The sequence below is a fragment of the Trachypithecus francoisi genome, unplaced genomic scaffold (assembly GCF_009764315.1).
Source record: "Trachypithecus francoisi isolate TF-2019V2 unplaced genomic scaffold, Tfra_2.0 Contig00460, whole genome shotgun sequence".
Lineage (NCBI taxonomy): Eukaryota > Metazoa > Chordata > Mammalia > Primates > Cercopithecidae > Trachypithecus > Trachypithecus francoisi.
In genome coordinates this window covers 2061-73485 of record NW_022680657.1, presented here as the reverse complement: position 1 = coordinate 73485, position 71425 = coordinate 2061, and the positions used below count along the sequence as shown (strand labels likewise).

The window sequence follows — 71425 nt, the reverse complement described above, 5'->3', positions numbered from 1 at the left end:
TTCAATACTTCCAGTCAATGCAGTCAAGAACTGCCAGACAGAACAGCCCTCTCCATTGCAATCATATTATATCCTTCCCTACAAACAGCAGCCTGCTCCCACCATTTATTTATATGTAATCATGGGTCAAAGCTTGCTGGCCCAGTGAAAGACAGATGGCGTCCCAAGACTCCCAAAGTACTGTCATTTCTCTAATGTATATAGTTGGGGTTTCAGCAGGGCTTGAGTTTTATAACTAACCTAATTTTCAAGAAAATTAGAAAAGTTATTTTCTAAGGACCCAAAGGTATCCTTGGGAGGACACCTGTTAAACAAAACTTCCCCCTAGAGCTCCTTGCCCCTTCAGTTACATAACCTCAGAAGTCAGGAGCTGTCTTTCAGCTTAGCCATTAAGATATAAAAACAAAACAAACAAAAAACCTCCACACGATTGGTCACTCTTCTCTAACATAAACCTATCCTTGCACCACCAGGCAACCCCTTTCTCTAAAACACAACATTCAGACTGCCCAACCTCATGTTTGTCATAATTAATTTGAAATGAGTTATCCTAATTTAAAAGTAATTATTGAGTGGTAGCATGCACGTGTAATCCCAGCTACTTGGGAGGCTGAAGCAAAAGAATTGCTTGAACTTGGGAGGCGGAGGTTGCAGTGAGCTGAAATTGTGCCACTGTACTCCAGCCTGGGCAACAGAGCGAGACACTGTCTTAAAAAAAAAAAAAAAAAAAAAAAAGTCATTGAACTGACTGCATTTTCAGATAACACCACTCCCCAATTCTCAAGAGTAGAGACTGACGTCCTTTCTCTTTAAGGAAGGAATATAGTCCTTTGGATCAAGAACTCCAACAGGCCATAGGCATGGCAGAAAAGGCACATATTTGGATTAAGACAAATCTAGGCTTTCATCGGAGGTTGGTTACTTAGCTTAGTTTAGCCTTGGTGAAGTCCACAGGACCTCTTTAAGTCTCAATTTCTGCTTCAGTAAAACAGGTATAAAACACCCACTGATCTCAACAGATAGTGAAGCTAATGGAAGGAGATAGCTAATGTAAAGAGCCCAATACCTAAACAGTGCTAATAAATATTAGTTACAATCCCCACAAAAAGGGCTGAATGGAAAACTGGATAATCCTTGTTACACGAAAAAAGGGAAAATAATACTTCCTGGAGGCCTTTTTTGTAAGTGCCAGGCACTTTGCTAGGCCCTTTCTCATACTGTCTTACTCAAATCTTAAGACATCCTTTATTTTCCCCCCTTTCCTTTTTAAAAGAGGTTAAATAACTAAGCAGGTCATCAGAAGTGGTGAGTCCTATTTTCAACCTAGGTCTTTCTGACTCCAAACCCTCAATAGGCTATTTATTACGTGGCTTACACGGATAATTTTGAAAACACACGCTACTTCCAAACAGTGGTTTCAACTGAAGAGAAGTCAGAATTGAGCACATCCTTATAAACATAATAAATTCCAAAATGAACACTGATGATTAGATCTTAATCAAGCCTACCGTCATAATTAAGGTTTACTATCTAAAGCATCACAGTTAATTATCTCGAGAATAGCTGTCCTTATACAGAAACCATTATTTATAAAATCCAGGTCAAACCTAAGCTGCAGTATGGACCACCAACGCACACACACTAATACAAACCTCAGCTCTGACCAACAACCAAGGCTACTGCTGAAAACTGTTCATAGAGGTCTTGGTGGCACCTGCATTCATTTAAGGACTGATTCAGTGCCTACTGTATAAATAGTGCTTCCAAAAGTAAACCCTTGTAAAAGTCCGAAGTCAAACACACCAGTAACAAATTTCACCTTTCATTTGGATTTAGCCCCTAAGTATAACGTACATTACAACATAAACATAACTTTTAAATGCAATGTGAAACCAAAACATTCCTGTGACTGACATTATTGCCTTTCTCTCTAAAATGTACACAGGCCCACACATATAAAACTCGGCAGGACACCCCATTAAAACCCATCCACAGCCCCTCTTACAGGGAATTCACCATTCCCAGGTAAAAACCTCTTATTGAGGAATTTATTTACGTTTTAAGAAATCTTCCTTTGAAGAACTATTGGGTACATTTAAAAAAAAATTTCTCCTCGTTTTAAAAACACTGTCCTTTGAGAAATTTACACTTATCAATTTATAAAAATCCTACTTACAACTTCACATTAAAAGGACACATCTTCTAAGTCCTTTAAATTCTTGCAATAGTAAAAATAAATTAATTAATTTTAAAAACTTCTCTAGTTTCCTTTATCCACTAATTAGGAGTGCTCACAAGATGTGTGGTCCTGAACTAGGGGTGGCAAAGAAGAGAGTTCCAAGGTATTGTCAAAGCCAAGGACCTTGAAAAGTTTACAATCTAGTTGTACAGTGTGTTCTATTAAAAACAAACAAATCTTTCAACAATTTACTATTTTGAACAAAAACAGGTGGTTTTAAGTCGAAACCTTTAAATGGACAAGGAAAGGAATATTGTAGGAAAAAAGACCAAAAAATAGATTCATAGAAATTAAAGACGGAAAAGGACTAAGCATTCCAAGTGACCAAAGGACTAAGTATTCTAAGTAACATATCCTCAAGAATGTATTTGATTTATCAGATAAATCTAGCTTGAAAAGCCATAGCGAATTCCACAAAGTCAATAGAATAAAACAAACATGACACAACTTCTATAAAAATGTTACCTTAAAAAATGTTACTGCAAACTCTTAAGAAAGCAGTTAAATTTAATTAGCTAAAGACAAATACATGGCTAGCATCCTATACACTTTCATTATCATGTCCATGGCAGACATCACCAACCAATCACACCACACTTCCCTCCCTCCCCACCCCCAACATAATCAAAGAACACAATCTTCCAGTATAAGTCAGGGTAGGCATTATTACCAAACCTATTTGTTGTCCTTGATAGCTATTTTTCAAATATTGAAGTTGCCGGGTACAGTGGTTCATGCCTGTAATCCTAGCACTTTGGGAGGCCGAGGCAGGCAAGATCACCTGAGGTCAGGAGTTCAAAACCAGCCTGGCCAACATTGGGAAATCCTGTCTCTACAAAAATACAAAAATTAGCCAGGCGTGGTGGCCGGCGCCTGTAATCAGGGAGGCTGGGAGGCTGAGCAAGGAGAAATGCTTAAACGCCAGAGGTGGACGCTGCAGTGAGCTGAGATTGCACCAGTACAGTCCAGCCTGGACAACAGTGTGAAACTCTGTTTCGAGAGGCAGTGGGGGAGAAAGGTCGGGCGCAGTGGCTCACACCTGTAATTCCAGCACTTTGGGAGGCCAAGGCAGGCGGATCACGAGGTCAGGAGTTTGAGACCAGCCTGACCAACATGGTAAAAACCCGTCTCTACTAAAAATACAAAATTAGCCAGGCAAAGTGGCACGCGCCTATAATTCCAGCTACTCAGGAGGCTGAGGCAGGAGAATCAGTGGAACCTGGGAGGCAAAGGTTGCAGTGAGCCAAGATCACACCACTGCACTCCAGCCTGGGCAACAGAGCAAGATTCTGTCTCAGAAAAAAAAAAAAAAAAAAGTATAATTTTCTGTTAAAGAAAACAAATCATTATGGTCAAGAGAACCTTAATTGGGAACAGATTTTTTTTTAATGTAATCCCCTTTTTAAAGAGTTCTAGAAAATTATATATTTTGAGAGCTTATTTTTGACTCATTTGAATTAAAAAACCAGAGACAGTCGTTATTTCTCTCTCTTTCTTTTTTTTTTTTGAGACAGAGTCTCGCTCTGTTGCCCAGGCTCGAGTGCACTGGCAGGATCTCGTCTCACTGCACACTCCGCCTCCCAGGTTCCCGGAATTCTCCTGCCTCAGCCTCCCCAGTAGCTGGGACTACAGGCGCCCGCCACCACACCCGGCTAAATTTTTTTTTGTATTTTTAGTACAGATGGGATTTCACCGTGTTAGCCAGGATGGTCTCCATCTCCTGAACTCATGATCTGCCTGCCTCGGCCTCCCAAAGTTCTAGGATTACAAGCGTGAGCCACCGCTTCCGGCCTGACAGTCGCTTTTTCTGAGTATCCAAAAAGTCAAAACCAGACAGGCCTACCCATTATGGGATTTTTAAAGAATATATAGTTTAAAAAATATATCTGTAAATCTAATAAAAGAAAGAAGCACTAACTTGGTTCTTGCAGTTTAAGAGAAATACAGGTCAATATTAACCAAACACTTCTGAGAATATATGTGGTCACTTAAGATTTGTCACTTCCTTCAAAAGAATTTAAGGTAGAACAGACTCCCGAAGTGAGGTGATAAAAAAGGGAAATACAAACAGATACCTGGAACTCTGGGATCATGTTATAGTGGGTGACATTTGGCATAGAGTAAACCAACAGGAAGGACTGAAAAACTGGATTCAGGAAGTTGTAAGACAGTACTATTGTATAAGAGAGAAACAAACATTTCTTAAATACTCAAGTCTAATAAAGAAAAAGATCTCATATTCTACGAAAAAAACAAGACGCTCTAGCTCCCTAGTCTAACAGGGTTCAAGTATTATATATACATAGGCAGATAACAACACAATCTCAGGAATATAAACACCATAAAAAGGGGCATTTCAGGCCGGGCACAGTGGCTCACGCCTGTAATCCCAGCACTTTAGGAGACCGAGGCAGGCGGATCACGAGCAGGAGATAAAGACCATTCTGGCCAAGATGGTGAAACCCCATCTCTACTGAAAAAAAAAGGAGCCGGGCGTTATAACGTGTGATGTGCACCTGTAGTCCCAGCTACTGAGGAGTCTGAGGCAGGAGAATCGCTTGAATCCAGGAGATGGAGGTTGCAGTGAGCCGAGATGGTGCCACTGCAATTCAGCCTGGGAGACAGAGCGAAACAGTCTCCAAAAAAAAAAAAAAAAAAAAAAAAGGTGGGGGTTGGTGCATTTCTCCACCAATTTCAATTGCATTAATAGTAAAAATAGTAACTGGCTTTGAGAAACTACGTGTAGTATCCATTAGGGAAAACTAAGTATATTTTAAAAGACTTTTTTTAGTGAAGTTCCTCCAGCAGAAGCCAGTAAGCAGGCATGAATTACATATTTCTTACACATTCTAGACCCCCGTATGTATATCCATTCAGACCCTTTTTTCCATTATTTTTTGTTACTTTAAGGATTAGTTTGAAAAGGCTTTTGTACTTCTACAGTAAGTACAAAAATACAACGAACATTCCTGCCCACAGCCTTTATTTCTCCCTAAAACAGGAGTGAAACCTGAGCCATCTGTAAAGATCTGAGGTAGTACAAAAAAGAAGAAACAAAACACTTCCAAAAAATCTTTTAAAAATAAATTTGCATCCAATAGTCAGTAGGTGCTTTTTCACTTGGACAGGTCACCCGTTTAAAAATGAATTTAAAATTTACGTAGGTTGCCACACTGCATAAAGAAGAATCAAAACAGAAGATCAACTTTGCTGGGTAAGACAAACTATTTTAAATAAAGGTGACACGGACAAAGAAGAGTTGATATCTGGGCAGTTATTGCTGGAAGAGCTTTAGCGGTAGAAAAATGCTCATGTAGCCTATGCTTACAGAACACTTTTCTGGGTGGCTTTAATTGCGCATTACCAGTACTGAGTAGTACACAGAGCGCATTTGATAAATGGGGGAGGAAATAAAGACGAAGGTCCTTCAGGGAGTCAATTAAGCAGCCACCGAGAGGGATGAAGGGGAAGGTATATCAGGAATCCCTGTTGGTTTCCGCTTGACCAGAAAAGCAACCGTACTACCTGCGCACACCCGAGACCGAGGCTCCAGCCTTTGCTTTGGCCAGTAAGCCAAAAGCGACCAGTAGAGCCCAGACTAGCGGGTCACTCAACTCACCTCCTGGATGCGCTTCCTGGCCCGCTGAAGCACTTCTTCGTAGCCCTTCTGCCGCAGTTCGCTGAGGCTTTCGTAATACTCCTCGGGATCGTCGGTCTCGGTGAAGAGCACCTGGGAGAGGATCTTCCAGCCGCAGGTGTCCAGGCCGTGGCCCAGGTAGACCTGGAGCTGATAACACAGACTGTCGATTTCCTGCTCGGTCATCTCGGGGGCGCCCCCAAACAGCACAGTCCACATGCCCGAAGGTTCCTCCGGGAACACCGGCAGGCACGACTCCAACTGCGAGTTCACCGAGCACAGCTGCTGGTGCACGGCGCGCAGGTCCTGGAAAGAGAAGAGTCCGGCCCAGCTGCACTCTTCGGCCGGAGACTCCAGCTCGGCGGCTGGCGGCGGCTGCTCCGCGTCCGACATCGCCAGAGGCGCCTCGTCCTCCTTCACCATTTCCAGCACCTCGATCTCCTCGGAGACCGTCCCAGAGGCGCTCACTATCCGTACAGAGGACACCGGGGCCTCTTTCGGCGCCGGTCTGGCTGCTGCAGCAGCAGCCCCCCCCGCCGCATCGTTGGCTTCAGATGCTCTCTGAACCGGGATGGGTTTGGCCCGCACTGGGCTCCTAAGACGACTCTCCGCCCCTTTGCTGCCAGGACTTCGCAGCCGCGGGTTCCCCAGAAGGCTGCCAGTGCTCCGAGGAGAACCGCCCTCCGCCCAGGCCGAGCTCCGCCGGGGCCCGGGGCTCCTAACCAGAGTTGCAGACGCAGTGGCCTCGGGCCGGCCCCTGCCCGCCGGGCTGCCAGGCCCGCGGCTCCCGTCGGACACAGCTCCGCCGGCCTCGGCGCCCCCTCGCGCCCCCGTCTGCTCCCGGGAGCCGCTCCTCTGCCTCTGGGCCGTCCGGTTGTGGCAGGTTATGGCAAACTTGCCCTCAATCTCGTTCCAGGCTACAATAAAGACGAATTTGTGCTTCTCGCGCTCGTCGAACACATGGGGCCGCACAGCCACCCAGTCTGACTCGAGCGTCTCCTCCAGCGAGAACGACATGGTGGCTCCGACTTAACGCGGGGAAGGGCCGCCGGCCCGGCCCGCTCGAGGACTCCCCGCTGGCTGCGCCGCGCCCCCCGCTCACCCTCGCCGGGCGCTTTCAGCCATCTTAGTGCGCCGGCCGGCTATCCTCGCTCGTTCGCCCGTCGCTCCGCGCCACGACCGCCAAGCTCCTTTGTGGCGCCGCTCGCGGGAAGGACAATACGCGTCCCGGGAGCAGGTAGTTCACATGGTCACGTGCGGCCGGATCTGTTTACAAGCCCCGCGCTGCCGCAGCGTCTCGCGGCCGCCCGCCGCCCCCAGCGCGAGGCCGTGGAGCTGCGTCTGCGGCGCTCCGGAGGTGAGGCGCGGGTCCTGCGGGGTCAGGCCGGCGCTGTGTGCGTCCCGGTCGCTTGCCCAGGTCAAGCTCCCCGCCCCCGCTCCTGCTGCTGCCGCAGAAAGCCGGCAGCGGGTCAGACTGATGAACCCTTCTCCTAAACTCTGCGCCTCAGCATCGCCACAATGTTGCCATTCGACTGCTGACGTCGGCGGCTCCACGAGGGACGTAAACACGGGCACGTGCCGCACGCTGGTGACGCGGCGGCGGCGGCGGCGCGCGCACCCCGCCAGCGCGCGCCGGCACCTCCCCTTGGCGTCCCCTGAGCCAGCCCGCGAGCGGCCGCGCTCCCGACTCTCCTTCCTTCCGCGCATCCTCCTGTTCCCCCGGGCTGGAGCTCGCTGTCGACGGGTTGCCGGCTCCGAGGGCGTTGAGACTGGCAGGTGTGCCCTGCTGCATAGGTGGCTTCAGAACCCGGGAAAAGAGACTGAGGCGGAGGAACTGAGACGTTTCGCACTCCAGGTATTGAGCCCCTCGAATGTACGTTTGTCTCCATTCTCCCGGAGGAAGCCCGACGGGCAGTCGCTCTTGTGTTCAGAAGTAGCGTGTCGCCGCTGGGAACGGTGTGCTGAACTCTGTGGGGCTCGTCCCCAGCCTGTTAAGTTCTCCTGTAATGCCCTTGAGACCAAAACAAAAAACAAACAAAAAAAAATTCCAGAAGCTTTTCTGGAAAGACAAAGTTTAGGATATGAAAGGAAGGTGTCTGAGGACAGCTCAGTAACAGTCCAAAACAAAATGAAAAATGAAAATGCCATGTCCTAAGAGCAAGAATGTTTATATTTCAGTTCATTGGTGTTTTATTGCTTCAGGTTTCATCATTGTGTACTTTTCTGTGAACCTCGTTTTGAGGTCACTGGGCTTTTTAGCCCTTTTGAAGTTGTATTCAATTATGGGAGTTCCCAGAATGCATATACAAAAAAAGTCATATCAATCTCTGCTATTCTTACTAAAGGATGATGAAACACATTCTTAAAATTAGTAGACTTTATAATCCAGTTTATATTACTGGCATTCTTTTTACGATTAGTGTACAAGTCACAGATATTGTGCACTGTAGTAAAGCACAATGGGAATTAGTTGTTCTTTTACATTTATTCACATTTCTAAACACAAAACCGTTCGGATTAGTCTTGTATTGTTAGGTTCAGTAATAAACAGCTGTTTATTCAGATGACAGAACAGTACTGAACTAAGCTTCAAACTTAGCTCAGTATTGTCTATCTTAAAACTCTAAGCTTCAACACTTGATTCAGTATTGTCCTGATATTTGAATAAACAACCCCCCAAAAAATTTTTGAGACAGAGTCTCACTCTGTGGCCCACGCTGGAGCACAGTGGCACGATGTCAGCTCACTGCACCTCCGCCTCCCAGGTTCAAGTGATTCTCCAGTCTCAGCCTCCCAAGTAGCTGTGATTACAGGCACACACCACCAAGCCCGACTAATTTTTGTATTTTTATTAGAGATGATGTTTCCTCATGTTGACCAAGCTGGTCTGAAACTCCTGACCTCAGGTGATCCTCCTGCCTCGGCCTCCCAAACTGCTGGGATTACAGGCCTGAGCCACTGAGCCCGTTTGGTTTTTAACATTTTGTACAGTTTGTTATGTGGAACCACAGATTTTCAAAGTTTACAACTGTGAATTTGTGTCAAATCTCAAATGCAAGTCAGAGACATGTTTTGAAAGGCAAAAAGGAGAGAAAACCCATTTCAAATCTGAATTAGGGGGCTGGGAATGGTGACTGCCGTCTGTAATCCCAGCACTTTGGGAGGCTGAGGTGGGCGGATCACTTGAGGTCAGGAGTTCAAGACCAGCCTGCACAACATGGTGAAACCCCCAACTCTACTAAAAATACAAAAATTAGCTGGGTGTGGTGGCACATGCCTGTAATCCCAGCTACTTGGGAGGCTGAGGCAGGAGAATTGTTTGAACCCAGGAGGCAAAGGTTGCTGTGATCTGAGATCATGCCCTGCACTCCAGCCTGGGCGACAGAGTGAGACTCCACCTCAGAAAAGAAAAGAGAAAAGAAAAAAGGTTTGAATTACCAGCTAAGCAAACAGTAGCACATTATAGAAAACTTTCTCTTCTTTTTTGCTAAAAAGCAACTGCAAAAAGTTAGTTTTTCTGATAAAACATTACTGACACAAACCCTTTATGTATAATTGTGAATACAGAGAATGAATGTTAAAAGAATTTGTTTACAAGTTCTGTTCAGAGTAGAGGATGAGAAAAAGAAAAAAAATTATAATAAAAAAAATAGTCCGGGCACGGTGGTTCACACCTGTAATCCCAACACTTTGGGAGGCTGAGGTGGGCGGATCACAAGGTCAGAAGTTCAAGACAAGCCTGGCTAACATGGTGAAACCCCATCTCTACTAAACATACAAAAAATTAGCTAGGCGTTGTGGCAGGCACCTGTAATCCCAGCTACTTGGGAGGCTGAGGCAGGAGAATCATTTGAACACGGGAGGCAGAGGTTGCGGTAAGCTAATATCGTGCCGTTGCACTATAGTGCCTGGGCAACAAGAGCGAAACTCTGTCTGAAAAAAATTATAATAATAATAATAATAATAATAATAATATATTGTTGCTGGATGGCTGCACAGTGACTCATGCCTGTAATCCAAATGCTTTGGGTGAATTGCTTGAGCCCAAGAGTTTAAGACCAGCCTGGGCAACATGGAGAGACACTGTCTCTACAAAAAAATAAAATAGGCCAGGCATGGTGGCTCACGCCTGTAATCCCAGCACTTGGGAGGCTGAGGCAGGTGAATCACCTGAGGTCCAGAGTTCAAGACCAGCCTAATGAACATGGAGAAACCTCGTCCCTACTAAAAGTACAGAATTAGCCAGGTGTGGTGGTCCATGCCTGTAATCCCAGCTACTCGGGATACTGAGGCAGGAAAATCTCTTGAACCCAGGAGGCAGAAGTTGCGGTGAGCAGAGATTGCACAATTGCACTCCAGCCTGGGCGACAGAGCGAAACTGTGTCTCAAAAAAAAAATAAAAAAATAAAATAAATAGCTGTCCATGGCGGTATGCACCTGTGGTCCCAGCTATTTGGGAGGCTGAGGTGGGAGAATTGCTGGAGCCCAGGAGCTCAAGGCTGCAGTGAGCCATGATCGCACCACTGCAGTCCAGCCTGGGCAACAGAGTGAGACTCTGTTTCAAAATAAATAAATAGGCCAGGCGCGGTGGCTCACGTCTGTAATCCCAGCACTTTGGGAGGCTGAGGTGGGTGGATCGCTAAAGGTCAACCATTCGAGACCAGCCTGGCCAACATAGTGAAACCCCATCTCTGCTAAAAATACAAAAAATTAGCCAGGCGTGGTGGCAGGCACCGGCAATCCCAGCTACTCGGAAGGCTGAGGCAGGAGAATCACTTGAACCCGGGAGTCAGTGGTGGCAGTGAACCGAGATTGCACCACTTCACTCTAGCCTGGGCAACAGAGCGAGACTTCATCTCAAAAATAAATATATAAATAAATGTAAATAAACAATGTTAAATATTTTATGTACATGTATATTAAAATTATAATATTTTGTTAAGTGGTATTAGGAGTAAAAAACATGAAATTATATTTATTCATGGATATAAAATTTTATCTTATCAGAATAGTGCTAGAGAAAATTGGTTCACGGTTACACGGGTGTTAAGTATTTCCTCTCAATACACTGGCCACTGTGTTTTGTTGAACGAGATGTTTCAGTGTTTCTTGTTTGTGGTATCTTAGTAATTGTTATCCTAGAAATGAAAAGAAACAAACCAAAATTTTTTTTGTTTTTGCAGGAGATGGCCTAGTTCTGGTTTCCTGTTTTACAATTTTATTTTATTTTTACAATTACAATTTTATTTTTACAATTTTATTTTATTATACTTGAAGTTCTAGGGTACATGTGCAGAATGTGCAGTTTCGTTAATAGGTATACGTGTGCCATGGTGGTTTGCTGCACCCATCAACCGGTCATCAACATTAGGCATTTCTCCTAATGCTATCCCTCCCCCCCCACAGCCCCCGACAGGCCCCAGTGTGTGATGTTCCCCTGTGTCCACGTATTCTCATTGTTCAAGTTCCACTTTTAAGTGAAACATGTGGTGTTTGGTTTTCTGTTCCTATGTTAGTTTGCTGAGAATGATGGTTTCCAGCTTCATCCATGTCCCTGCAAAGGATGTGAACTCATCCTTTTTTGGGCTGCATAGTATTCCATGGTGTATATATGCCACATTTTCTTTATCCAGTCTATCATTGATGGGGTTGGGTTGGTGCCAAGTATTTGCCATTGTGAACAGTGCTGCAATAAACATACGTGTGCCTATGTCTTTATAGTAGAATGATTTATAATCCTTTGGGTATATACCCAGTAATGGGATTGCTGGATCAAATGGTATTTCTCATTCTAGATCCTTGAGGATGTGGAGAAATAGGAATGCTTTTACACTGTTGGTAGGAGTGTAAATTAGTTCAACCATTGTGGAAGACAGTGTGGCAATTCCTGGTTTCCTTTTTGAGCTCTACCTTCCTCATTCCTCCTCCAGCTCTGCCGCTTTGGCTGGCAGAGGAGTGCAAAGGCTCTTTGGCAAGGTTGCTTTGCTCTCCTGCATTTTGGCCACCCTGGTCTTTATGGCCACATAAAGTTTATGGCCAGCTCATAAGCTACACCTTGACATAACGTTTTTGCGTGGGTGTTTATGCTTACTTTATGTCTCTTGTTGAGGTTTGCTGAAGATGGCGGTATATAGGCTGAGCAAGAGATGGTGGGGTAGATCGGGGTTTATCGATTATAGAACAGGCTCCTCTAGGGGGGTATGAAGCACCGCCAAGTCCTTTGAGTTTTAAGCTGTTGCTTGTTGTTCTGGCGAGTAGTTTTGTTATTTTAACTATTAAGGTTTAGGGCTAAGCATAGTGGGGTGTCTAATCCCAGTTTGAGTCTTAGCTGTTGTGTATTCAGATTTTTTAAAGCCACTTTCGTAGTTTTTTTACATTAGCTAGAATTTTACAGTTTAGAAAGAGTTTAGCTTTATTTAGTTGAAATTATCTAAAACACCCTTTACGCCGATGTCTATTAGCTCGGGTCAATCGTATGGCCGCGGTGGCTGGCACGAAATTAACCAACCCTAGAATAGCATAGCTTAGTTAAACTTTCGTTTGTTGCTGAATATTAGTCACTGCTGTTTCCTGTGGGGGTGTGGCTAAGCAAAGTGTCTTGAGCTGCACTGAGCGTGCTTGATACTTACTCCTTTTAATCGTGGTGATTTGTAGGGTATCTTCACTGGAGTGGGGATGCTTGCATGTGTAATCTTGCTAGAAGTTAATAGAAAGGCCGGGACCAAACCTATTTGTTTATGGGGTCTGTAAGCCCATCTAGGCATTTTCAGTGTCTTGCTTTGTATACGTTAAGCTACATAAACGGAATAGTGAATATTGTGGATACTATCTTTGGGGGTTGTCCAGGGGTTTGATAAAGGGAGGATAGAGGTGTTAAGGATAGTGAGCAAAATAAATTTTTATTAGTTAGGGGAATGGCAGCTGGGGTTGTGTACACCCTAAAGATAAAAATGTAAACTTCGACTAGGCGACAGGCTTTTGTTTTTGGGGTTTGGCAAAGGCAAATTATATGGGGGTGGTCGAAGATGGGGGGAGGGGGGATTTGAGTAGAGTTTGCGTGGTTTGTGTTAACAGTGTGGCAGGTGTGTGCGTATGGTTAATTATATATATATATGTCTTACAAGCATGAATTAAATAACACCTTGTATGGTATTATGTGGGACTAAAATATTGAACGTAGGTGCGATTAATAATAGCATGGACTAGGAATCAAAGACAGGCGCTGCGGGATTGATTGTGGCGAGACCAGCATACTGCAATGGGGTCGCGTGCAGACCAGAGATAAAAGATACCAAATGCATGGAGAGCTCCCGTGACTGGTTAATAGGGTGATAGACCCGTGATCCATCGAGATGTCTTATTTAAGGGGAACGTGTGAGCGGTTATAGTGGCATGGCCCTGAGGTAAGAACCAGATGTCCTTTAGACGTTGTCTATAGCTACCCCCACGAGTTATGGGCCCGGTGGGAGGAGAGTAGCACTCTTGTGCGGGATATTGATTTCACGGAGGATGGTGAACAAGGGACACCCAACTGACAAGAATATTCGTGTTGACAAGAAATGTTTGGGAGTGCTCGGCTGTAATGTGCTATGTACGACAAAGGATATAATGTACTATGTACGATAATGAAATATTGGGTTAGTTGATATTCTAATGGATTATGCTAGGGACTTTTGGATATTTAGATAATATGTATTACAGTTGAATAATTCTAGTAGAATCTTTGCTTGTAAGCATGTGCTGGAAAGAATTTTTAGTAAATATGTAAATGTATGTTTTATGGACGGTAAAGCATTTATAGTACTATATAATATTCATGTTGGCTAGCAGTAATGCACGAATTACATACGGGCATGTAAAATTAGATTGTACTTAAATTGTTCTTCAAGGGTTGTACTCCCTTAGAATACAGAAAGTAGTTTAAATAGAATACCAATTTTGGGTGTTGGCGGCGAAGTTAGGTGCTTTCTTTCTGAGTTACCCTGGGGAAAACTATCCATTTCCGGTTTACAAGACTGGTGTATTGGCTTATACTACAAGGGCAGGTTCACTTGAGGAGGTTGTTTTCGGTTAGGGAGACTAGTGGTATTAAGATTAGAATTGTGATAAAGTATATTATGGATGCTACTTGTCCGATTATAATGAAGGGTTGGTTTACTGGTTGGCTCCCAATCCAGGTCAGGGTTAGTAGAATTGTAACTAGGAGTCATAGTAGGAATTGGCTGAGTGGGCGAAATGTCATGCTTTGTTGTTTGGATTTGTGGAGTAAGGGAATGATTGTTAGGATAAGAATGGATAGGAGAAGTGCCAATACTCCTCCTAGTTTATTAGGAACAGATCGTAGGATAGTGTATGCAAATAGGAAATATCATTCTGGTTTGATGTGTGGTGGGGTGCTTAGTGGGTTGGCTGGGGTGTTGTTGTGTCTGGGTCTTCGTGTCGGGTGAAAATAATACTAACGGTATTAGGATAAGAAGGAGGAGGGTTATGCCTGGGATGTCTTTGATTGTATAATAGGGGTGGAAGGGGATTTTGTCGGAGTCGGAGGGAATTCCACAGGGATTGTTTGATCCTGTTTGGTGTAGGAAAAGCAGGTGTAAAATTATGAAGGCTGCGATAATGAAAGGTAAGGTAAAGTGAAGGGTAAATAATCGTGTAAGGGTTGGATTGTCGATGGAGTACCCGCCTCAAACTCATTGAACGAGGTTAGTGCCAATGTATGGGATTGCAGATAATAAATTTGTAATTACCGTGGCGCCTCAAAATGATATTTGTCCCCATGGAAGTACGTAGCCCGTGAAGGCTGTTGCCATGGTTATAAGTAAGAGTGCAATGCCGATATTTCAGGTTTCGAGGAGAAGAAATGAGCCGTAATATAGACCTCGGCCTACGTGTAGGAATAGGCAGATAAAGAATATGGAGGCACCACTGGCGTGGAGATAGCGGATGGTTCAGCCATAGTTTACATCTCGGATAATATGTGCGATGGAGGAGAAAGCAGAGGAGGTATCTGTGAGTAGTGTATTGCTAGAAATAGGCCAGTAGTGATTTGTAAAATTAAGCAAGTTGCTAGGAGAGAGCCGAAATTTCACCATGTGGAGATGTTTGATGGGGTGGGTAAATCAATAAGGGAGTGATTAATTATTTTTATAATTAGATTAGATTTACGTGCAAGGGTCATTAGTGTTTTTGTAGTTGAAGTACAACGATGGTTTTTCATACCATTAGTCATGGTTGGAGTCCATGTGGAAACGATGTCATATATTTTATTATACTGAGTGTATTGTTAGTTATAGAGTTTGTGGGTTTTTATTCTAAGCCTTCTCCTATTTATGGGGGTTTAGCATTGGTTATTAGTGGTGTTGTTGGTTGCATAATTATTTTAAATTGTGGGGGTACCTATATAGGTTAAAATGTTTTTAATTTATCTGGGGGGTATATGATGGTTGTTTTTGGTTATACTACTGCAATGGCTATTGAAGAATATCCTGAAGCATGAGTTTCAGGGTTTGAGGTCTTGGGTAGCCTTCTGGTGGGTTTAGCAATGGAGGTAGGGTTGGTTTTATGAGTACTAGACTATGATGAGTTGGTGGCAGTTAATTTAAATAATATAGTAATAAATAGTAATAAATAATATAATAATAAAAAGTCCCTGTTCTCTCCCCATCCGCAGCTGCCTCTTGAGTTCTGGCCTGCACCCAGCCACGTGAGATGGAGGAAGGGAAGCCCATGGGGCCTTGGAGTGGGAGAGCCCAGGAAGCTGGGCCTGGGGTGCCCCGGAGCCAGCCCCTCCTCTTTCTCCTGTGTCCTGGCTGAGCTCAGGGCTGAATCAGTGATCTGCCCATCACTCAGCAGATCTCAAAAAGTGAAGTCACCCTGGCAGGCAGGAGGAGGAGGAGTTGCCAAGATGGGATGGCTGGCACTTGGCCAACTGCTATGTCCAGAGCCAGCCTGCTGAGGGGTAGGTGGTGTGGGCAGCCAGCCCAAGAGAGGTACCCTAAACCACTGGACCCTCTACTGACTGCCACCCACCCCGCCAGTCCTTACAGAGCTGGACTTGGCCACAGGGAGCTCCCTTGGGTGCATACAAGCCCCGTTTCTGTTACTAGCAGCTACCCAGGCTTCACACTCAGGCCTATGCCCAGGGAGGGGACACTGTAGGTAGAGAGGGCTGAGGGGGACTTTGGGTAACAACAAGCTCCTGTGACAGTCCCCCAGGAGAATGAACAGGGAAGGGGGTGGGCGTGAATATCATCCCCCGCCCCGCCCCCCCCACCTCTCAGGAACCACTCTGGCCACATCTTGGCTGCTGCACAGACTGGATGCCTGGCTCCGCTCTGTGACCACCTCAAGGTCCATCTGAGCCTGCACTCCTGCCTGGCATCTCAGGCACTTTTCCCTTCTCCCCATCCCCACCCTTGGGGGGCTTGAGTGGACACCTGACACAAGGGAGGATATGGTTTTCTAGTGGGAAAAAGGTTTGGCGAGCCTCACGTGGGCACACCCCTGTACACTTGCATACGTGCACACACGCATACACCTGTGTTCCCATGTGTGGACACATGCACATAGATGCACACCTTCCTCCACGTGCACACCCAGGGACCTGACCAGAGGGTGGCCCAGTAGAGGACAGAAGTGAAGCCTGGGGCCCGCTGGCCTTGGCAACTACAGGGAGAGGAGACAGCCCTGCCTGGGTGTGGGCTCAGGATCCAAAACATCAGGCAGCAAAAAGGAGCTCCTCACCCAGCACAGGGGAAATGGGGCCACCACTTGAGGTCCCACAAGGGGAGGTGGAGGCAGAGTGGGGTGCAAGGCAGACCCTGGCCCTGGCTCCTCAAGTGAGAAGGGCCTGCAGGGAGCTCTGCCTCCCTTTCTTGCCTTCCCTTAGTCAACTCTCAGCCTCAGCTTCCCCAGCTGTAAACATCTCCATCTCAGAAGGAGGAGCTGTAATAATTAAAGAGGAGAGAAACACGAAGGGTGGCTCAACAGTCAACAGGTTTATTTCAAACCTGGGAGGGACTTCTGAGCGAGTTAGGTCAGAACCTGCACTCCCTCACAAACTAAGTTTTTAGGATTCAGGGTGGGAGAGTTTATCGGAGTCTTGCACTGCTCCTGTGTCTCTTTGTTGTGCTTGTCTGGGAGGGAGAGTTGTGTGTCTGTTCCCAGACATCTTTTTGTGGCTGCAGGCATAACCCCTCAAATCTGCTTTTAGCTTCCCTGTCTTAGTGCACCTGAAGGGAAAGGACTGTGCTTATTAAGGCCCACTGGTTTACTGGGGCCCACTGTCTGAGGGTGAAGTTTGGCAGTTACCTGAGAGACTTTCCCCCCACCTCCCTCTGTGCCCGAGCTGTCTTAGCTGTGTTTCCCTGTCTGCTCTTTCTGGCTGCTGCTTGTAGTTAGAAGTGAAGTGATTTCCTTGAAATGCATGGGGCTGGAAAGGGAGCTGGAACTTAAGGTGGCGGTGTTTGTCTGAGATGATGGTGCTCCCGCTCTGTCACCCCTGCCTTTTGATGCCCAGGATCCCCGCCCTGCACCACCTCTGTCCTCTGCACTGCAGCAACTCTGCCCCTGACACCCAGGGCCACACCCTGCACCCAGTCCTCAGTGCAGCAGCACCCCTGGCTCCTGACACCCAGCCCCAAAACTTGCACCCATAAGTGTTGGCCATGAGCCTTCCATGGCCCCAAAGCCACATCTTCAGGTGCCCTGCCAGACAGTGGCACAGAACTCCCAGGCTGCAGGCTGGGTCTCAGCCCACTGCACCCCTCCGAGGGAGCCACCCCAGAAACCACAGGCTTTTAGGTTATTAAAGACCAGGGTGGCCAAAATGCAGGAGAGCAAAGCAACCTTGCCAAAGAGCCTTTGCACTCCTCTGCCAGCCAAAGCGGCAGAGCTGGAGGAGGAATGAGGAAGGTAGAGCTCAAAAAGGAAACCAGGAATTGCCACACTGTCTTCCACAATGGTTGAACTAATTTACACTCCTACCAACAGTGTAAAAGCATTCCTATTTCTCCACATCCTCAAGGATCTAGAATGAGAAATACCATTTGATCCAGCAATCCCATTACTGGGTATATACCCAAAGGATTATAAATCATTCTACTATAAAGACATAGGCACACGTATGTTTATTGCAGCACTGTTCACAATGGCAAATACTTGGCACCAACCCAAACCCCATCAATGATAGACTGGATAAAGAAAATGTGGCATATATACACCATGGAATACTATGCAGCCACAAAAAAGGATGAGTTTACATCCTTTGCAGGGACATGGATGAAGCTGGAAACCATCATTCTCAGCAAACTAACATAGGAACAGAAAACCAAACACCACATGTTTCACTTAAAAGTGGAACTTGAACAATGAGAATACGTGGACACAGGGGAACATCACACACTGGGGCCTGTCGGGGGCTGTGGGTGGGGGGAGGGATAGCATTAGGAGAAATGCCTAATGTTGATGACCGGTTGATGGGTGCAGCAAACCACCATGGCACACGTATACCTATTAACGAAACTGCACATTCTGCACAGGTACCCTAGAACTTCAAGTATAATAAAATAAAATTGTAAAACAGGAAACCAGAACTAGGCCATCTCCTGCAAAAACAGCAGACCCCGTGCCAGTCGTGGCTTCCTGGGCTCCCTGGCCCTTCTCCCACACCTGCCCGGAAAGGGCTGTCCTCTTTGCTTCAGGACACCGGCTTTGGCGCTCGGGACAACCACGCTGGGAACTCCCACTGCCTTAGGTTCTCGGCACCGACCCCGCTGCCTGCAGGTGCTGCTCCTGCCAGAGACCTGCCTGCGTCCGCTGCCAGTGCGCTCCCAGCAGAGGCCGGGTGGCCGGTGACACGCAGCCTGCTGCCCAGCGCAAGCAGAAAGGCGCTTCTCAAAGCCTTGGCCGCCGGTGGGCACTCTGGGCCACCTTTGCGCTGGCCGGTGCGGGCACCCGCAGCCAACAAGACTTGCTTTTGCCAGCAGCCGCGGCAGCACCCGATGTCGCCTTTGCCATCTCCAGTGCGCGCTGGGGCCGCAGCTGAAGGGAGGGTGGCTTTGGCCGGCGGGGTGTGGCTCTAAGCCCGGCCGCCCCACGCCTGCCTGCCCGGGTGTGGCCAACGCGGGCGTGGCACCTCCAGGCAGGGACTCCAGAGCACTCAGCGGCTGCACGCCCTGCTCTGATCACTGTCGGGCCAGGCGGGTGCCGGCTGCTCTGGAGGAGCCCGAAGGGGCAGCGCGAGGCGGCGGGTGGGAGCGGGCACGGGCCTGGCTTAGCTAGGAGCGGGGCACGGGTAGGAACAAGGTAGGAGCGGGGCGCAGCCAGGTGGAGAACGGGGGCAGGAGCAGGACGCGGATGGGAGCGCGGCGCAGGCTGGCAGAGGTCACAACAGGGCGCCACTGGGCAGGGGCAGGAGTGTAGCGCGGTAGCAGCCAGACAGGTGGGAGAGGGGTGGGTGCTGGAAAGGCCACCAGTAACTGGGGCCGCGCACCTCCGCAAGCACAGCCACTCCTTTCACCAGGTGCGCCCTTTCCACCTAGTCCCTGCCATAACATGGTTTCTCCTTTATTATAACTCATGAGACTTTCAACAAATATTCATCCTAGACTCTAATCCAAATATTCTGCCACTAGTAGGCCTTCTTTTAGCAGTAACAGGAAAATCAGCTCAACTTGGCCTCCACCCTTGACTACCCTCTGCCATAGAAGGCCCAACCCCGGTTTCAGCGCTACTTCATTCCAGCACTATAGTAGTAGCCGGGGTATTTTTACTCATCCGCTTTCACCCCATAATGGAAAACAATACACTAGCCCAAAGCCTTGCACTATGTCTAGGAGCCATTACCACCCTATTTATAGCAATCTGCGCCTTAACACAAAATGATATCAAAAAAATCGTAGCTTTCTCCACTTCAAGCCAACTAGGATTAATGGTAGTTACCATCGGCATTAACCAACCATATCTGGCATTCCTACACATCTGTACCCATGCCTTCTTCAAAGCCATATTATTCATTTGCTCCGGATCTATTATTCACAACTTAAATAATGAACAAGACATTCGAAAAATAGGGGGACTATTTAAAACAATACCCCTTACATCAACTTCCCTGACCATTGGTAATCTAGCACTTACAGGTATACCATTTCTCACAGGTTTCTACTCCAAAGATCTTATCATCGAAACTGCAAACACATCATATACCAACCCTGAGCCCTATCTATCACTCTCATCGCCACTTCCCTAACAAGCGCCTACAGCACTCGGACTATTATTCTTGCACTAACAGGGCAACCTCGATTTTCAGCCTCAACCCACATTAATGAAAATAATCCAGCCCTACTAAACCCAATAAAACGCCTAACTCCCGCTGCATTAGGTTCTCGGCACCGACCCCGGTGCCTGCAGGCGCTGCTCCTGCCAGAGACCTGCCCGCGTCCACTGCCAGTGCGCTCCCAGCAGAGGCCGGGTGGCCGGTGACACGCAGCCTGCTGCCCAGCGCAAGCAGAAAGGCGCTTCTCAAAGCTTTGGCCGCCGGTCCGCACTCTGGGCCACCTTTGCGCTGGCCGGTGCGGGCACCCGCAGCCAACAAGACTTGCTTTTGCCAGCAGCCGCCGCAGCACCCGATGTCGCTTTTGCCATCTCCAGTGCGCGCTGGGGCCGCAGCTGAAGGGACGGTGGCTTTTGCCGGCGGGGTACGGCTCTAAGCCCGGCTGCCCCACGCCTGCCTGCCCGGGTGTGGCCAACACGGGCATGGCACCTCCAGGCAGGGACTCCAGAGCACTCAGTGGCTGCACGCCCTGCTCTGATCACTGTCGGGCCAGGCGGGTGCCGGCTGCTCTGGAGGAGCCCGAAGGGGCAGCGCGAGGCGGCGGGTGGGAGCGGGCACGGGCCTGGCTTAGCTAGGAGCGGGGCACGGGTAGGAACAAGGTAGGAGCGGGGCGCGGCCAGGTGCAGAACGGGCGCAGGAGCGGGACGCGGATGGGAGCGCGGCGCAGGCTGGCAGAGGTCACAACAGGGCGCGGTAGCAACGGGGCGCCACTGGACAGGGGCAGGAGTGTAGCACGGTAGCAGCCAGACAGGTGGGAGACGGGCAGGTGCTGGAAAGGCCACCAGTAGCTGGGGCCGCGCACCTCCGCAAGCACAGCCACTCCTTTCACCAGGTGCGCCCTTTCCACCTAGTCCCTGCGTTTTGCGCCCTTTCCACTGCACAGCGGGCAGGAAAGCCAGGTGGGAATGCAAGATCTGGTTCTGCTGGGGTTGCCACAGAGAGGACTCTTGAGAACGCCACCCTCTCCCTAACCCCCCATCCCTACCTCAGCTCCAGGGTCCCCGGCAGAGCACACCCCCAGCCATTTCTCAGAGGCAGAGAGGCACAGTGTAGCTTGGCCTCTGCATGGCCAGAGGAGGGAGGAGGAGAGGAACCTTTGTCAGCATCCAGAGCAGTGCAGAGGATGGGGGTCCTGGAGGCCTGGCCGGGAAGAAAGGTAACCAGTTGTGGAAAAACAAAGAGTTAGGGAGGAGGGAGGTAGAGGTGTTGGTCAACAGGCATCAGGTGGCGGAGGCACTCTGGAGGGGTGAGGGAGGGGTGAGAGGCAGGCTCTCTGTCAGGCCCCGAACTGGTAAGTTTCAGCTCCTATTGTTCTCTGGGAGGTTTCCCGAGAAGCCAACTCCATTAATGGAGACAAATGTAACTTTCTTTAAGGCTGGGAGGGTCAATTTCTATGTTTATTCAAGGAAGCAGCAAACTTCTTCTGTGGGAGAATTTGGCCACTATCAGCCTCATGAGGAAAGTGTGAACGGGGTGCCCTTCCCCCCTCTCCACAGGATAAGGTGAGATGTGGTACTGGCAGCCTGGGAGAGCCAGCAACACAGAGGAACTGGAGCCCCAAAGAATCCAATTTTCCCCCAAAGAAATGATGCCCGGGATCACATTCACCTCTAACAAGGGGAAGCCATGGACCTGTGCTGGGGGCCCTGGGGTGAGGTTGGATGTGGGTTCTGGGCCTCCGTGGGGAAAAAGTCCCTGTTCTCTCCCCATCCGCAGCTGCCTCTTGAGTTCTGGCCTGCACCCAGCCACGTGAGATGGAGGAAGGGAAGCCCATGGGGCCTTGGAGTGGGAGAGCCCAGGAAGCTGGGCCTGGGGTGCCCCGGCCAGCCCCTCCTCTTTCTCCTGTGTCCTGGCTGAGCTCAGGGCTGAATCAGTGATCTGCCCATCACTCAGCAGATCTCAAAAAGTGAAGTCACCCTGGCAGGCAGGAGGAGGAGTTGCCAAGATGGGATGGCTGGCACTTGGCCAACTGCTATGTCCAGAGCCGGCCTGCTGAGAGGTAGGTGGCGTGGGCAGGCAGCACAAGAGAGGTACCCTAAACCAATGACCCTCTGCTGCTTGCCACACACCCCCACCAGGATTTACGGAACTGGAGCTGACCACAGGGGACTCCCTTGGGTACAGAGAGGCCCCATCTCTGGTGCTAGCAGCTACCCAGGCTGCACACCCAGACCTATGCCCAGGGAAGGGATCTGATAGGGAGGAGCTGTGGGGGACTTTGGACCGAAAACAAGCTCCTGTGACTGTCCCTCAGGAGAATGAAGAGGGAAGGGGTGAGCCTGAATGGCCCCCTCCCCACACCTGCCAGGGGCCACTCTGGCCAGACCTTAGCTGACACCGGACAGGCTGACTGCCTGGCTTGGCTCTGTGACCCCCTTAGGGCCCATCTGTCCTGCCTCTCTCACATCAGCTGGAGGAGCTGAGGCCATGAGGCCCAAGCGGCCAGTGTACAGTGTAAAGGTGGCACACAAAGTCACAACGCCCTAGACCAAGTCTGGGCTTCCCATCTGCACAGGTGATGTGATACCATATCTTGTTTTAACCTGTGTGACTCTCTCCTAGCAGAGAGAGCCAGACAAACTCCATTTTACTTTCTTCACTTGCAGCCCCTTTTATCCCCCTTAAGGGAATAACCAGTGCAAGCTGACTCCACGCACATCTAGGAATGCACCTGCTGATAAGACACTGAGGCAGGCTGTATCAGCTGCTCCTGGGAATGTGCTCGGCAGAAGGTACCTAAAAGCCCCTGCGTTTGTCTCTTAGTGATAGTTTAAGCCCCTGCACCTGGAACTGTTTATGATTTTTTTGTAACTGCTTCTATAACCAATTAATTTTTTTAACATTTTGCCTATTCTGCTTCTGTAAAACTGCTTCAGTGAAGCCCCCCTCCCCTATTAGACCATAGTATAAAGGAGAATCTAGCCCCTTCTTCAGGGCCGAGAGAATGTTGAGCGCTAGCTGTCTCTCGGTCACCGCTAACAAAGGACTCCATAATTTGTCTCCAAGTGTGGTGTTTCTCTATAACTCACTTGGTTACAACAGTGACAGCATGCACCTGTGTGCTGTGTGGGGCTGGTGGCCAAACATGAGACTGCCCTGTCAGAGCCACACCTGTGTCCTGTGTCCTTCTGTGTCCTGGCTTAGCCATAGACTTCTAGCTCTCCCCAGAGAACCCACAGCCTTCTTAGGGCTGGAGGGAAAGAGCCTGAGACCCCAGTGCCCCTTTGCTACAGAGGACCACTCCTCTGACCATGTAATGATGCATTCGGAGTGGTGAGTTGATTCATGCCTGTGTCCACCCAAGCTCCTGGGGGCTTTGCTCACATGAGAGGGCCCCAGCCCGAGGGCACCGCTGGCCAGAGGCTGGTTAGTATGCGACGAGGCCTCTGGCCTGCCCATGCCTCGCCGGGTACCTCTTATGGAGCCTTGGAGAAGGGCAGTTCTGGCTCCTGTGCAACATGGAGAACAGGGATCTTGAGCCAGCCTGTTCTGCCTGTGTGTCCAGCAGAGATGGCCTGAACACTTTTTACAGTTTCGTCATCTGCTTTGTAATGTGGACTTCGTCAGCTTCTTACAAATGCACTTTTAAAAGTAGGCCTCAGCGGACCTTTGCAGTAATTATAGCCCATTGTGTACATGAAAACAAGGCTTTCTGCAAACATGTATTATTGATCAGAGGCAGCAGCAATGAGAAGCCAGTGTGTCATATTGTCCAACACACACTTCCCTCACAGCCCTGCCATGCTCGCTCATGACTTGCTGACAAACTGCCTTGTCACTAGGAAGCCCTTAATTTTCCTCTGCACTTCCCCAAGAGAAAGAAGGCCTCCCCATTAGTTAACAGCTGGAGGGGAATTAAAAAAATAAACTTTTTCTTATTGCAAAACCTTTTTTTTTAAACTTTTGTTTTAGGTTCAGGGGTACATGCACAGGTTTATAAGTAGTTAAACCAGGCAATTTATCATATAGGTAAACTCGTGTCATGGGGCTTGTTTTACAGATTATTTCATCACCCAGATACTGAGCCTAGCACCCAATAGTTATTTCTGCTGCTCCTCCCCCTCCTCCCACCCTCTACTCTAAAGTAGCCCCCAGTGTCTGTGGTTCCTTTCTTTGTGTCCATGTGTTCTCGTCATTTAGCTCCCACTTATATGTGAGAATGTGCAGTATTTGGTTTTCTGTTCCTGAGTTAGTTCACTTAGGATAGTGGTCTCCAGGTCTGTCCATGTTTCTGCAAAAGACGTGATCTCCTTCTTTTTTATGGCTGCATAGTATTCCATGGAGCATATGAACTACATTTTCTTGATTCAGTCAGCTATTATGGGCATTTAGGTTGAATCCCCACTCCTGTAGAAGCCAGCCTTCTGTGTTTCACTGCATGGCCCCGTGACACAGGAAAATGCGTGTCTCTGGAAGAGAGGATGACTGTTTTTCATCCTGCATGGTGAGGAGTTTCCAAAGTTCACGAGCGTTTATTCAGCACTTGCTGTGAGCTGTGCCGATGCTGCCACAGGACAGGTGGTGGGGACACAGCCTGCAGTAACAGAAAATGCCCTGCCCTCAAGAGCCTGCATCTTCCTTGGGGGAGACAGCCAATGAGCCAAGTCCTGGAGCCGCCTGCATGGGGATTGGGCGAGGAGGAAATGCAGTGAGGGACAGGCAGGAGGGGAGCGCTTCACGCCCACCGCCAGGTCCACACTCTTGTGCTGCCCTCCCTTGGAGGGTCTAATTAGGGCCATGTAAACTTCCTGGGTAGTTGAGATCTGCTTTGGATTCTGGCTTAACAAGACCTTTTCCTGTTTCTCAAGGGGCCCTGGATTATTCAACTGGGAAGGGAAGCTGTAAGGATCATCTGGCCCAGGTAATTCAAAGTGTACCCGTGGACTCTCTTCTGGGGCCATGAAGCGGAGCTGGGGGAAGCCCGGGGCTCTGGGGATCCTACCTTAACTCGCCTGTTAACTTATAAAAGACGCCCTCTGACCACAGGCCACAAGATAAAAACCTGGAAAAGCCTCAAGAAAGTCTACATTACCTGGAAGGACTCTGAGGCCTTGAGAGAAAGAACTTGCAAACTGAAGCCTGCGGCCTCCCCCGCCAGGGCTCAGCCTGCTGCCGTGAGCTTTCTCTTTCCGCTTTTGTATCTCCAATGTCAAGTGGCCCAGGGAAAACAGGCACCTGCTCTGTGAATGAGAGGGGTGCCTGGTGACGTTGCCAGAGTGGGGCGTATCTGTTTCCTGGGGGTGGAATAAAATGAATTATCCCAGGTCTTACACCTGCTATAAGATGCTTCTGGTCAATGGGTATTTGGAATACTGCCATGTTAGTTAGGGGGTAGGCATCTGGGATCTTTGATTCTGGGCCACAAAACAGTTCCCTTTACTGTGTCAGAACCCTCCTTACCCTCTGAGCTCACCTGGCCCTGCCACCTGGTATTCCATGACCTTCTGTCAAAGGCAACAGAAAGACCACAAGATACCACAGACAATCCACTGGTGTGATCAAATATTTTGGAGATCGCTTGGCATCTGCTTCCTGGTAAATGTGAGGTAACATTGTCTACAGCAAACATCTCAAACTCAACTGTCTACAAGAGCCAAGTAAGTGCCCTAATGAGTGAAGTCGTCCAGGCAGGAACTGAGAATTACAGAAAGGAGGCATCCACTGTTACCCCTGCTTGGAATGCAGCCCTCCAAGACCTGGTCTTCCTTTTTTTTTTTTTTTTTTGAGATGGAGTCTTGTCGCCCAGGGTGGAGTGCAGTGGCGTGATCTCGGTTTACTGCAACCTCCGCCTCCCGGGTTCAAGCAATTTTCCTGCCTCAGCCTCTCGAGTAGCTGGGATTACGGGTGCTCACCACCATGCCCAGCTAATTTTTCGCCCCCTTCAGCCTCCCAAAGTGTTGGGATTACAGGCGTGAACCAGGAGAATATCTTGCACCTGAGAGGCAGGGGCTGCAGTGAGCCAAGATCATGCCACTCCACTCCAGCCTGGGCAGCAGAGTGAGACTCTGTCACTAAATAAATAAATTAAATAAATAAATAAACAAACATATCAAAGAAGCAATCAAAAGTAGGAATAAGGAGAAGAGACTATCAAATATGAGAAGCTACCGGGTAGATTTCCTTCATCCTCCCATTGGACTGCCAGCTTGGGCTTCCACTTTAGAACATGAACCTGTTGAACCTGCTTTTTTTTTTTTTTTTTTTTTAATCTTTTCTGGGACAGAGTCTTCCTCTGTTGCCCAGGCTGGAGTGCAATGGTGCGATCTTCGCTCACTGCAATCTCTGCCTCCCAGGTTCAAGCAATTCTCCTGCCTCAACCTCCTGAGTAGCTGGGATTACAGGCGCCCGCCACCATTCCCAGCTAATTTTTGTATTTTCAGTAGAGACAGGGTTTCACCATGTTGGCCAGCCTGGTCTTGAACTCCTGACCTCAGAACCTGCTTTATTTTTATCATTCTATTTGGACACTTCCTTAACTCCCTTAACATTTGCTAAAATTGAGTAGGTACTTTACAGTGATGCCCCAACAGAATTTTAAGTCTCTTATTGCTTGAACCTGGGACGCAGGGGTTGCAGAGAGCCAAGATCGTGCCACTCCAGCCTGGATGACAGAGCAAAATTCCATCTCAAAAAAAAAAAAAAAAAAAAAGAATCTCTTAAAAGAATAAAAGACATGATACATGGTAGAAGTAAACTTTGAAATACTGTCCTCTCTAAATGTTGGTGGTGTTTAGAGAATTAAAATATTTGGCTTAGCAACCTGGATTTCTTCAAATGACTTCTAAAATGTTGCATTTACTAAATCTTCTTTCCTGGTCACTCATTGACTTAATTTCTGTCCTTATGTGCTGTGTCTAGGACATTTAGATATAGGAGGTAAATTCTAGCACATTTGGGGAACACCATGAATAGAGGAGCTGGTAAACATGGAGTGAAACAGGGGCCAAGAATTGCTGTGAATATTAAAGATAAATAAAGGCCAGTAACAGGCAAGAGACACACAATTCATTGATCAGATTCATAGTTATAAAAAAAAACTCTTGCTTAAAGATTATCCCATTTCTGGGAAAACGGTTATTGCTATCTCTCTCTGCTCTCTTTTCTACATTAACATAGAGTAAAATGAATTTTTAGGGGATGTTTACAGTTCAATGCATCTTAACAAGTGTATAGATTCATGCAACCACCACCACCACAAACAGGACACAGCATAGTACCATACCCCAATAATCTCCCTCATGCTGCCCTCCCTCCACAGTCACCTCCCACCCACCCCCACCTCCTGGCAACCACTGATCTGTTCTCCATCACTATAGTTTTGTCTTTTCAAGAATGTGATATAAATGGAATCACACAGAGTTTGTAACATTTTGATATTTGCCTTCTGTCTCCCCACCCCCCCCCTTTTTTTTTTTTTTGACATGCAGTTTTCACTCTTGTTGCCCAGGCTGGAGTGCAGTGGTGTGATCCCAGCTCACTGCAACCTCTGCCTCCCATTTTTAAGCGATTCTCCTGCCTCAGCCTCCCAAGTAGCTGGGATTACAAGCACCTGCCACCGCACCCAGCTAATTTTTGTATTTTTAGTGGAGATGTCCTTTCACCATCTTGGCCAGGCTGGTCTCGGACTCCTGACCTCATGATCCACCCACCTCAGCCTCCCAAAGTGCTGGGATTACAGGCGTGAGCCACCGGGCCTGGCCTTTATTTATTTATTTATTTGTTTGTTTGTTTTTTGAGACAGGGTCTTGCTCCATCATGGTTCCATAACACCACTGCAGCCTCCGCCTCCTGGACTCAAGTGATCCTTCCACCGCAACCTCTCCAGTAGATGGAACTACAGAGGCCTACCACCACGCCCAACTAAATTTTTTTTTTTTTTTTTTGAGACGGAGTCTCGCTTTGTCGCCTAGGCCGGAGTGCAGTGGCGCGATCTCGGCTCACTGCAAGCTCCGCCTCCCGGGTTCACGCCATTCTCCTGCCTCAGCCTCCTGCGTAGCTGGGACTACAGGCACCACCACCGCACCCGGCCAATTTTTTGTATTTTTAGTAGAGACGGGGTTTCACTGTGTTAGACAGGATGGTCTCCATCTCCTAACCTCATGATCCGTCTGCCTCGGCCTCCTAAAGTGCTGGGATTACAGGCGTGAGCCACCGCACCCGGCCTTTGCCCAGCTAATTTTTAAAATTTTTTGTAGAGGGAAGGTCTCACTATATTTCCCAGGCTGGTCTCAAACTCCTGGGCTCAAGTGATCCTCCTGCCTCAGCTTCCCAAAGTGCTGAGATTATAGGCATGAGCCACCATGCTCAGACAATATTGGCATTTTCCACTCAGCATAATTCCCTTGAGATTTACCCTAGCTGTTGTTGCATTTAATAACAGTCCATCCCTTTTTGTTGCTGAGTAGTGTTTAACAGTTTGGACGCTCTGCAGTGGCTTATCTTCCTTACCTTTTTTTTTTTCTTTTTTTTTTTGAGACAGAGTCTCACTCTGTCGCCCAGTCTAGAGTGCAGTGGCCTGATCTCAGCTCACTGTAACCTCTGCATCCCGAGTTTAAGCGATTCTCCTGCCTCAACCTCCCAAGTAGCTGGGATTACAGGCACCTGCCACCGCACGCAGCTAATTTTTGTATTTTTAGTAGGGACGGGGTTTCACCATCTTGGCCAGGTTGGTCTCGAACTCCTGACCTCGTGATCCACCCGCCTCGGCCTCCCAAAGTGCTGGGATTACAGGCGTGAGCCACCACGCTCAGCCTATCTTCCTTATCTTTCAGGGTCTGCCTGACGTCATACACAAGCCAGCTCCTTCAGCTCCTTCATACTGTCTAGATTGCCATCCATCTTTACAGTGATTACAGAGCATGTCTGATTGTAGTGGCAAGCGTTAGGACTCACTCAGAGCCTTGTGGCTTTTCTTTTTTTTTCTTTTCTTTTCTTTTTTTTTTTTTTGAGACAGAGTCTTGCTCTGTCAGCCAAGCTGGAGTGCAGTGGCGTGATCTCAGCTCACTGCAACCTTCATCTCCTGGGCTCAAGCATTTCTCCTGCCTCAGTCTCCTGAGTAGCTGGGATTAGAGACATGTGCCACCACACCCAGCTAATTTTTGTATTTTTAGTAGAGATGGCGTTTCACCATGTTGGCAAGGCTGGTCTCGAACTCCTGACCTCAGGTAATCCGCCCGCCTCAGCCTCTCAAAGTGCTGGGATTACAGACGTGAGCCACCGTGCTCGGCCACCTTGTGGCTTTTCTTCTCCATGTTGAGAAGCCGTGTATTGGCCTTGACAGCGAGACTGGGGGTGGCCTGGGGAAAGCTGGAGATGTGGATAACGTGTGGTTCCAGTCTGAAGCTCCTCAGCTAATGTCCCGACTGCCTCAAGTGGTGATCAGGACAGCTTCAACTATTAAATATTTATTTATTATTATTTTTTGAGATAGGGTCTTGTTCTGTCACCCAGGCTGAAGTGCAGTGGGATGATCTTGGCTCACTGCAACCTCCGCCTCCTAGGTTCAAGTGATTCTCCCACCTCAGCCTCCCGAATAGCTGGGATTACAGGTACCTGCCACCACCACACCCGGCTAATTTTTGCATTTTTGGTAGAGATGGAGTTGCACCATGTTGGCCAGGCTTGTCTCAAACTCCTGATCTCAGGTGATTTACCCACCTTGGCCTCAAAAAGTGCTGGGATTACAGGCGTGAGCCACCGCACCTGGCCTAAATATTTATTTATTTATTTATTTATAACACTTGCTTGAATTCTCCTTTTTGTACTTAACGCTGGCTCCATCGTGCGCAACACTGCTCTCTGCTGTTAGGACTTGTGTCTGGGAACCTCAGCCCACAGTTTTGCTGCAGATGCAGAGCTGGTAGAAAAGCCTACTGCACTTCCCCTGTGTGGTTAAACAATGGTGGACAAGTCCAAGACGGAAAGAATAACTAATTATGTGCCTTAAGATCCTTTCTTGGAGGTCCCCAGGTGAAATACTAATCAGATCCTTCAGCATTTCCTCCTGTCCAAAAGGATCCTGCTATATTCCTGTTTCTTTGTCATTAACCAATCATGGCTTTTCAATGATGCATTATCTCATTTCGACAAAATATCTGAGAGTTGGCTGGGCACAGTGGCTCATGCCTGTAATGCCAGCTATTTGGGAGGCCATAGAGGGAGGACTGCTGGAGACCCAGAGTTCAAGACCAGCCTGGGCAACAAAAGCGAGCCCCAGTCTCTACAAAAAATATAAAAATTAGGAGGTCAAGGCAGGTGGATCGCTTGAAGTCAAGAATTCAAGATCAGTCTGGCCTACGTGGAGAAACCCTGTCTCTACTAAAAATACAAAAATTAGCCGGGCGTGGTGGTGCACGCCTGTAATTCCAGCTACCCAAGAGGCCGAGGCATGAGAATCACTTGAACCTGAGAGGTGGAGGTTGCAGTAAGCAGTGGTCGTGCCACTGCACTCCAACCTGGGTGACAGAGCGAGACCCTGTTAAGAAAGAAGAAACAAGAAAGAGAGTGAGAGAGAGAGAGACAAAGAGAGAGAAATAGAAAAGAAGGAAAGAGAAGGAGAGAAAGAAAGAAAAGAAGGAACAGAAGTAGAAGGAAGGAAGACACAGATAAGAGCAGCAAAATAAGAGAAGAAAAAGAAGCAGTAGAGAATCAAAAGAGCCAAAAATTGGCTCTTTGAAAAGACTAATAAAATCGACACATTTTTTAGCAACACTAATCAAAGGGGGAAGAAGGAAAAGGCAATGTAAAGCTGAGATGAAAAGGGAGTACGTTTCTGATTTGAACATGGCAACTTAAAGAGAGAATTTCCCTCTTTATAGGAAACAATCATGAAAATAATAAGAAGCAAGCCGGGCGCAGTGGCTCATGCCTGTCATCCCAGCACTTAGGAGGCCGAGCTGGGAGGATCACTTGAGCCCAGGAGTTTGAGACCAACCTGGGGAACATAATGAGACCTTACAAAAAAAATAAAATTAAATTTCAAAAACATAATTAGATACCAATTTATCCTCAACAGATTGACAGAAATTCAAAGTCAACAGTATCCTGTGTCAGTAAAGACATACAGCAACTGGAAGTCTCCTGTGCGTGTTAGCCACGTTTATATCCTTCATTTCACTCTTAATGATATATGCTAGAGAAACTCTTACTCATGTGCTCCACAGATAGGTAGGAGGGCCCAAGGTAACCTTGTTTGTAATTAAGAAAAAATAAAAATAGGAAACAAGCCAAGTGTCCAATGGGATGATGGATTAGTAAATTGCAATACCCAATGAAACTGCATATGTGCACACATCAACATGAATGAACCCTCCAACATAATGTTGAGGGAAAAAACAAGCAAATCACAGAAGAATACAAAAAATATATAATACCTTTGTATAAAGTTCAAAAACAAGCAAAACTAACCAATATATTCTTCAACAATATGTATGCATGCATACATAAATGTGGTAAACATAAAGAAAAGCAAGGAAGCAATAAAAGCTCAGAGCAAATTACTAGGGGGATAAGGAGGGAGAGGATGCATTTGGGAGGGGCTAACAGTAGCTTCAAAGATCTTCTTCTCCCTCCCCCTCCCCCTCCCCCTCCCCGCTCCCTCTCCTCCCTTCTCCCTCTCCCTCTCCCTCTCCTCCTCCTTTCTTCTTCCTAGAGAAGGTGTTGCTCCATTGCCCAGTTTGGAGTGCAGTGATGCAATCATAGCTCATTGCAGCCTCGACCTCCTGGGCTCAAGCAATCCTCCCACCTCAGCCTCCTGAGTAGCTGGGATAAAGGCATGCACCAACATACCCAGCTAATTTCTAAATTTTTTTTTAATTTTTATTTTTTTCAGACGGAGTCTCGCCCTGTCACCCAGGCTGGAGTGCAGTGGCGTGATCTTGGCTCACTGCAAGCTCTACTTCCTGGGTTCACGCCGAATGGCCTCAGCCTCCTGAGTAGCTGGGACTACAAGCGCCTGCCACCACGCCCGGCTAATTTTTTATATTTTTAGTAGAGACGAGGTTTCACCGTGGTCTCGATCTCCTGACCTCATGATCCTCCCGCCTCGGCCTCCGACAGTGCTGGGATTACAGGCGTGAGCCACCGCGCCCAGCCTAATTTTAAAATTTTTGTAGAGATAAGATCTCACTATGTTGCCCAGGCTGGTCTCATATCCCTGGGCTCAAGCGATTCTCCTGCCTCAGGCTCCCAAAGTGCTGGGATTCCAGGAGTAAGCCACTGTACCCAGTCAGCATTCTATTTCTTAAGCAGCCTGTTGGGTGCATAAGGGCTCATTTCATTATTTTTCACACCTTGTATATGCATGTAGAAATATATATGCTTCATATATATGAAAAATAAAATCTCATAAAAAAATCTAATCTAAACAAAAAGAGGGCTGTCTGTATCTGCAGCAGTTATGAAAAATGAAAATGCTTTCTTGTTGATGCTCCAGAAGAGCTGGGGAGCACGCGAGCCATTACTGCCTGTCGTCTGCACGTCATCAAACCCTTCGGATCTCAGAAGTTCCCCAAATGGGACCCACCAGCAAGAGGGCCCTGTGTTGTTGGAGGTGGCACCAACCTCTGTGGCTTGTCCCAGGGTCACCAGAAATTCCGAAGAGAAATAGATATGGTCTGTGAGATGAAATAAGCGAAACCTTCACTTCTATTTATTTGGAAAGCCGCCCTCAGACTTAGTTTCTTCATCTGAAAAATGGGCATAGTTAATTACTACCTGATGGGGTTATTGTGAGAATCATATGAGCTAATCTATGCTCATGATGCAAAGCACGGAACTCCTCTTGCCTTCTGAAATTACATGAGAAGAGCTTCAGCAGCACACCTTCATCCCGAGACTCCCAGCCTTGCACAGTTCAGAGAAGGTCACTGTAGGTTAAAATAGACCTAAGAGACACATCTACCAAATGCGGAGTGTGGACTTTAGGTGGATTCTGACTGAAACCTACCAACTGTGGTAGTCCCACTTGATCCATGGTTTCACTTGCCAGCATTTCAGTTGCCTGTGGTACAATTCAATAAGATATTTTTAGGGAGAGAGACCACCTTCACATAACATTTATTACAGTATATTATCAATTATTGTTGTTAAACTCTTCCTGTGCCTCATTTATAATTACACTTTACTATAAGTGTGTATGTATAGGAAAAAATACAGTATAGAAGGGCTCGGCACTATCTGTGGTTTCACAGCATCCACAGTCTCTTGGAACATATACCCCGTGGAGAAGTGGGGACAGCTGTATAAGAAAACGTACTTGAGAAAATCAGGAAAATGCAAATAAGGATTGGGCATTAGAAGATGCTAAAGTGGCTGGACACAGTGGCTCACGCCTGTAATTCCAAAACTTTGGGAGGCCAAGGCAGGTGGATCACCTGAGGTCAGGAGTTCGAAACCAGCCAGGCCAACATGGTGAAACCCCATCTCTACTAAAAATGCAAAAATTAGCCGGGCATGGTTGTGGGTGCCTGTAATCCCAGCTACTAGGGAGGCTGAGGCAGGAGAATCACTTGAGCCTAGGAGATGGACGTTGCAGTGAGCCGAGATCATGCCACTGCACTCCAGCTTGGCCGACAGAGCAAGACTCTGTCAGGAAAAAAAAAAAAAAAGATGCCAAAGTGTGATAGTGGGATTGGGTTTTTAAAAAAATTCTTATCCTCATGGTGGCATGTGCCTGTAGTCCCAGCTGAGGTGGGAAGACTGCTTGAGGCCAGGAGTTCAAGACCAGCCTGGACAACATAGCAAGATCATATATACACACACAAAAATTAGCCAGGCATGCTGGTGTGTGCCTGTAGTCTTAGCTACTTGGGAGGCTGACTCAAGGAGGTCACTTGAGCCCAGGAGTTTGAGGCTGCAGTGAGCCAAGCTCACACTACTGCACTCCAGCCTGGGCAACAGAGTGAGACCCCATCTCTTTTTTTTTTTTTTTTTTTTGAGACGGAGTCTCGCTATGTTGCCTAGGCTGGAGTGCAGTGGCACCATCTCCATTCACTGCAAGCTCCACCTCCCGGGTTCAAGCCATTCTCCTGCCTCAGCCTCCTGTATAGCTGGGACATCAGGCGCCCGCCACCACACCCGGCTAATTTTTGTATTTTTTTAGTAGAGAGGGGGTTTCACCGTGTTAGCCAGGATGGTCTCGATCTCCTGACCTCGTGATCCACCCGTCTCGGCCTCCCAAAGTGCTGGGATTACAGGCGTGAGCCACCGCACGTGGCCAACCCCATCTCTTAAGAAGAAAATTTTATCCTTTAGAGATACAGCCTAAAGTATTTATGGATAAAATACTATAATGTCTGGGTTTGCTTTTAAATAATTTGATCATGTGAGTGGATAAAGATGAAACAAGAGGCCAGGCGCAGTTGCTCATAGCTGTAATCCCAGCACTTTGGGAGGCTGAGGCAGGTGCATCACTTAAGGTCAGGAGTTCAAGACAAGCTTGGTCAACATGGTGAAACCCCATCTCTACTGAAAATATAAAAATTAGCTGGGCATGGCGGTGGGCGCCTGTAATCCCAGCTACTCAGGAGGCTGAGGCACGAGAATCGCTTGAACCAGGGAGGCGGAGGTTGCAGTGAGCCAAGATTGTGCCACTACACTCCAGTCTGGATGACAGAGTGAGACTCCATCTCAAAAAAAAAAAAAAAAAGATGAAACACGTGGTCCTGAGATGCTCACTGTAGCTGGCTGATAGCTACCTGATGGGTACAAGAGAGTTTATTGCTCTCTTCATTCTTTGATGTATATATGAAATGTTTTGTGGAAGGAGGGAGAGAGGATGGGAGAGAAGCAGGGAGGAAGGAAAGTACTCTGAACATTTCCTGTCCTGTAGGGAAGAACTCCAGCGCATCTCAGACCACCAGAGCTTGGGCCACCAAGCTCTGCTACTGAGGGTTGTCCTCCTGCTTGCAATGACATCACTAGCAGCATAAGCTTCTAGAATAGGATGGTTCCACACACAATGCCAGCTTCACCAGTCCTTCTGGGCACAAACACCCCCAAGGGACTCCTGCATCGAGAATGCAGGGTCTGAGTGGGCTCCAGCATTTGTCCCTGTGGATTCCACGGCCTTTGTCCTCTCCAGGCCCAGGAAATCCTGCACAAGATGTAGGGTCACTTTCCTTTTTCAACCTCCTGAAATACCAGAGCAGCTCCCCTTCAACTTTTCCCACCCCTTCAGAAGGGGCTCAGATCTGGGAGGAAAAGGGTTCTCAGTGTGGGGCACTGTTCCCTCCACAGGCCACAGAGGACCCTCCTGGGATGGAGAAAGAGATGGGAGGGCGGAGTGGGGAGACTCTTTTCTAGTCATACCTATTGCTCCCCATTCTACCTCCCCCGACTTGAATACAGACAAGGAGACCTCTTACTATAAAAGAGACATCATGGCCGGGCGCAGTGGCTCACACCTGTAATCCCAGCACTTTGGGAGGCCAAGGTGGGCAGATCACTTGAGGTCAGGAGTTCAAGACCAGCCTGGCCAACATGGTAAAACCCCGTCTCCACTAAAATTACAAAAATTAGACTGGCGTGGTGGCACGCACCTGTAATCCCAGCTAGTCAGGAGGCTGAGGCATGAGAATCACTTGAACCCAGGAGGCAGAGGTTGCAGTGAGCTGAGATTGTGCCACTGCACTCCAGCTTGGCCAAGAGTGAGAATCTGTCTCAAAAAAAAAAAAAAAAGTGACTTCATAAAAGTTACATGCCCATAAATCTCCATGCTACAAGCCAGGGAAACAGTGAGACGCCAGGTGCAGATGGGGGTGGTCCGTTCCCACTCCCGAGATCAAGAGCTCCTCATGCATCCACCAGCTTGTGGTCATTTGCCTCTTCTCACAGACATTCCTGAGAGGAGACTTCCCGCCAGCTTGACATTTTCTCGGGGAGAAAGTCACTTCCCAACCTTGCTTTAGGCCAGTCTTTACTGAGAGACAAGCAAGTGCCTCAGAAGTGAGAAAAGTTCCTCCCAAAGCACGTTAGTATATGAGTATCTTCCAGCCAATTTCTTTCCTTTGAAAAAACCTTACTGGCCAAAATTTTTCAAAATAAAAAATTGGGGAGAGGAAGATTCTAAGACAGTGGAGTAGCAAGTTCCAGAAATCTGTCTCTTCACCTAGACTACAATTGCGCTGGCAGAATCTGTCTGATGTAACTATTTTGGAACTCTGGAGCCTATTGAAGGCTTCCAATTGTGGCTAATTTGGGTCAATTTCAGCTTTCAGCAGGCAGCAGCCATCTATCCCCCATCCCATGCCCCTGGCAGGCAGCTGTGCACACGTTCCTAGAGCAGCTTGCAGACAGCTGGTGGGTGGGAGCCGGGTGAACAAAAAGGACCCTCTCCTTCAAATATGGGAGGTCTGTGCTCTGCTCACAGATTGCTGCTTCTGATCACTGAGGTGCAGACAAAGAGGTGGTGGTTATTGTAGTTGCACCTGCCCCCAATGTTGTAAGCCCTTCCCCCTCTGACTGAAGTGACTTCCAGAGGATTTAAGGAGTGTGGGCCTGCCCCCACCCATTTCACATTTCTCTTCTTCCCCTCTTGGGAGGCAGAAATTGAAGACCAGGACATTCAAAAGCAACTGCATATATGGGGGAAATTAGAGAGTCACCATGAGTGCCCCAGGGAAGGCACAGATTCAGAGAAGACTTGAGAAGACCTTAAGTTTATAGCTTTGGCTGATCGTTGACACAGAGACAGACTACAAAGATTAATTAAAAAAAAAAAAAAAGTCTGGCCAGGTGTGGTAGCTCGCGCCTGTAATCCTAGCACTTTGGGAGGCCAAGATGGGTCGATCACCTGAGGTCAGGAGTTTGAGACCAGCCTGGCCAACATGGTGAAACCCTGTCCTCTACTAAAAATACAAAACTTGGCTGTGTGCGGTGGCGCACGCCTGTAATCCCAGCACTTTGGGAGGTTGAGGTGAGTGGATCACCTGAGGCCAGGAGTTTGAGACCAGCCTGGCTAACACGGCGAAACCCCGTCTGTACTAAAATTAAAAAAATTAGCCAGGCATGGTAGCACATGCCTGTAATCCCAGCTACTCGGAAAGCTGAGACAGGAGAACTGCTTGAACCCAGGCAGCAGAGGTTGCAGTGAGCTGAGATCGCACCATTGCACTCTAGCCTGAGCAACAGAGGAAGACTCCATCTCCAAAAAAAAAAAAAAAAATTATCCAGGCATGGTGGTGAACACTTATAGTCCCAGCTACTCTGGGAGCTGAGGCACAAGAATTGCTTGAACCTGGGAGGTGGAGGTTACAGTGAGCCAAGATCCAGCCACTGAACTCCAGCCTGGGTGACAGAGTGAGACTGTCTCCGAAAAAAAAGTAAATAAATAAAAGAAAGAAAGAAAAAAGATTGAAGAGGCCAGGCGCGGTAGCTCTCGCCTGTAACCCCAACACTTTGGGAGGCTGAGGTGGGTGGATCACTTGAGGTCAGGAGTTTGAGACCAGTCTGGCCAACATGGTGAAACCCAGTCTCTACTAAAAACACACAAAAAATTAGCCAGGTGTGGTGGTATGTACCTGTAGTCCCAGCTACTCAGGAGGCTGAAGCAGGAGATGGAGGTTGCAGTGAGCTGAGATCGTGCCACTACACTTCAGCCTGAAGGACAGAGGGAGACTCCCTCTCAAAAAAAAAAAAAAAAAAAAAACTGAAGAAAAGTGAACAGAGCCTACAGGACCTGCGAGATACCATGAAGTGGACCAAAATATACATTGTGGTGGCCCCAGAAGTGCATACTTGTCTGTAAGTAGTGTTTTCCCAGCATGACTTGGAGGAAACCCTGCCTTTCTGGCTTATGCTCGGCCACAGCCATCTATGTGAGACCAACCCAGAAACACTGGCACCTCGGGAAGAGAGGTGAGCCTGGTGGAGGGACACTCCAGTTGAGAACTGGACAGCCCCAGTTCTCCAAATAACTGCATGTGCTTGTGAGACCGACTCACCCCACAAATCCTCTTTTCCTCATCTCTGAAGGAGGGAGATCATCAGCACCCTCTTCTGGCAGTGTGAGGTTTTCAGTAGGGGGACACATCGCGGAGGATGGCTGGGATTTGCTCACACCACTACTTAGATGTGCAAAGATGTGTTCAAGTGAATCTTCTTCCCAAGGCCTGGGTGCTTGCGGGGGCTGTGCCAAGACTTTCACTTAGCATCTCAGTCTCTTCTGAGTTTCTTTTGAAGTCCAACTTTGAGGCCGGGCGCGGTGGCTCAAGCCTGTAATCCCAGCACTTTGGGAGGCGGAGACGGGCGGATCACGAGGTCAAGAGATCGAGACCATCCTGGCTAACACAGTGAAACCCCGTCTCTACTAAAAAAAATACAAAAAACTAGCCGGGTGAGGTGGCAGGCGCCTGTAGTCCCAGCTACTCGGGAGGCTGAGCCAGGAGAATGGCGTAAACCCGGGAGGTGGAGCTTGCAGTGAGCTGAGATCTGGCCACTGCACTCCAGCCTGGGCGACAGAGTGAGACTCCATCTCAAAAAATAAATAAATAAATAAATAAATAATAAAGTCCAACTTTGAACCTAGAGATGTGTGAACAGTATCTTGTGAAGGACGATGTCTTTCAGATGAATGTTCTATCATTTGGATGGAAATGATATTGAATCCACTCCTTGTGCAAATGAGCCCTGTGTATGTATGTATGCGTGTGGGGGTGGGGGTACTTTGGTGACATGTGCAAGGAGAGAAGGCTCAGGGACACCCTGAGGTTCATGCCATCCTCCACAGTGGAGGGTCTGGTTTGGTCTGGCCTTGGACAAGTGACTGCCATGGGGTGACCGGTCCCATCTGGTCTGTGGGCCACTGCTAGAGTCTCTGGTTCCAGCCATTTGCCTGTGACCATGGAGGCCACGCATCTTGGAGCCCATGTGTCCTCACCCCCGGCCTCCACTGGCCCCTCAGCACTCCATGTCCTCCCATGGGGCCTACAGGAACTTCTGGATCCATGTAGCCCTCAGCCAGGCCATGGGCTGCTGGGAGCCCTGCCTCGGGCTCATGTGTCCGCTGCTTCCCTGTCAGTCCTGCACCATGCCGTGAAAGGCTTCTCCACGTGCACCCACAGACCCTGGGGGACCCGGGGTTCCCTGAATCTATCCACATCTATCAGGCATTCCCCCATTGTAGTTTCAACTTGCAAATGAAGCCAACAGTACATGCACTCTGGCCCTCACTGCTCCTTTTGCCCCTCTTTTTCTTCCCTCATTTTGTGGGCAGGAGAAAGGGGCATCCTGGATCACATCCCCCTCTTTCCAGGAGCCTTAGTGGAATTTCTCTACACCATGGAAAAAAGCTTTATGATCTGGTCCAGTGGTCTTCAAATGCTGCGCTCACTGTGGTAGCTCACGGAGGCTGCTCATCACCTGTTCCCACCCTCACCTTCCAGTGCCATGGGAAAGGACTGCTCCCTGCCCTCTTGTGCTTGGGTGGGCCATGTGGCAGGAGCAAGAGCAAAGCCTGTGTCACTCTCCCTCATGACTCAGAGCCACCACCAACCCACTACAGAAGGGAAGTGTGACCAAGAAATAGATCTCTGTTTTTACATCCACTAAGATTTCGAGATTGTTATAATTGCAGCATACCCTGGATGATCCTGACTGACGCAGCTCCTGAAAGAAGTTTTTAAAAAACTATGTGTATTCTCTGGCTAGGCCCGGTGGCTCACACCTGTAATCCCAGCACTTTGGGAGGCCAAGGTGGTTGGATCACTTGAGGTCAGGAGTTCAAGACCAGCCTGGCCAACATGGTGAAACCCCATCTCTACTAAAAATATAAAAATTAGCTGGGGGTGGTGATGGGTGCCTGTAATCTCAGCTACTTGGGAGGCTGAGGCACAAGAATTGCCTGAACCTGGCCGGGCGCGGTGGCTCAAGCCTGTAATCCCAGCACTTTGGGAGGCCGAGATGGACGGATCACGAGGTCAGGAGATCGAGACCATCCTGGCTAACACTGTGAAACCCCGTCTCTACTAAAAAAATACAAAAAACTAGCCGGGCGAGGTGGCGGGCGCCTGTAGTCCCAGCTACTCGGGAGGCTGAGGCAGGAGAATGGCGGTAAACCCGGGAGGCGGAGCTTGCAGTGAGCTGAGATCCGGCCAGTGCACTCCAGCCCGGGCGACAGAGCGAGACTCCGTCTCAAAAAAAAAAAAAAAAAAAGAATTGCCTGAACCCGGGAGGCAGAGGTTTCAGTGAGCCTAGATCTCACCACTATACTCCAGGCTGGGCAACAGAGTGAGACTCCATCTCAAAAAAAAACCAGAATTTAAAAACTTTTTAAAACTATGTGTGTTCTCTTATATTTTTAAGATGATATATAAAATTTTCACTATACATTTAAATTGTTGCAAGAGATATAGTTTCCCAACTATTGTAATGATTGACATCAAAATAAAAACTATTTCATTCATCTTTTAAATGGACCCAATGAAGTCTAAGTATTGAAACATTTTCTTACTACCACTAGATTTTTTTTTTTTTGACACAGAGTCTCACTTTGTTGGCCAGGCTGAAGTGCAGTGGTGAGATCTCGGCTCACTGCAACCTCCATCTCCCAGGCTCAAGCAATTCTCCTGCCTCAGCCTCCAGAGTAGCTGGGATTAAAGGCACCCACTACCATGCCCGGCTAATTTTTGTATTTTAGTACAGACGGGGTTTCACCATGTGGGCCAGACTGGTCTTGAACTCCTGACCTCAGATGATCCGCCCTACTCGGCCTCTGAAAGTGCTGGGATTACAGGTGTGAGCCACAGTGCCTGGCCTCTTTTTATATCAGAAATAGAAAAGAAAATATTAAACATTTTACAGCCAGGGCGACTTCCCACCTCCCCTTTTGTCTGGAAATGCATTCCTCTTGAGGGAATCCCCTAGGAGCAAAGCAAAGAAGGCTGTAGCTTTTGTCTGTAATCCCAGCACTTTGGGAGGCCAAGGCAGGAGGATCACTGGAGCCCAGTAGTTTGAGCACCAGTCTGGGAAACATAAGAAGACCTCTTCTCTACAAAAAAAATAAAACAAAAATTCGGGTATGGTGGCAAGTGCTTATAGCACCAGCAACTCAAGAGGTTGAGGTGAGGGGAGACTTTGAACCGGGGAGTTTCAGGTTACAACAAGCTATGATTACACCACTGCACTCCAGTCCAGGTGACCCTATCTCAAAAAATAAATATTTTTAAAATTTTAATTGTTTTTAATTCAAAGAAAATATTAAACATTTTAAAGATGAAATAAAAGGAAAAAATATATATTCCATTACATGATTTGATGAAAGAGTTTGGCTCCATTTTTGAATAACACACGGCATCTGAAATAAATCTCACAAAACTATCATCAGTGAGTTCTAGCCAGCATGTCTGAAAACGCTGCTATTCCCAGAGAACAGGCCGACTCCACGCAAGACTCAGCACCACCACCCTCTCCTGCTCCCGATGCTTGGAGGCTTCTCCGTCCTAAGATGATTGCCGAGGACAGGGACAGAAGTGCTTCCAAAGGGGTCAGTATTTTCTATCTGTGCTCTCTTGGCTTTGCTCCTAGGGGATTTCCTCAAGAAGGATACATTTCCAGACAAAAGGGGAGGTGGGAAATGCACTCGGCAAATCTAACCCCGCCTGTTTACCAAAAACATCACCTCTAGCATTACTAGTATTAGAGGCACTGCCTGCCCAGTGACACATGTTTAACGGCCGTGGTACCCTGACCGTGCGAAGGTAGCATAATCACTTGTTCTTTAAATAGGGACTTGTATGAATGGCAACACGAGGGTTTAACTGTCTCTTACCTTCAACCAGTGAAATTGACCTGCCCGTGAAGAGGCGGGCATAAAATAATAAGACGAGAAGACTCTGTGGAGCTTCTATCTACTAATGCAACCAAAATTCTATATAAATCCACGGACTTAACATATTCTGCCCCTGCATTAGAAATTTTGGTTGGGGTGACCTCGGAGTATAATTAAACCTCCGAATAAACCATCCTAAGACTACACAAGTCAAAGCGAATCAGTATATATAATTGATCCAACAACTTGACCAACGGAACAAGTTACCCCAGGGATAACAGCGCAATCCTATTCCAGAGTTCATATCGACAATAGGGTTTACGACCTCGATGTTGGATCAGGACATCCTGATGGTGCAGCAGCTATCAAGGGTTCGTTTGTTCAACGATTAAAGTCCTATGTGATCTGAGTTCAGACCGGAGTAATCCAGGTCGGTTTCTATCTATTATATATTTCTCCCTGTACGAAAGGACAAGAGAAATAGGGCCCACTTCACAAAGTGCCTTCCCTCCATAAATGACCTACTCTCAATTTAATAAAAATCTACACACACAACCCAAGAACAGGGATTGTTAAGATGGCAGAGCCCGGTAATTGCATAAAATTTAAGACTTTATAATCAGAGGTTCAACTCCTCTTCTTAGCATTATGTTCACAATAAACCTTCTACTTATCACTTTACCCATCATTGCTGCCATAGCCTTTCTTACACTCACTGAATGAAAACTATTAGGCTACATACAACTACGCAAAGGGCCTAATATTGTAGGCCCCTATGGGCTACTACAACCCTTTGCCGATGCAATAAAACTCTTCACCAAAGAACCTTTAAAACCTTCAACCTCTACCACCACCCTCTACATTATTGCACCAGCCTTAGCCTTTTTCATTGCCCTCCTCCTATGAATACTGACTTGTTTTTCTAAGACCACTAGAGCGGGCGCAAAGGAACCAGCGACTAGGCAAGGGTAGGAGCAAAACTGCAAGTTTATTTTGGTCACCTAGCTTCAGGGGAAGAGGTGGGTAAGGAGAGGTCTGTTGGCCTCCGGCAACTGAGGCCCACAGAGTTCTCCATGCTGCCCTCGGACGGAGTTCCGGCAGTCCCGACCGCAGTGGGGAAGCTGGGAAGTCCGCGCGTGGCACTGGTCCGCAGCGGCTTTTCTGGGAGTGGGAGGGCGATAGGCGGGGCACGGGCGTGTCCGGGGGCGTTCCGCAGGTGCGACCAGGTAAATCTTGGTCTCTTCAGATTGACGTCACCTGGCGCATGCCCAGTTGGTCTGCACCTTCCCGGGCGTCGGCTGCATTTTCGCGCGCGCGGGAAAAGTTGGGGGGGGGGGATGAAGAACCCGGAAGTGCGCCATCTTGCCTCTGTTCGTCCAAACAGTCCAACCTTTATTGGTAATAGTGATAAAGGGGCGCCGTGGTCTGTCTGGCTACTTCCTGCTGTTAAGGGGCGTCGTTAAGGTCGGGGCCCATGGTTGGCATTTGGACGCACGGATGAAAAATAAAATAAGACACAGTATTAGTATAGGAACGAGGTATGGAAGCATTTGTCGGAATATGGGCAAAACCAGAAGGAAGGTCCCGCAAGGTTGGGGTGTTAAGGTTTTGTATCTCAGGTTTTTTATTTTATTGAGGGTTTGAATGTTAGTGTCTACTAGGCCTGACTTGCTAACATAGCAGCACTCTTCTCCAAGGAAGAGACAAGTGCCTCCTTTTTCAGCTGTAAGCAAGTCTAGGGCTCGCCTGTTTTGGGCAGCTACTTAGGCTATTGAGGTAGTTCGGCGCTGCAGGGAGGCCAGGCTTTCAGCTGATTCCAATAACTAGAGGGAGGAAACAGCCCGTTTTTTTTTTTTTTTTTTTTTTTGGGGGTGTCGTAGTGGCATGGAAAGTTGCTGGAAAAGCTCTGCTACTTCTGCCTGGCTGTATAAAGTTAGACTGGGGACCAAGGACACGGAGACATAGAGGGATCAGTTAATGGCTGTATGGTTAAGAGTTTTAGAGAGATCAGTTGCACGAGTAATAGCCTTCAATGGGGGCTGTGTGGCCCATTGGGTGCCTGAGCATGATTACCTCAGGATGAATTTGGAGTTGAATACGGAAAGGAAGGATTGGGCAGTTTGGACGAGAATAGCCTTCAATGGGGGCTGTGTGGCCTCCATTGGGTGCCTGAGCATGATTACCTCAGGATGAATTGGAGTTGAATAACGAAAGAAGGATTGGGCAGTTTGGATTTCTGGTATAGTGGCGCCTGGAGTGTAAGTGAATTGTGGGGTTTGACCAGTTGTGTTGAAGGCCATGGGCAGGGGGCTGCCACTAGGTGGGGGCCTTCTAAAGCCTCACAGAGGAAGCAGTGGGAGAGATGGTTATATTCACAGTGTAGGTTAAGTCTAGCCTTTGGCAGATAAGTGCGAGCCATGAGAAAGGGGTCTCTATTGTGTGGAGAGAAGTTTGATAGCCTTAAGGAAGGCAACTGGCAGAGCTATGTACTACTGAGTGTGTTCGGCTGTCTTGTGGCCAAGTTTCAGTGATGAGAAAAAATTGCCATACAGTAGGCGGACTAGCAAAGGTCTGAGTGAATGAGTGAAACAGCAATATAGTATAAAATGAGACTTCATTTTCCGTGTAGTCACGGAGTGTCCCTTGCCACTGGAGATGTTCAATGAAGGTTAGGAGATGGGAGAACCACTGCTCTGGACTATTGTCTGGAGTAGATCTGGTCTGGGGTTGGTATTGAAAGTCTGATAGGTTTATGTAGAAGATGGTGAGAAAGCGAGCTAAGCGCCAGGGGTCAGGGAGCATGAACTAGTTAAGAAAGTTTTGTAAGTTTGAGGCGAGTGGGGGAAAGTTGAACTGATGTCCACTGATTGTTCCCAGTGGGGGCCCTCTTTAGCTGGGAGATATGAATCCAATGCGTGTGTCCTAGGAGTTTTGCGGCTGTATGTGTAGACAGGAGGACAATGTATGGGCCTTTCCACCTGGGCTGTAAGTCTTTGGCTTGGATATCTTTTATGTATACTTGGTCTCCAGGACTGAGGGAGAGATGTGGGTTGTAGGCGTCTGTTGGAGGAGGGTGTGCTAACTCAGCGTGTTGTCTTAGGAGTGTCTGAGAAGAGTGAGATATGGGGGTAGTTCGCCAAAGGGGCTGGCAGGGAAGGTATTTGTTGGAGGTTAGGGGCCGTCCGTAGACTAATTCGAATGGACTGAGACCTGTTGGGCTTCGAGGTGCTGCCCGCAGCTGGGTCAGGGCTAAGGAAGGAGAGTTACCCACGACTGCCGGGTTTCGATTGAGAGTTTGGTGAGCTGCTGTTTGATGAGTCCGTTAGCCTTTCTACCTTACCAAAGACTGGGGCCTATAAGGGATGTGGAGTTTCCAGGTGATGTGTAGGAGGGCTGCCACCTGTTGGACTACCTTAGAGATGAATGCTGGACCATTATCAGATTGAAGAGTGACCGGGAGGCCAAACCTAGGATAATATGTTCAGTGAGTATAGAGGCAACAATGTTAGCGGTTTCTCCTGTGGTAGGGTAGGCCTCGATCCACCCGGAAAAGGTGTCCACAAGGGTTAAGAGGTATTTGAATTTTTTATGTTTTGGCATATGTGTGAAATCAATTTGCCAATCTTCACCTGGTTGGTATCCTCTGAGTTGATGGCTGGGATGGGGATTACGCAATGCGCCTTGAGGATTTGCCTTTAGGCAGGTAGAGCACTGCTGGTTGATTGTAAGTAAGTGTTTTTGTAGTGTTGGACAGTGGAGGAGGGGATTTAGGAAATTATATAAGGCTTTGGGTCCTATATGTAAAGAATTATGTATGTCTGTTAGAATGGTATGGAGTTGTGTTTCAGGAATAACTAGTTTGTTATTAATATAATCCAGTCACCCGTAGCTAGTTTGGCTGTTGGATTTTGTAATAGCTTAGCCTTTTCTTCCTGAGTGTAATTAGGGGCATACTGGGGGAGAGAAAACAGGCGGAAGGAGGCTTAGGGGTGGAAAATCCGGCGGCTGACTTGGCAGTGATGTCAGCGAAATTGTTGCCGGCTGCTACCAGGTTAGATGAAGTTTGGTGCCCTTTACAATGTATAATGGCTACCTTGGAAGGTGCCGACAGTGCATCTAGTAGTTTGAGTATTTGGTTTTTGTAATAATAGGGGTACCGCCGGTGGTTAAAAAACCCTCTCTCTCTCCAGATAACTGAATGAGTGTGTGCGATTAGAAAAGCATATTTAGAATCTGTGTATATGTTTACTGTTTTTCCTTTTGATAGTAGGAGTGCCTTGGTTAGTGCAGTGAGTTCTGCCTGCTGTGATGTGGTCCCTTGTGGTAGGGGTTTTGCCTCCAAAACTGTGGAAGAGGTAACTACTGCATATCCTGCCTGTCTGTTTCCTTGAGGTTGATAAAGGAGCTGCCATCCACAAATAGGGTTAGTTGTGCATTCTGAAGGGGTGGTCATGCAAGTGTAGGTGGCTGGGGGCTGGGCCTCCAGAACCTCAGGACAAGAATGTTTAGTATGGAGTGGTTTAAGAGAGCCTGGCAGTAAAGTGGCTGGATTTAGAGAGGAGCAACTTCTAAAGTAACAGTGGGTCTTCTATGAATAAGACATGGAAAAGCTGGAGCCGGGATGGAGTTAAGTGGCTAATACTTTTATGAGATGAGATCCTGAAGACGGTGTGTGGAGAAGACTGTCAGATTACTGCCTCTAATGAGCTTTTTTGCTTCCTGGGTCAGGCAGGCTGCTGCTGCTAGCGCACGCAGACAAGGTTGCCAGCCTTGTACAGTTGGGTCTAGCTGTTTGGATAGATAGGCCACAGGACGGTGGGGGTTACCGACAGGCTGGGCTAAGAGACCAACTGCCACTTTCTGCCTTTCATCTGTAAAGAGTTGGAAGGGACGCTGGAAATCAGGCAGTGAGAGAGTGGGTTGTGAGAGAAGGCAAGCTTTTAAGCGGGTGAAATGAGTCGAGATTAACTTGGGGTTGGACAAAGGCCCATGTGGGGTTTCTTTAACTGCAGCGTATAAAGTTTGGCTAGGATTCCAAAATTGGGGATCCAATGTCTGAAGAAACCTATTAGACCTAGGAAGGATTGAATTTCTTTTGCATCTTGAGGGGGAAGAAGGTTACGTATTAGGGCCATGCGGTCAGTAGTTAGTGACCGGGTTGTTGGGGTGATTTCAATTCCTAAGTATATGACGGTTTGGCAAGAAATTTGGGCCTTGTGTTCAGATACTCTATAACCTAATGAGCCTAAATGTTGAGGAGAGTTGCAGTGTCTAGAAGAGAGTCTTGTTTGGTAGGGCTACAGATTAGGAGATCATCTACATACTGCAGAACTTTGCTCTTTGTGAGAGGCAAGAGGCAAGGTCTTTCGCTAAGGCTGACCAAAGAAATGGGGGCTGTCCCGGAACCCTTGTGGGAGGACTGTCCACGTCAGTTGAGTGGAGGTATGTGTGTCTGGGTCCTCCCATGTGAAAGCAAAAAGAACTGGCAGTCTGTGTGTAGGGGTATAGTAAAGAAAGCATCCTTAAGGTCTAGCACAGTAAAATAAGTAGAATTGGTGGGGATATGGGACAGAAGGGTGTAAGGTTGGGAACTACAGGGTGCGTGGGACGGGTGGCTTCATTGACTAGCCTAAGATCCTGTACTAACCTATACGTTCCGTCTGCCTTTTTAACTGGAAGTATTGGAGTGTTACAGGGGGAATGTGTGCGGACAAGAATATGTTGGCTAAGTAGTCGCGTGATAATTGGCTTTAAACCTTGTAGATGTGTCGGAGAGAGAGAGAATGGGGGCGGTTTGGGAAACGAGTGGGATCTTTGAGCTTGACGAGAACTGGTGGGTGGTGGGCAGCTATGACCGGGGGAAGTGTCCCACACTTGAGGGTGTACAGAAATAGGAAGGTGGGGGGTGGGGGCGACATAGGAGGAGCCTGTGCACTTGCACAAAGCATGAGCAACAGGTCATGAGGGGGTTGAAGGGAGTGATGAGTTGGTGGGAATGTATATGGAGGCCTTTAAGGTGCTTAGGATGTCTCGGCCTAGTAAGGGGGTAGGGCATGAGGGTATAATGAGGAACGAGTGCGCAAAGTAGTTGTTGGCCAGGCAGCAACTAAGGAGTGGAGTTTTTCGTGGGGTGGATGGCTTTCCGTCTACTCCTACTACAGAGATATCGGATGGAAGGCTAGGTCCAGAGAAGGACGGCAAAACAGAATAGGTAGCCCCGCTGTTGATTAAAAAATTGATTGTCTTACCCGCTACCAGGAGAGTTACCCGCGGCTCGGCGAGGGTGATGGGGTCCCCGAGTCTCGGCACCTTCAGTTGTCGTTGTCGTCCAGATGTAGGAGCTGGAAGGAGCTCCCAGGATCCTGGGAAAGGGGGTCACGTGGAGACGCAGCACCTGTTCTCAGGGTGGGGCAATCAGACTTCCAGTGTCCTCCCTGCTGGCAAGCAGGGCAGGGGGTTGCTGGTGGACGAGGCTTAGGACATTCATTGGCCCAATGTCCTGACGCCTTGCACTTATAGCAAGGCTGCGTTGGGGCTCGGGGACCTTGCGGACACCTGTTGGCATAGTGTCCTGCCTTGCCGCACTTATAGCAGGCTCCTTTCGTAGCCTTGGAGTCTGCGGAGTGTGTACTCTCTGGCCTGGGGTTACGACTGGGCTGTAAAGCCGCTGCTAGGAGCTGGGCCTTCTGTTTGAGGCGTGCCTGTCGCACTGCCTCAGCCGTCTCCTCTCTGGAGTTATAGACCTTAAAGGCTAATTTAACCAGATCTTGTATTGGTGCCTGAGGACCATCCTCTACCTTTTGAAGTTTCTTACGAATGTCAGGAGCTGATTGAGAAATGAAATAAGACGCCAAATGGTGCCCCTGTGGGGGAGGCCGGATCTAACCGGGTATATTGGGTTAGAACCTCAGTCAGCCTATTAAGAATGCGGCTGGATTTTCTTCTGGATTTTGTATAATTTCTTTTAATTTGTTAAAATTTACAGTTTTGTTTGAGGCTGTTGCATACCAGCCAACAAACACTGAACCATTATGTCTCGCCTACGGCGCCCAGGCTGGTTTGCTTGGTAGTTCCAGTCTGGGTCTGCCGAGGGACTGCTTGCTCCCTAGTGGGATGGTGGCATCAGTTAAATGTAGTTGGTTGGCGTGCTGCCTGGCGGCCGCTACGATGCGCTCTTGCTCCTCAGGGTTTAGGGTGGAGGTTAGGATAACCTGGAGGTCATGCCAAGTTAAGTCATAAGCCTGACAAAGATACCTAAATTCCTTTATGTAAACGGTGGGATTAGCTGAGAAATCCCCTAAACGCTTTTCAATTTTGGAAAGATCGGCCAATGAAAAAGGGACATGTACTCTGACTACCCCCCCGCCCCCGCCACCTCTCGCAAAGGTGCTAACACTGTAGGAGGTGTGGGGCAGGAGTGGAGGCATCAGCAGGGCACTTAGAGCGGGTGTGTGCAGAGACAGGAGACTCAAGACAGCCAGTTGGGTGCCCCGAAGGAAGCACGGGACTGAGTGGATTACTAGTAGGTAAGGAAGAGGAAGGAGGAGTCCGGGCGGAGGGAGGAGAAGTATAGGGCGGAAGTGAGGGAAACCCTAGATCCTCCGGCTGAACAGAAAGGAATGAAGACTCCTCTTTTTCGGGTTCCTGTGAGCCGGCGTCCTTGGCTAGCATAACTTGGGCCGAAGAGCACCGGCTACACAGGTCGGGACGAGAGCGTAAGGCCAAAAGCCTTGTATGTACGTAATTTCAGACCACTTGCCTAACCGCTGGCAGAAATTGCTGAGGTCGGTCAGAACATGCGATCTAGGGTGCCTCCGGTGGCCACTGAGACTGATTGTCTAGTTTGTATCGGGGCCACGCCACAGTGGAAAGGAAAACCCGCTTCCTCCTAAGGTCTTGTTCAAGCTGTAAGTTTTTAAATTGGCTAGGAGGCACCCCAAGGGAGTGCTCTTTGGAAATTTGGACTGGGGGTTTCCCATTTGTTTCCTCTTTACCGACAACAATGGACCCAATGGACATGGGAATGGATCCCTGCCTGGCTTCAAAGCGTCCTTTGGAACCAGCAGAGACAGACGAGAGGCTCTTGAAGCCTAAGTGGAGATTACCTTCAGGCGGACGTCTCCGTCCTGAATGGGTCTCCCGAGCCACGTGGTGGCTCCAAATGGACCCCGGACCTGCGCAGGATTTCTGGCCGAGGGAGGTAAAGAGGAGACAAGGGCACTTACCCCAGAGAGGCCGTGAGAGTGAGGGAAGCGGGTCTCAGGTCCTGGTCCGTCTGCGGCGTGGAGCGAGGAGGAGGAGGAGGCTCCACAGGCCCTGGGGGCCCCGAGGAGGGGTCTCCTCCCGGGTTCGGCACCAACTGACTGTTTTTCTAAGACCACTAGAGCGGGCGCAAAGGAACCAGCGACTAGGCAAGGGTAGGAGCAAAACTGCAAGTTTATTTTGGTCACCTAGCTTCAGGGGAAGAAGGTGGGTAAGGAGAGGTCTGTTGGCCTCCGGCAACTGAGGCCACAGAGTTCTCCATGCTGCCCTCGGACGGAGTTCCGGCAGTCCCGACCGCAGTGGGGAAGCTGGGAAGTCCGCGCGTGGCACTGGTCCGCAGCGGCTTTTCTGGGAGTGGGAGGCGATAGGCGGGGCACGGGCGTGTCCGGGGGCGTTCCGCAGGTGCGACCAGGTAAATCTTGGTCTCTTCAGATTGACGTCACCTGGCGCATGCCCAGTTGGTCTGCACCTTCCCGGGCGTCGGCTGCATTTTCGCGCGCGCGGGGAAAGTTGGGGGGGGGGGGGGGATGAAGAACCCGGAAGTGCGCCATCTTGCCTCTGTTCGTCCAAACAAATACCTCTCCCCCTACCTAATTCCCTAACTAATCTTAATCTAGGACTTTTATTCATTCTAGCTACATCCAGCCTAGCTGTTTACTCTATCCTATGATCAGGCTGAGCATCAGATTCAAATTATGCACTAATCGGGGCACTACGAGCAGTTGCCCAAACAATTTCTTTTTTTGTTTTTTTTTTTTTTTGTTTTTTTTTGAGGCGGAGTCTCGCTCTGTCGCCGGACTGGAGTGCAGTGGCCGGATCTCAGCTACTGCAAGCTCCGTCTCCCAGGTTTCGCATTCTCCTGCCTCAGCCTCCGAGTAGCTGGGACTACAGGCGCCCGCCACCTCGCCCGGATAGTTTTTGTATTTTTAGTAGAGACGGGGTTTCACCGTGTTCGCCAGGATGGTCTCGATCTCCTGACCTCGTGATCCGCCCGTCTCGGCCTCCCAAAGTGCTGGGATTACAGGCTTGAGCCACCGCGCCCGGCCAACAATTTCATATGAAGTAACTCTTGCCATTATCCTACTGTCAGTTTTACTAATAAGTGGCTCATTTAACCTCCATGCACTCATCACAAGAACACCTCTGACTTCTCCTACCATCATGACCTCTAGCTATAATATGATTTACCTCCACACTAGCAGAAACCAACCGAGCCCCCTTCGATCTCACAGAAGGGGAGTCAGAACTAGTCTCAGGCTTTAATATTGAATACGCTGCAGGCCCATTTGCCCTTTTCTTCATAGCCGAATATATAAATATTATTATAATAAACGCCCTAACAACTACAATTTTCCTAGGAACATTATATCCCATCCATTCACCAGAATATTCACAACATGCTTTATTACCAAAACACTCCTCTTAACTTCCCTATTCTTATGAGTTCGAGCAACCTACCCTCAATTCCGTTATGATCAACTTATACACTTATTATGAAAAAATTTTCTCCCCCTCACACTAGCATTCCTCATATGATATATTTCAATCCCCATTATAACCTCTGGCATCCCCCCTCAAAACTAGAAATATGTCTGACAAAAGAGTTACTTTGATAGAGTAAATAATAGAGGTGCTTAATCCTCTTATTTCTAGAACTATAGGCATCGAACCTACTCCTGAGAATTCAAATTCCTCCGTGCTACCTATCACACCCCATTCTAAAATAAGGTCAGCTAAATAAGCTATCGGGCACATACCCCGAAAATGTTGGTTATACCCTTCCCGTACTAATTAACCCACTAGCCCAGCTCGTTATTTACTCTACCATAATCATAGGCACTTCCATTACAGCACTGAGCTCCCATTGATTTCTCGTCTGAGCGGGCCTAGAAATAAATATATTAGCTTTCACCTCAATCTTAATTAAAAAGGCAAATTCTCGCTCCACAGAAGCTGCCACTAAATATTTCCTTATACAATCCACCGCATCTATAATTCTCATAATAGCAATTATATATAATAACTTATTCCCTGGACAATGAGCCATAATAAATAACCCTAACCAATTCTCATCCTTAATTATAGTAATAGCCCTTGCTATAAAATTAGGAATGGCCCTTTCATTTTTGAATTCCAGAAGTTACCCAAGGAACACCCTTAATCCCCGGCTTACTTCTCCTTACATGACAAAAACTAGCCTATTTCAATTATATATCAAATTTATCCGTCAATTAATACAAATATTCTCCTAACCCTATCAATCCTATCCATAATGGCGGGCAGCTGAGGAGGCCTCAACCAAACACAACTACGTAAAATTCTAGCATACTCTTCAATCACACATATAGGCTGAATAATAATAACACTTACATATAACCCAAATATTACAATTTTTTATCTATTTATATATATTATTATAACAAGCATTGCATTTCTAGCCCTAAACCTAAACTCAAACACCACAACGCTAATATTATCATGCACCTGAAACAAATTAACCTGATTGATACCATTAATATCATCTACCCTTCTATCTATAGGAGGCCTACCCCCACTAACCGGCTTTCTACCGAAATGAATTACCATCCAAGAACTTAAAAACAACAACAACTTATTATACCCACCATCATAATTATTATAACCCTACTTAATTATATTTCTACCTACGCCTAATTTATATTACCTCTATAACACTACTCCCCACATCCAACAATACAAAAATAAAATGACAATTCGAAAATACAAAGCCCACTCCTCTCATTCCCCCACTTATTATTCTTACTACTCTCCTCTTACCAATCTCCCCCACAATCTTAGCTATCTTCTAGAAATTTAGGTTAAATTAGACCGAAAGCCTTCAAAGCTCTTAGTAAGTTAAATATGCTTAATTTCTGAAGCATAATAAGGACTGCAAAACTCTACTCCGCATCAACTGAACGCAAATCAATCACTTTAATTAAGCTAAGCCCTTACTAGATCAATGGGATTCAAACCCACAAAAACTTAGTTAACAGCTAAATACCCTAATCAACTGGCTTTAATCTACTTCTCCCGCCGCAGGGAAAAAAGGCGGGAGAAGCCCCGGCAGAAGTCTAAGCTGCTCCTTTGAATTTGCAATTCAACATGAAAATCACCTCGGGGCTGGTAAAAAGAGGACTCAACCTCTGTCCTTAGATTTACAGCCTAATGCTTACTCAGCCATTTTACCCTTTTTTTCCTACCTATGCTCATTAACCGCTGGTTATTCTCTACAAACCATAAAGATATTGGAACCCTATATTTATTATTTGGCGCATGAGCTGGAACCACAGGTATGGCTATAAGCCTTCTTATTCGAGCCGAATTGGGTCAGCCCGGTAACCTATTAGGCAATGACCACATTTACAATGTTATCGTTACAGCCCATGCGTTTGTCATAATTTTCTTTATAGTTATACCCATCGTAATTGGAGGTTTCGGAAACTGACTAGTACCTCTGATAATTGGCGCTCCTGACATAGCATTTCCCCGTCTAAACAATATAAGCTTCTGACTTCTTCCACCATCCTTCCTACTTCTTCTCGCATCAGCCATAGTAGAAGCTGGCGCCGGAACAGGTTGAACAGTCTATCCCCCCTTAGCGGGAAACTTATCCCACCCAGGGGCCTCTGTAGACCTAACTATCTTCTCACTTCATCTGGCAGGTATTTTCTTCTATCTTAGGGGCTATCAATTTTATCACAACTATTATTAATATAAAACCTCCCGCAATATCCCAATATCAAACCCCTCTGTTTGTTTGATCAGTCTTAATTACAGCAGTTTTACTACTCTTATCCTTGCCTGTATTAGCCGCCGGTATCACTATACTACTAACAGACCGCAACCTCAACACCACCTTCTTCGACCCCGCCGGAGGAGGAGACCCCATTCTATACCAACACCTATTCTGATTTTTCGGTCACCCTGAAGTTTATATTCTTATCCTACCAGGCTTCGGAATAATCTCCCATATTGTAACTTACTACTCCGGAAAAAAAGAACCATTCGGGTATTAGGCATAGTCTGAGCTATAGTATCAATTGGGTTTTTAGGCTTTATTGTATGAGCTCATCACATATTTACAGTTGGCATAGACGTGGACACACGAGCCTATTTTACCTCTGCCACTATAATTATTGCAATTCCAACTGGCTGTTAAAGTCTTCAGCTGACTCGCTACGCTACACGGAGGAAATATCAATGATCCCCCGCAATACTCTGAGCCTTAGGCTTTATTTTTCTTTTAACGTGGGGGGTCTAACCGGCATTGTATTAGCAACTCATCACTAGATATTGTATTACACGATACCTACTACGTTGTAGCACATTTCCACTACGTCTTGTCAATAGGAGCTGTCTTTGCTATCATAGGGGGTTTTATCCACTGATTTCCCCTGTTCTCGGGTTATACTCTGGATCAGGTCTGCGCCAAAGTCCACTTTACTATTATATTCGTGGGTGTAAACTTAACCTTTTTCCCACAACACTTTCTCGGTTTGTCCGGAATGCCTCAGCGCTATTCCGACTACCCTGATGCCTACACCACATGAAATATTGTATCATCTGTAGGCCTTTTATTTCCCTAGTAGCAATATATTAATAATCTATATAATCTAAGAAGCCTTTGCCTCAAAACGTAAAGTACTATCAATTGAACAACCCACCTCTAAACTAGAATGACTATATGGCTCTCCTCCACCATATCACACATTTGATGAACCAACTTTCATCAAAGTCAAATAAAAAAGGAAGGAATCGAACCTTCTAAAACTGGTTTCAAGCCAATCTATAGCTCCTATAACTTTTTCAATAAGATATTAGAAAAACTATTTCATAGCTGTGTCAAAGCTAAATTATAGGACACACCCTATATATCTTATATGGCCCATCCAGTTCAACTAGGCCTATAAGATGCCACATCCCCTATCATAGAAGAACTAATTGCCTTTCACGACCACGCCTTTATAATCGTATCCCTAATTAGCTTCTTAGTCTTACATGTTTTATCATTGGTACTCACAACAAAATTAACTAATACCAATATCACAGATGTTCAAGAGATAGAAACCATTTGAACCATCTTACCCGCAATTATCCTAGTCTTAATTGCTCTCCCATCCCTACGTATTCTCTACTTAACAGACGAGATTAACAATCCCTCATTCACTATTAAATCAATTGGGCATCAATGATACTGAACCTATGAGTACACAGATTATGGGGGCTTAATCTTTAATTCCTACATACTCCCACCACTATTCCTAAACCCAGGGGACCTTCGACTTCTAGAAGTTGATAACCGAGTAGTACTTCCAATCGAAGCCCCCGTCTGTATAATGATTACATCTCTAGATGTTTTACACTCGTGAACCATTCCCACGCTGGGCCTAAAAACAGATGCAATTCCCGGGCGCTTAAACCAAACTACATTTACTGCCATACGACCAGGTGTCTATTACGGACAATGCTCAGAAATCTGCGGTGCTAATCACAGCTTTATGCCAATTGTTGCAGAACTAATTCCATTAAAAATTTTGAGATAGGACGTGTATTCACCCTATAGACATATTGAAATACCTTACTTAACTTATTCTTAAAACACCAAGATCCACTGTATAGCTGCCACAGCATTAGCCTTTTAAGTTAAAGATTGAGAAAATAAATTTCTCTACAGTGAAATGCCTCAACTAAATACATCTATGTGATTAATTACTATTATAACTATGCAACCTGCACTCTATCTTATTATACAATTAAAGTTACTAAAAACAAATTATTATTTTCCTCCATCACAAAAAACCCCTAACACACAAACATTTAATAACCCCTGACAATTAAAATGAACGAAAATTTATTCACTCCATTCACAACTCCAACACTCCTAGGCTTACCCACTGTAATTCCCATCATTCTATTTCCCACATTATTAATTCCAACTTCCAAACACCTCATTAACAACCGACTAATTGCTATTCAACAAAATCTAACTCAACTAACTCTAAAACAAATAATAACAACCCACAATACCAAAGGACAAACCTGATCCCTAATATTAATATCTCTAATTATCTTTATTTCCATAACCAACCTCCTCGGACTCCTACCTCACTCATTTACGCCCACCGCCCAATTGTCTATAAACCTAGCCATGGCAATCCCTCTATGGGCGGGTACGGTAATTACATGCCTTCGCTTCAAAACCAAAAGCTCCTTGGCCCACTTTTTACCACAAGGTACACCCACACCCCTTATTCCCATACTAGTAGTTATCGAAACCATCAGCTTATTTATTCAACCAGTAGCCCTGGCTGTACGTCTGACCGCCAACATTACAGCAGGACATCTACTTATACACCTAATCGGAAATGCCGCACTAGCATTATCAACCAATAGCTTCCCTGCAACTTCACTAACTTTAGTGCTTCTAATATTATTAACAATTCTAGAGATTGCAGTTGCCCTAATCCAAGCCTATGTTTTCACACTCTTGGTAAGCCTTTACTTACATGATAATACCTAATGACCCACCAAACCCACCCATATCACATAGTTAAACCTAGCCCATGACCGCTGACAGGAGCCTTCTCAGCTCTTCTAATAACATCTGGTCTGATTATATGATTTCACTTTTATTCTACAACCCTACTAATACTAGGGTTGTTAACCAATATATTAACGATATATCAATGGTGACGTGATATTATCCGAGAAAGTACATATCAAGGTCATCATACAACACCAGTCCAAAAAGGCCTCCGTTATGGCATAGTTTTATTTATTACCTCAGAAATTTTCTTCTTTGCTGGCTTCTTCTGAGCATTCTATCAGTCAAGTCTCGCCCCCACCCCACACCTAGGGGGACACTGACCACCAACAGGCATTACCCCTCAATCCTCTAGAAGTACCTCTTCTAAATACCTCTGTGTTACTTGCATCAGGAGTTACAATTACTTGAGCCCATCACAGCTTAATAGAAAATAGCCGAAAACAAATAATCCAAGCCCTACTCATCACAATTTTATTAGGTATCTACTTCACCCTATTACAAATCTCAGAGTACTACGAAGCACCATTCGCTATCTCTGATGGGGTTTATGGCTCAACATTTTTTGTTGCCACCGGCTTCCACGGACTTCACGTTATTATTGGATCTACATTTCTTACCGTCTGCTTTATTCGCCAACTATTATACCACTTCACATCAAGCCACCACTTTGGCTTTGAAGCCGCCGCTTGATATTGACACTTTGTAGACGTCGTCTGACTCTTTCTCTACATCTCCATTTACTGATGAGGTTCCTATTCTTTTAGTATAAATAGTACAGCTGACTTCCAATTAGCTAGCTTCGATAATATTCGAAAAAGAATAATAACTACTGTTAGCTCTAATAATTAATACTCTGCTAACCCTGCTGCTAATAATTATTATATTCTGACTACCCCAACTCAACTCCTACGCAGAAAAAGCCAACCCTATGAGTGGGGATTTGACCCACTAAACTCGCTCGCATTCCTTTCTCCATAAAATTTTTTCTAGTGGCCATCACCTTTCTATTATTTGACTTAGAAATTGCCCTACTATTACCCCTGCCATGGGCTCTCCAAACAACAAATCTTCCCACAATAATTAAATCATCAATTACACTAATTATTATTTTTAACCTCAGCCTAGCCTATGAATGAACTCAAAAAGGACTGGACTGAGCTGAATTGGTAAGTAGTTTAAGCAAAACAAATGATTTCGACTCATTAGATTATGATAATCATACCAACCAAATGCCCATTATTTACATAAATATTATATTAGCATTTACTATTTCACTCCTAGGCATATTAATCTATCGCTCACACCTAATATCATCCCTACTATGCCTAGAAGGAATAATACTCTCACTATTTATCATAAGCACCCACATGGCCTTAAATATACACTTCCCCTTAGCTAATATCGTACCTATTGCCCTATTAGTATTCGCCGCTTGTGAAGCAGCAGTAGGACTTGCCTTACTAATTTCAATCTCAAACACATATGGCCTAGACCACATCCACAACCTAAGCTTACTTCAATGTTAAAAATAATTTTTCCCACAATTATTCTACTACCAACAACATGATTTTCCAAAAACAATATAATCTGAATTAACCTAACCACACACAGCTTAATTATCAGTCTTATTCCCCTTCTATTCTTCAATCAAACCAGCAGCAACCTCATTAGCTACTCAATATACTTATCTTCCGACCCATTAACAACACCTCTTCTAACATTAACCACCTGACTCTTACCCCTCATAATTATGGCAAGCCAATATCACTTACATAATGAAAGCCCTCTACGAAAAAAACTTTATCTCTCCATAATGATTTTTCTACAAATTTCCCTAATCATAACATTCATAGCCACAGAATTAATCTTATTTTACATCTTATTCGAAACCACCCTCATCCCCACCCTAATTATTATTACCCGATGGGGCAACCAAGCAGAACGCCTCAACCAAGTACATATTTCCTATTTTATACATTAGCTGGCTCCCTCCCCTTACTAATTATATTAATATTTACACACAATAATCTAGGCTCATTAAACATTACACTACTAACACTCACAGCCCAAAAACTAACAACCTCCTGATCCCACAACTTAACTTGACTAGCATGCATAATAGCCTTCATAGTAAAAATACCTCTATATGGTCTACACCTATGGCTCCCCAAAGCGCACGTTGAAGCTCCTATTGCCGGATCAATAGTTCTTGCTGCAGTACTTTTAAAACTAGGCGGCTATGGTATACTACGACTTACCTCAATCCTCAACCCCTTAACAGAATTTATAGCCTATCCCTTCCTTATATTATCTCTGTGGGGCATAATCATAACAAGCTCAACCTGCCTACGACAGACGGACCTAAAATCACTTATTGCATACTCCTCTGTAAGCCACATAGCCCTAGTAATCATAGCCTCCCTCATCCAAACCCCCTGAAGCTTTACTGGTGCTACTATCCTTATAATTGCCCATGGGCTCACCTCATCTATACTATTCTGCCTGGCAAATTCAAATTATGAACGAACCCACAGTCGCATTATAATACTCTCTCGAGGACTTCAAACCCTACTCCCGCTAATAGCCTTCTGATGGTTCGCAGCAAACCTTACAAACCTAGCCCTACCCCCCACTATTAACCTAGTCGGAGAACTATTAGTAGTAGTAATTTCATTTTCTTGATCATATATTACCATTATATTCACAGGACTAAATATGCTAATTACTGCCCTTTATTCCCTACACATATTCATTACAACCCAACGAGGAATACTCACCTCCCACATCATTAGCATAAAACCCTCCTTTACACGGGAAAACATACTAATATTTATACATATTTCTCCTATTTTTTTTTTTTTTTTTTTTTTTTTTTTTTGAGGCGGAGTCTTGCTCTGTCGCCCAGACTGGAGTGCAGTGGCCAGATCTCAGCTCACTGCAAGCTCCGCCTCCCGGTTTTCCGCCATTCTCCTGCCTCAGCCTCCCGAGTAGCTGGGACTACAGGCGCCCGCCACCTCGCCCGGCTAGTTTTTGTATTTTTAGTAGAGACGGGGGTTTCACCGGTTAGCCAGGATGGTCTCGATCTCCTGACCTCGTGATCCGCCCGTCTCGGCCTCCCAAAGTGCTGGGATTACAGGCTTGAGCCACCGCGCCCGGCCAAAAAAACTACCCAACTCCCTATATTATTTAAATTAACTGCCACCAACTCATCATAGTCTAGTACTCATAAAACCAACCCTACCTCCATTGCTAAACCCACCAGAAGGCTACCCAAGACCTCAAACCCTGAAACTCATGCTTCAGGATATTCTTCAATAGCCATTGCAGTAGTATAACCAAAAACAACCATCATATACCCCCCAGATAAATTAAAAACATTATTAAACCTATATAGGTACCCCCACAATTTAAAATAATTATGCAACCAACAACACCACTAATAACCAATGCTAAACCCCCATAAATAGGAGAAGGCTTAGAATAAAAACCCACAAACTCTATAACTAACAATACACTCAGTATAAATAAAATATATGACATCGTTTCCACATGGACTCCAACCATGACTAATGGTATGAAAAACCATCGTTGTACTTCAACTACAAAAACACTAATGACCCTTGCACGTAAATCTAATCTAATTATAAAAATAATTAATCACTCCCTTATTGATTTACCCACCCCATCAACATCTCCACATGGTGAAATTTCGGCTCTCTCCTAGCAACTTGCTTAATTTTACAAATCACTACTGGCCTATTTCTAGCAATACACTACTCACCAGATACCTCCTCTGCTTTCTCCTCCATCGCACATATTATCCGAGATGTAAACTATGGCTGAACCATCCGCTATCTCCACGCCAGTGGTGCCTCCATATTCTTTATCTGCCTATTCCTACACGTAGGCCGAGGTCTATATTACGGCTCATTTCTTCTCCTCGAAACCTGAAATATCGGCATTGCACTCTTACTTATAACCATGGCAACAGCCTTCACGGGCTACGTACTTCCATGGGGACAAATATCATTTTGAGGCGCCACGGTAATTACAATTTATTATCTGCAATCCCATACATTGGCACTAACCTCGTTCAATGAGTTTGAGGCGGGTACTCCATCGACAATCCAACCCTTACACGATTATTTACCCTTCACTTTACCTTACCTTTCATTATCGCAGCCTTCATAATTTTACACCTGCTTTTCCTACACCAAACAGGATCAAACAATCCCTGTGGAATTCCCTCCGACTCCGACAAAATCCCCTTCCACCCCTATTATACAATCAAAGACATCCCAGGCATAACCCTCCTCCTTCTTATCCTAATACCGTTAGTATTATTTTCACCCGACCTTTTAAGCGACCCAGACAACTACACCCCAGCCAACCCACTAAGCACCCCACCACACATCAAACCAGAATGATATTTCCTATTTGCATACACTATCCTACGATCTGTTCCTAATAAACTAGGAGGAGTATTGGCACTTCTCCTATCCATTCTTATCCTAACAATCATTCCCTTACTCCACAAATCCAAACAACAAAGCATGACATTTCGCCCACTCAGCCAATTCCTACTATGACTCCTAGTTACAATTCTACTAACCCTGACCTGGATTGGGAGCCAACCAGTAAACCAACCCTTCATTATAATCGGACAAGTAGCATCCATAATATACTTTATCACAATTCTAATCTTAATACCACTAGTCTCCCTAACCGAAAACAACCTCCTCAAGTGAACCTGCCCTTGTAGTATAAGCCAATACACCAGTCTTGTAAACCGGAAATGGATAGTTTTCCCCAGGGTAACTCAGAAAGAAAGCACCTAACTTCGCCGCCAACACCCAAAATTGGTATTCTATTTAAACTACTTTCTGTATTCTAAGGGAGTACAACCCTTGAAGAACAATTTAAGTACAATCTAATTTTACATGCCCGTATGTAATTCGTGCATTACTGCTAGCCAACATGAATATTATATAGTACTATAAATGCTTTACCGTCCATAAAACATACATTTACATATTTACTAAAAATTCTTTCCAGCACATGCTTACAAGCAAAGATTCTACTAGAATTATTCAACTGTAATACATATTATCTAAATATCCAAAAGTCCCTAGCATAATCCATTAGAATATCAACTAACCCAATATTTCATTATCGTACATAGTACATTATATCCTTTGTCGTACATAGCACATTACAGCCGAGCACTCCCAAACATTTCTTGTCAACACGAATATTCTTGTCAGTTGGGTGTCCCTTGTTCACCATCCTCCGTGAAATCAATATCCCGCACAAGAGTGCTACTCTCCTCCCACCGGGCCCATAACTCGTGGGGGTAGCTATAGACAACGTCTAAAGGACATCTGGTTCTTACCTCAGGGCCATGCCACTATAACCGCTCACACGTTCCCCTTAAATAAGACATCTCGATGGATCACGGGTCTATCACCCTATTAACCAGTCACGGGAGCTCTCCATGCATTTGGTATCTTTTATCTCTGGTCTGCACGCGACCCCATTGCAGTATGCTGGTCTCGCCACAATCAATCCCGCAGCGCCTGTCTTTGATTCCTAGTCCATGCTATTATTAATCGCACCTACGTTCAATATTTTAGTCCCACATAATACCATACAAGGTGTTATTTAATTCATGCTTGTAAGACATATATATATATAATTAACCATACGCACACACCTGCCACACTGTTAACACAAACCACGCAAACTCTACTCAAATCCCCCCTCCCCCCATCTTCGACCACCCCCATATAATTTGCCTTTGCCAAACCCCAAAAACAAAAGCCTGTCGCCTAGTCGAAGTTTACATTTTTATCTTTAGGGTGTACACAACCCCAGCTGCCATTCCCCTAACTAATAAAAATTTATTTTGCTCACTATCCTTAACACCTCTATCCTCCCTTTATCAAACCCCTGGACAACCCCCAAAGATAGTATCCACAATATTCACTATTCCGTTTATGTAGCTTAACGTATACAAAGCAAGACACTGAAAATGCCTAGATGGGCTTACAGACCCCATAAACAAATAGGTTTGGTCCCGGCCTTTCTATTAACTTCTAGCAAGATTACACATGCAAGCATCCCCACTCCAGTGAAGATACCCTACAAATCACCACGATTAAAAGGAGTAAGTATCAAGCACGCTCAGTGCAGCTCAAGACACTTTGCTTAGCCACACCCCCACAGGAAACAGCAGTGACTAATATTCAGCAACAAACGAAAGTTTAACTAGCTATGCTATTCTAGGTTGGTTAATTTCGTGCCAGCCACCGCGGCCATACGATTGACCCGAGCTAATAGACATCGGCGTAAAGGGTGTTTTAGATAATTTCAACTAAATAAAGCTAAACTCTTTCTAAACTGTAAAATTCTAGCTAATGTAAAATAAACTACGAAAGTGGCTTTAAAAAATCTGAATACACAACAGCTAAGACTCAAACTGGGATTAGACACCCCACTATGCTTAGCCCTAAACCTTAATAGTTAAAATAACAAAACTACTCGCCAGAACACTACAAGCAACAGCTTAAAACTCAAAGGACTTGGCGGTGCTTCATACCCCCCTAGAGGAGCCTGTTCTATAATCGATAAACCCCGATCTACCCCACCATCTCTTGCTCAGCCTATATACCGCCATCTTCAGCAAACCTCAACAAGAGACATAAAGTAAGCATAAACACCCACGCAAAAACGTTATGTCAAGGTGTAGCTTATGAGCTGGCCATAAACTTTATGTGGCCATAAAGACCAGGGTGGCCAAAATGCAGGAGAGCAAAGCAACCTTGCCAAAGAGCCTTTGCACTCCTCTGCCAGCCAAAGCGGCAGAGCTGGAGGAGGAATGAGGAAGGTAGAGCTCAAAAAGGAAACCAGGAATTGCCACACTGTCTTCCACAATGGTTGAACTAATTTACACTCCTACCAACAGTGTAAAAGCATTCCTATTTCTCCACATCCTCAAGGATCTAGAATGAGAAATACCATTTGATCCAGCAATCCCATTACTGGGTATATACCCAAAGGATTATAAATCATTCTACTATAAAGACATAGGCACACGTATGTTTATTGCAGCACTGTTCACAATGGCAAATACTTGGCACCAACCCAAACCCCATCAATGATAGACTGGATAAAGAAAATGTGGCATATATACACCATGGAATACTATGCAGCCACAAAAAAGGATGAGTTCACATCCTTTGCAGGGACATGGATGAAGCTGGAAACCATCATTCTCAGCAAACTAACATAGGAACAGAAAACCAACACCACATGTTTCACTTAAAAGTGGAACTTGAACAATGAGAATACGTGGACACAGGGGAACATCACACACTGGGGCCTGTCGGGGGCTGTGGGTGGGGGGAGGGATAGCATTAGGAGAAATGCCTAATGTTGATGACCGGTTGATGGGTGCAGCAAACCACCATGGCACACGTATACCTATTAACGAAACTGCACATTCTGCACATGTACCCTAGAACTTCAAGTATAATAAAATAAAATTGTAAAAATAAAATTGTAATTGTAAAAATAAAATAAAATTGTAAAACAGGAAACCAGAACTAGGCCATCTCCTGCAAAAACAAAAAAATTTTGGTTTGTTTCTTTTCATTTCTAGGATAACAATTACTAAGATACCACAACAAGAAACACTGAAACATCTCGTTCAACAAAACACAGTGGCCAGTGTATTGAGAGGAAATACTTAACACCCGTGTAACCGTGAACCAATTTTCTCTAGCACTATTCTGATAAGATAAAATTTTATATCCATGAATAAATATAATTTCATGTTGTTTTACTCCTAATACCACTTAACAAAATATTATAATTTTAATATACATGTACATAAAATATTTAACATTGTTTATTTACATTTATTTATATATTTATTTTTGAGATGAAGTCTCGCTCTGTTGCCCAGGCTAGAGTGAAGTGGTGCAATCTCGGTTCACTGCCACCACTGACTCCGGGTTCAAGTGATTCTCCTGCCTCAGCCTTCCGAGTAGCTGGGATTGCCGGTGCCTGCCACCACGCCTGGCTAATTTTTTGTATTTTTAGCAGAGATGGGGTTTCACTATGTTGGCCAGGCTGGTCTCGAATGGTTGACCTTTAGCGATCCACCCACCTCAGCCTCCCAAAGTGCTGGGATTACAGACGTGAGCCACCGCGCCTGGCCTATTTATTTATTTTGAAACAGAGTCTCACTCTGTTGCCCAGGCTGGACTGCAGTGGTGCGATCATGGCTCACTGCAGCCTTGAGCTCCTGGGCTCCAGCAATTCTCCCACCTCAGCCTCCCAAATAGCTGGGACCACAGGTGCATACCGCCATGGACAGCTATTTATTTTATTTTATTTTATTTTTATTTTTTTGAGACACAGTTTCGCTCTGTCGCCCAGGCTGGAGTGCAATTGTGCAATCTCTGCTCACCGCAACTTCTGCCTCCTGGGTTCAAGAGATTTTCCTGCCTCAGTATCCCGAGTAGCTGGATTACAGGCATGGACCACCACACCTGGCTAATTCTGTACTTTTAGTAGGGACGAGGTTTCTCCATGTTCATTAGGCTGGTCTTGAACTCTGGACCTCAGGTGATTCACCTGCCTCAGCCTCCCAAGTGCTGGGATTACAGGCGTGAGCCACCATGCCTGGCCTATTTTATTTTTTTGTAGAGACAGTGTCTCTCCATGTTGCCCAGGCTGGTCTTAAACTCTTGGGCTCAAGCAATTCACCCAAAGCATTTGGATTACAGGCATGAGTCACTGTGTCCAGCCATCCAGCCAACATATTATTATTATTATTATTATTATTATTATAAATTTTTTTCAGACAGAGTTTCGCTCTTGTTGCCCAGGCACTATAGTGCAACGGCACGATATTAGCTTACCGCAACCTCTGCCTCCCGTGTTCAAATGATTCTCCTGCCTCAGCCTCCCAAGTAGCTGGGATTACAGGTGCCTGCCACAACGCCTAGCTAATTTTTGTATGTTTAGTAGAGATGGGGTTTCACCATGTTAGCCAGGCTTGTCTTGAACTTCTGACCTTGTGATCCGCCCACCTCAGCCTCCCAAAGTGTTGGGATTACAGGTGTGAACCACCGTGCCCGGACTATTTTTTTTATTATAATTTTTTTTCTTTTTCTCATCCTCTACTCTGAACAGAACTTGTAAACAAATTCTTTTAACATTCATTCTCTGTATTCACAATTATACATAAAGGGTTTGTGTCAGTAATGTTTTATCAGAAAAACTAACTTTTTGCAGTTGCTTTTTAGCAAAAAAGAAGAGAAAGTTTTCTATAATGTGCTACTGTTTGCTTAGCTGGTAATTCAAACTTTTTTCTTTTCTCTTTTCTTTTCTGAGGTGGAGTCTCACTCTGTCGCCCAGGCTGGAGTGCAGGGCATGATCTCAGATCACAGCAACCTTTGCCTCCTGGGTTCAAACAATTCTCCTGCCTCAGCCTCCCAAGTAGCTGGGATTACAGGCATGTGCCACCACACCCAGCTAATTTTTGTATTTTTAGTAGAGTTGGGGGTTTCACCATGTTGTGCAGGCTGGTCTTGAACTCCTGACCTCAAGTGATCCGCCCACCTCAGCCTCCCAAAGTGCTGGGATTACAGACGGCAGTCACCATTCCCAGCCCCCTAATTCAGATTTGAAATGGGTTTTCTCTCCTTTTTGCCTTTCAAAACATGTCTCTGACTTGCATTTGAGATTTGACACAAATTCACAGTTGTAAACTTTGAAAATCTGTGGTTCCACATAACAAACTGTACAAAATGTTAAAAACCAAACGGGCTCAGTGGCTCAGGCCTGTAATCCCAGCAGTTTGGGAGGCCGAGGCAGGAGGATCACCTGAGGTCAGGAGTTTCAGACCAGCTTGGTCAACATGAGGAAACATCATCTCTAATAAAAATACAAAAATTAGTCGGGCTTGGTGGTGTGTGCCTGTAATCACAGCTACTTGGGAGGCTGAGACTGGAGAATCACTTGAACCTGGGAGGCGGAGGTGCAGTGAGCTGACATCGTGCCACTGTGCTCCAGCGTGGGCCACAGAGTGAGACTCTGTCTCAAAAATTTTTTGGGGGGTTGTTTATTCAAATATCAGGACAATACTGAATCAAGTGTTGAAGCTTAGAGTTTTAAGATAGACAATACTGAGCTAAGTTTGAAGCTTAGTTCAGTACTGTTCTGTCATCTGAATAAACAGCTGTTTATTACTGAACCTAACAATACAAGACTAATCCGAACGGTTTTGTGTTTAGAAATGTGAATAAATGTAAAAGAACAACTAATTCCCATTGTGCTTTACTACAGTGCACAATATCTGTGACTTGTACACTAATCGTAAAAAGAATGCCAGTAATATAAACTGGATTATAAAGTCTACTAATTTTAAGAATGTGTTTCATCATCCTTTAGTAAGAATAGCAGAGATTGATATGACTTTTTTTGTATATGCATTCTGGGAACTCCCATAATTGAATACAACTTCAAAAGGGCTAAAAAGCCCAGTGACCTCAAAACGAGGTTCACAGAAAAGTACACAATGATGAAACCTGAAGCAATAAAACACCAATGAACTGAAATATAAACATTCTTGCTCTTAGGACATGGCATTTTCATTTTTCATTTTGTTTTGGACTGTTACTGAGCTGTCCTCAGACACCTTCCTTTCATATCCTAAACTTTGTCTTTCCAGAAAAGCTTCTGGAATTTTTTTTTGTTTGTTTTTTGTTTTGGTCTCAAGGGCATTACAGGAGAACTTAACAGGCTGGGGACGAGCCCCACAGAGTTCAGCACACCGTTCCCAGCGGCGACACGCTACTTCTGAACACAAGAGCGACTGCCCGTCGGGCTTCCTCCGGGAGAATGGAGACAAACGTACATTCGAGGGGCTCAATACCTGGAGTGCGAAACGTCTCAGTTCCTCCGCCTCAGTCTCTTTTCCCGGGTTCTGAAGCCACCTATGCAGCAGGGCACACCTGCCAGTCTCAACGCCCTCGGAGCCGGCAACCCGTCGACAGCGAGCTCCAGCCCGGGGGAACAGGAGGATGCGCGGAAGGAAGGAGAGTCGGGAGCGCGGCCGCTCGCGGGCTGGCTCAGGGGACGCCAAGGGGAGGTGCCGGCGCGCGCTGGCGGGGTGCGCGCGCCGCCGCCGCCGCCGCGTCACCAGCGTGCGGCACGTGCCCGTGTTTACGTCCCTCGTGGAGCCGCCGACGTCAGCAGTCGAATGGCAACATTGTGGCGATGCTGAGGCGCAGAGTTTAGGAGAAGGGTTCATCAGTCTGACCCGCTGCCGGCTTTCTGCGGCAGCAGCAGGAGCGGGGGCGGGGAGCTTGACCTGGGCAAGCGACCGGGACGCACACAGCGCCGGCCTGACCCCGCAGGACCCGCGCCTCACCTCCGGAGCGCCGCAGACGCAGCTCCACGGCCTCGCGCTGGGGGCGGCGGGCGGCCGCGAGACGCTGCGGCAGCGCGGGGCTTGTAAACAGATCCGGCCGCACGTGACCATGTGAACTACCTGCTCCCGGGACGCGTATTGTCCTTCCCGCGAGCGGCGCCACAAAGGAGCTTGGCGGTCGTGGCGCGGAGCGACGGGCGAACGAGCGAGGATAGCCGGCCGGCGCACTAAGATGGCTGAAAGCGCCCGGCGAGGGTGAGCGGGGGGCGCGGCGCAGCCAGCGGGGAGTCCTCGAGCGGGCCGGGCCGGCGGCCCTTCCCCGCGTTAAGTCGGAGCCACCATGTCGTTCTCGCTGGAGGAGACGCTCGAGTCAGACTGGGTGGCTGTGCGGCCCCATGTGTTCGACGAGCGCGAGAAGCACAAATTCGTCTTTATTGTAGCCTGGAACGAGATTGAGGGCAAGTTTGCCATAACCTGCCACAACCGGACGGCCCAGAGGCAGAGGAGCGGCTCCCGGGAGCAGACGGGGGCGCGAGGGGGCGCCGAGGCCGGCGGAGCTGTGTCCGACGGGAGCCGCGGGCCTGGCAGCCCGGCGGGCAGGGGCCGGCCCGAGGCCACTGCGTCTGCAACTCTGGTTAGGAGCCCCGGGCCCCGGCGGAGCTCGGCCTGGGCGGAGGGCGGTTCTCCTCGGAGCACTGGCAGCCTTCTGGGGAACCCGCGGCTGCGAAGTCCTGGCAGCAAAGGGGCGGAGAGTCGTCTTAGGAGCCCAGTGCGGGCCAAACCCATCCCGGTTCAGAGAGCATCTGAAGCCAACGATGCGGCGGGGGGGGCTGCTGCTGCAGCAGCCAGACCGGCGCCGAAAGAGGCCCCGGTGTCCTCTGTACGGATAGTGAGCGCCTCTGGGACGGTCTCCGAGGAGATCGAGGTGCTGGAAATGGTGAAGGAGGACGAGGCGCCTCTGGCGATGTCGGACGCGGAGCAGCCGCCGCCAGCCGCCGAGCTGGAGTCTCCGGCCGAAGAGTGCAGCTGGGCCGGACTCTTCTCTTTCCAGGACCTGCGCGCCGTGCACCAGCAGCTGTGCTCGGTGAACTCGCAGTTGGAGTCGTGCCTGCCGGTGTTCCCGGAGGAACCTTCGGGCATGTGGACTGTGCTGTTTGGGGGCGCCCCCGAGATGACCGAGCAGGAAATCGACAGTCTGTGTTATCAGCTCCAGGTCTACCTGGGCCACGGCCTGGACACCTGCGGCTGGAAGATCCTCTCCCAGGTGCTCTTCACCGAGACCGACGATCCCGAGGAGTATTACGAAAGCCTCAGCGAACTGCGGCAGAAGGGCTACGAAGAAGTGCTTCAGCGGGCCAGGAAGCGCATCCAGGAGGTGAGTTGAGTGACCCGCTAGTCTGGGCTCTACTGGTCGCTTTTGGCTTACTGGCCAAAGCAAAGGCTGGAGCCTCGGTCTCGGGTGTGCGCAGGTAGTACGGTTGCTTTTCTGGTCAAGCGGAAACCAACAGGGATTCCTGATATACCTTCCCCTTCATCCCTCTCGGTGGCTGCTTAATTGACTCCCTGAAGGACCTTCGTCTTTATTTCCTCCCCCATTTATCAAATGCGCTCTGTGTACTACTCAGTACTGGTAATGCGCAATTAAAGCCACCCAGAAAAGTGTTCTGTAAGCATAGGCTACATGAGCATTTTTCTACCGCTAAAGCTCTTCCAGCAATAACTGCCCAGATATCAACTCTTCTTTGTCCGTGTCACCTTTATTTAAAATAGTTTGTCTTACCCAGCAAAGTTGATCTTCTGTTTTGATTCTTCTTTATGCAGTGTGGCAACCTACGTAAATTTTAAATTCATTTTTAAACGGGTGACCTGTCCAAGTGAAAAAGCACCTACTGACTATTGGATGCAAATTTATTTTTAAAAGATTTTTTGGAAGTGTTTTGTTTCTTCTTTTTTGTACTACCTCAGATCTTTACAGATGGCTCAGGTTTCACTCCTGTTTTAGGGAGAAATAAAGGCTGTGGGCAGGAATGTTCGTTGTATTTTTGTACTTACTGTAGAAGTACAAAAGCCTTTTCAAACTAATCCTTAAAGTAACAAAAAATAATGGAAAAAAGGGTCTGAATGGATATACATACGGGGGTCTAGAATGTGTAAGAAATATGTAATTCATGCCTGCTTACTGGCTTCTGCTGGAGGAACTTCACTAAAAAAAGTCTTTTAAAATATACTTAGTTTTCCCTAATGGATACTACACGTAGTTTCTCAAAGCCAGTTACTATTTTTACTATTAATGCAATTGAAATTGGTGGAGAAATGCACCAACCCCCACCTTTTTTTTTTTTTTTTTTTTTTTTGGAGACTGTTTCGCTCTGTCTCCCAGGCTGAATTGCAGTGGCACCATCTCGGCTCACTGCAACCTCCATCTCCTGGATTCAAGCGATTCTCCTGCCTCAGACTCCTCAGTAGCTGGGACTACAGGTGCACATCACACGTTATAACGCCCGGCTCCTTTTTTTTTCAGTAGAGATGGGGTTTCACCATCTTGGCCAGAATGGTCTTTATCTCCTGCTCGTGATCCGCCTGCCTCGGTCTCCTAAAGTGCTGGGATTACAGGCGTGAGCCACTGTGCCCGGCCTGAAATGCCCCTTTTTATGGTGTTTATATTCCTGAGATTGTGTTGTTATCTGCCTATGTATATATAATACTTGAACCCTGTTAGACTAGGGAGCTAGAGCGTCTTGTTTTTTTCGTAGAATATGAGATCTTTTTCTTTATTAGACTTGAGTATTTAAGAAATGTTTGTTTCTCTCTTATACAATAGTACTGTCTTACAACTTCCTGAATCCAGTTTTTCAGTCCTTCCTGTTGGTTTACTCTATGCCAAATGTCACCCACTATAACATGATCCCAGAGTTCCAGGTATCTGTTTGTATTTCCCTTTTTTATCACCTCACTTCGGGAGTCTGTTCTACCTTAAATTCTTTTGAAGGAAGTGACAAATCTTAAGTGACCACATATATTCTCAGAAGTGTTTGGTTAATATTGACCTGTATTTCTCTTAAACTGCAAGAACCAAGTTAGTGCTTCTTTCTTTTATTAGATTTACAGATATATTTTTTAAACTATATATTCTTTAAAAATCCCATAATGGGTAGGCCTGTCTGGTTTTGACTTT

General features: G+C 46.8%; 2 protein-coding genes, 1 long non-coding RNA gene and 1 pseudogene across 4 annotated transcripts; 2 read left to right on the top strand and 2 right to left on the bottom strand.

Moving 5' to 3' along the window:
- The first annotated feature begins 6915 nt into the window (after positions 1–6915).
- Positions 6916–8599, top strand: LOC117084235. The gene is made up of 2 exons (XM_033212782.1): positions 6916–7753; positions 7965–8599. Exons 1-2 carry the CDS (start codon positions 7123–7125, stop codon positions 7988–7990), a joined length of 657 nt encoding a protein of 218 aa, XP_033068673.1. The 5' UTR covers positions 6916–7122; the 3' UTR covers positions 7991–8599.
- Positions 8600–19063: 10464 nt separating this feature from the next.
- LOC117084245 lies at positions 19064–68568 on the bottom strand. The gene is made up of 5 exons (XM_033212805.1): positions 67753–68568; positions 33158–33211; positions 21258–21351; positions 20224–20546; positions 19064–19156 (listed from the first exon to the last, which is right to left on the bottom strand). The coding sequence occupies exons 1-5, from the start codon at positions 68359–68361 to the stop codon at positions 19064–19066; spliced, it is 1173 nt and encodes a 390-aa protein (XP_033068696.1). The 5' UTR covers positions 68362–68568.
- LOC117084243 lies at positions 54776–55138 on the bottom strand. Its single transcript, XR_004437367.1, has 3 exons — positions 55127–55138; positions 54906–55052; positions 54776–54785 (listed from the first exon to the last, which is right to left on the bottom strand). It is a non-coding gene; the product is annotated as an uncharacterized LOC117084243 (long non-coding RNA).
- On the top strand, positions 56085–56980 carry LOC117084226 (annotated as a pseudogene). Its single transcript, XR_004437363.1, has one exon. The product of XR_004437363.1 is annotated as an ATP synthase subunit a-like (transcript).
- Positions 68569–71425: the final 2857 nt, after the last annotated feature.

Excerpts from the sequence above, each read along its gene's own strand:
- LOC117084235 (XM_033212782.1), top strand. The coding sequence starts at position 7,123 with ATGGTCACGTGCGGCCGGATCTGTTTACAAGCCCCGCGCTGCCGCAGC. Across the intron at positions 7,754-7,964 it reads ATTGAGCCCCTCGAATGTAC|GAAGGTGTCTGAGGACAGCT; the intron begins GTTTGTCTCCAT and ends AGGATATGAAAG.
- LOC117084245 (XM_033212805.1), bottom strand. The coding sequence starts at position 68,361 with ATGGTCACGTGCGGCCGGATCTGTTTACAAGCCCCGCGCTGCCGCAGC. Across the intron at positions 21,352-33,157 it reads AAGTGGGACTACCACAGTTG|GCCTCCAGGACCCCCATCCT; the intron begins GTAGGTTTCAGT and ends CTTCCCGGCCAG. Across the intron at positions 20,547-21,257 it reads TGCAGAGGCCAAGCTACACT|CTGCGGCCCCAGCGCGCACT; the intron begins GTGCCTCTCTGC and ends CCGTCCCTTCAG.